This window comes from Microcaecilia unicolor, chromosome 3, assembly GCF_901765095.1.
Source record: "Microcaecilia unicolor chromosome 3, aMicUni1.1, whole genome shotgun sequence".
Classification (NCBI taxonomy): Eukaryota; Metazoa; Chordata; class Amphibia; order Gymnophiona; family Siphonopidae; genus Microcaecilia; species Microcaecilia unicolor.
In genome coordinates, this window is record NC_044033.1 from 159,335,548 (window position 1) to 159,407,636 (window position 72,089).

General features: G+C 42.5%; 1 long non-coding RNA gene across 1 annotated transcript; it reads left to right on the forward strand.

The window, feature by feature from the left end:
* The first annotated feature begins 41,124 nt into the window (after positions 1-41,124).
* Positions 41,125-53,664, forward strand: LOC115465276. The gene is made up of 3 exons (XR_003941378.1): positions 41,125-41,138; positions 41,510-41,516; positions 53,578-53,664. It is a non-coding gene; the product is annotated as an uncharacterized LOC115465276 (long non-coding RNA).
* The last annotated feature ends 18,425 nt before the right edge of the window (positions 53,665-72,089 follow it).

The window sequence follows — 72,089 nt, forward strand, 5'->3', positions numbered from 1 at the left end:
CGGTGTTGGGGCAGGAGGTAGAAAAGAGGGAATAGGATTACATGATCAATATTCTAATTGGAGAAGGGTAAATAGTTGTGTTCTTCAAGGATCTGTGCTGGGACTGCTACTTTTTAACATATTTATAAATGACATAAGAATGGGAATGAGATGATCAAATTGACTGACAAGTTATTAAGTCACAAGAGGATTGTGAAAAATTGCAAGAGGACTTTACAAGACATCTAAATGGAAGATGATATTTAATATGAACAAGTGCAAGTGATGCATTTAGGGAAGAGGAACACAAACTATAGTTACAGAATGCAAGGTTCATCATCCAGGAAAAGGATACAGGTGTCATTATTGATATTACATTGAAACCGTCTGTTCAGTGTGCAGCAGCAGTTAAGAAAGCAAATAAAACATTAGGAATTAATAGGAAAGTAATTGAGAACAAAACTAAGAATATTATAATGTCTTTGTGTTGTTCCATGGAGTGACTGCATCTTGAGTGTTGTGTTCAATTCTGGTCACCGCATCTCAAAAAAGATATGGTGAAATTAGCAAAGGGGGACAAAAATGATTAAGTGGAGTGGGATGACTTCCCTATGAGGAAAGACTAAAGAGGCTAGGACTCTTCTGCTTGGAGAAGAGATAACTGATGGGACATATGATAGAGGTCTATAAAATACTGAGCAGAGTGAACTAGGTAGATGTAAATTGCTTGTTTACTCTTTCCAAAAATGCAAGAACTAAGGGCTGCACAATGAAGCTACTAAGTAGTACATTTAAAACAAATAAGAGAAAATATTTCTTTACTCAATGTGTAATTAAGCTTTCAATTTCATATCCAGAGAATGTGGTAAAAGGGGTTAAAGTAGAAGGGTTTAAAAAAGGCTTGGACAAATTCCTAAAAGAAAAGTCAAGAATCATTATTAAAGTGGACTTATGAAAATCCATTTCTTATTCCTAAGATAAACAGTATAAAATCTATTTGTGGATCTTGCTAGGTACTGGCCACTGTTGGAAATAGGATACTGCGCTTTATGGACGTTTGGTCTGTTCCAATACGGTGGATCTTATGTACTTATGCACTTTTACACACACAAGAGACCCACTGCAAGAAGCACCAGAGGCCGCTATTTGTCCCAGCACAATGTAGGAGGGGAAAACAGGATACTTTTCAGAATTACTTTGATAGTTTTGAAAGAATCCTCAGGTCAATAATATTAAAGATATTAGAGAATTCATGCCCATGCTGGGTGAGGTAGAGAACTAGGTTAGCAGACTAAAGAATGGAGAAAGTAAAATATTTATTTATTTATTGCATTTGTATCCCACATTTTCCCACCTATTTGCAGGTTCAATGTGGCTTACATAGTACCTACAGGCATTCGCCAGTTCGATAAAGAAACAAATACAGGTGGTATTATTGTTGAGTAAGGAACATATGTTTCAGTTACAACTGGAATAAAGGAGAGGAAAGATTATTTAGTGTCCAGTACAAGCTTTGGTTATGTTGTGTTGCAGAGTGCAGGCATTTAAGTTGGGTCGGCGAGGTATGCCTTTTTGAACAGGTAGGTTTTCAATGATTTCCTGGTTTAGGTGGTCATAGGTTGTCTTCATAACTTTTGGCAATGCGTTCCATAATTGTGTACTGGACGCATAGGTTGTTTTGTATTTAATTTTTTTTACAATTTGGATAATGGAGGTTTAGGTAAGTTCGAGATGATCTGGCTATGTTTCTGCGTGGTAGGTCTATAAGTTCTGTCATGTATCCTGGGACTTGGCCATAGATAATTTTGTGAACCAGGGTACAGACTTTGAAAGTAATACGTTCTTTGATTGGTAGCCAATGCAGTTTTTCACGGAGGGGCTTGGAACTGTCGAATCTCATTTTGCCAAATATTAGTCTGGCTGCTGTATTCTGAGTGGTCTGGAGTTTCTTTGTAAGTTGTTCTTTGCATCCAGCGTAAATTCCGTTGCAATAGTCTGTGTGACTTAGCACCATGGATTGTATAAGGTTCCGGAATATTTCCCTCGGGAAGAAGGTTTTATGCGTTTGAGTTTCCACATCGAGTAGAACATTTTTGTTGTTGTAGTGTTCACTTGGCTCTCGAGAGTCAGGTTGCAGTCGATTGTCACGTAGAGTATTTTCAGGCTGTCTGATATAGGGAGGGTATGTTCTGGGGTGATTAAGGTTGTTGGTTTGTATGTATTATGTTGAGATGAGAGGATGAGGCAATGTGTTTTTTCAGTGATCAGTTTCAATTTAAAGGAGTTTGCCCATGAGTCCATGGTATTCAAGCCAAGCTTAATTTCGTTGTTGATTTCTGTTAGATCATGTCTGAAGGGAATGTAAATTGTGACTTCATCTGCGTAAATGAACGGGTTGAAGCCTTGCTTTGATAATGCCTTGGCTAGTGGGATCATCATTATGTTGAAGAGTATCGGTGATAGTGGTGATCCTTGAGGTACTCCATAGTCTGCTTTCCAAGGTGGTAATATGTTTGATTTTGATTTTACATGGTATGTTCTGGTGGTTAGGAAACCCTTGATCCAGTTGAATGTGTTTCCTTTGATTCTGAAGTAATCTAGGAGTCTTAGTAATATTTTGTGGTTTACCATGTCGAATGCGCTTGACATGTCAAATTGTAGGAGAAGTATACTTTTTCCAATGGCTATTTCCCGCTTGAATTTGGCCATGAGAGTGACTAGCACGGATTCGATGCTATGGAGGGGGGCAGAAACCTGATTGTGATTTGTGGAGGATTGAGAACTTGTCCAAGTAATCGTTAATCTGTTTGGTCACCATGCTCTCCGTCAATTTAATTACTAGTGGTATAGATGCAACTGGGCGTTAGTTGGTAATTTCGGTTGCTTTTATCTTGGTATCTTTTGGGATTGGAGTGAGTAAGATGTTGCTGTGTTCCTGAGGGAACAGACCTTGTTGGAGCATATAGTTAAGGTGGGATGTGAGGTCTGTTGTGAAGCGGTCAGGGGCAAATTTTAATAGGTAGCTGGGGCAGATATCCAGTTTGCAATGGGTGAGGAGCGTGAAGTTTGACCGGGTTCGGTCAGCTGGGTATTCTCCAGGGTTTGGGTCCAGATTGTTGATGAAGTTTTTGGTGTTAGTATCGCTCTGAGGTAGTGTTTTTCGTAGGTTGGTGATTTTTTTAATAGACGTAATTAGCGAGTTTGTCAGCAGTTGGGGTGTCTGTGTTGGTCACAGTGACCGCTGTAGTGTCTAGCAGTTTGTTCACAATTTGGTATAATTTCTTCATATCTTTGTAGTCCGGCCCTATTTTAGTTTTCTAGTATGTCCTTTTGGTTTGTCTTATAGTGAATTTATATTTTCTGTGTATCTGTTTCCATTCATTGAGTGTGTGTTCGTCTTTTATTTTTTTCCATGCTCGCTCGAGTTTCCTTGTTTGTGTTTTTAGTTTTTTCAGATAATCATTAAACCATGATATGGTGTTATGCCTGCGTGAGGTTCTTGTATGGGCGCTATTTCGTCTAGTATGTTTCTACATCTTTAATCCCATTCTGTGAGGTAGTGTGCAGAATCCATTTGTGCAGTCCATCCATTGTTGTAAATCTGTAACCAGAATATTTCCGGATCTATTTGGCCTCTTGTGCTGTAGGTTGTAGGTTGTTGTGTGTGGTAAGAACCTTTCTTTCGAAAACAAAAAAAGGGGTGGGGAAAATAGGCTCTATTCAAACAATGGGGCAGATGTATAAATTAGTTAAAACAATGATTTTTATTGTGAATAGGTGACTCAACACAGCCGTGTTTCGGCGCCGTAGCGCCTTCCTCAGGAGTCTATAAAAACAAATATAATGACAGAAATAATACATAAATACTGCATACAAAATAAATATATCAGTGTACGTATAAACTAAATGAACATCTCAAAATATATATATGAGTTAAAACCAAATGAACATATATAGATGTAAACAACAGAGCAAAAATATAACCAATTTCAAATCCATAAAAGTAATATATATATATATATTTTTTTGTTTTCGCTTTTTTGTCCTGTGGGGATCAAGTGCACCTCCACACTCCGTGTGGTTTTTCTCTGACAAGAACCTTTCTTTCACCATTTTAGTGAAAAGTTTAGTTTGTGGTGGTCGGACCATGGTATTTCTGACCATTTGATATTTGTTATATTGAGGTGTGATGGTAGTTTGTATGAGACTAGATCCAACATGTGCTCTTTGACATGGGTTGGCTGTGTTTGTGGCCATGTAAGGTCTCATGAGTGGAGGAAATCCTTGCATTCTCGTGTGTTAGTGGAGTTTGGGTCTTCTAGGTGAAGGTTGATGCCTCCTAGTATTAGTATGTTGGAGTTGGTCGTGCATGTGCTTGAAATGAAATCTGTGAAGGTAGTCTGGCACTCATTCCAATTTCCTGGTGGTCTATAAAATAGGACGGAGTTGAGATGATCGAGTAATGTTTTATTATGGATTCTAAGTGAGGCAATTTCAAGTTGCAGTGTTATGGACTCAGCAATGGTTTCGATAGAGAACTGGGATTGGTAGATTAATGCTATGCCTCCCCCTCTCTTTTCCTTTCTGGTCCAGTGAACGATTTTATAATCTTGGGGGCAAAGATCTAAGATCATGGGGTCTTTAATTTAAGTTGTGCCATTATCAGGCTCATTTTCGAAAGAGATGGACATCTATCTTTCGACATAAATCGGAACATGGACATCCATCTCCCAGAGACGTCCAAATCGGTATAATCGAAACCTGCAGTCCGTTGCAAGGACATCCAAATTTCAAGGGGACGTGCTGGAGGCATGGTGAAGGCAGGACTTGGGCGTGCCTAACACTTGGACGTCTTTGAGCCATAATCAAAAAAAGGAGGGACGTCCTAAAGTAAAACTTGGACATTTTCACCCGGACGTGTTTTTTTTACGAATAAGGCACAAAAAGGTGCCCGAAATGACCAGGTGACCACCGGAGGGAATCGGGGATGACCTCCTGTTACTCCCCCAGTGGCCACTAACCCCCTCCCACCCACAAAAACTTCTTTAAAAATATTTTGTGCCAGCCTCAATTGTCATACTCAGGTCCATGACAGCGCATGCAGGTCCCTGGAGCAGTTTTAGTGGGTGCAGTGCACTTCAGGCACTCCAGGCCCACACCCCCCTACCTGTTACGTTTGTAGAGGAAACAGCAAGCCCTCCAAAACCACCACAAACCCACTGTACCCACATCTAGGTGCCCCCTTCACCCGTAAGGGCTATGGTAGTAGTGTACAGTTGGGGGTAGTGGGTTTTGGGGGGCTCAGCACACACGGTAAGGAAGCTATGTACCTGGGAGCAATTTATGAAATCCACTGCAGTGCCCCCTAGGGTGCCCAGTTGGTGTCCTGGCATGTCAGGGGGACCAGTGCACTACAAATGCTGGCTCCTCCCACATCCAAATGGCTTGCATTTGGATGTTTTTGACATGGACGTCTTTGGCGAAAATCGCTGAAAGTCAAAGACGTCCATGTCTAAGGATGTCCATATCTAAGAACATCCAAATCCAAGGACGTCATTGGTATTTTCAAAACAAAAGATAGACGTCCATCTTTTTTCAAAAACATGGTTTTCCCCACCCCCGGATTTACAAAGACGTCCAAATCCCAACCTGGACGTTTCTTTTGATAATGCCCCTCTGTGTCTTTTAAAAATAAACCAGGCTTTGGTTTTCTTATGTGGAAACAAAGACTTCCTATCCAGATCAGGGTTCAGAATTGTCAGGTTCTCAGGTTCAGAGCCCGCGGGGCTGGGCTCTGGAGCAAACGTGAGCCCTTGGGCTGCTGATGAGGAGCGACAGCAGCAGGCAAAACCCACCAACCAACGCTGGGCAAGCACACTGGCACCGGCAGGGACTGCAGGCACCGGCCAGAAACCGGAACACACGGACTGGAATCCCCCGGACTGGAGGACACCGGACTGGAACACTGGACTGGAGCACACTGGACTGGTCCGAACAGCTTCACCTGCACTTAGCTACTAAGCCCCCCAGGAGTTGAGCTCCTGGGTTCGAGTAGCCGGCAGGACTTACCGGATACCGGATGACACAGGGACCAGGACAGGAACAGAAGAGACAGCAGTGCTCCAAGGAACTGGACTAACCAGGGCACTCCTAGGCTTACACTAACAAAAGGACTTCCTAAGCCCTATACTAAACAGGAGCCCCTAAGCCCTGCTCAACAAAGGGACTTCCTAAGCCCTAAACTAACAGAGCAGGGAACTAAATACACAAGCTAACACAAGTGCTACTAAGCACCAAGCAACAAGCAGTGCTCTACAACTCTAAACTAACTAAGGTGCTCCTATGCACCAAACAACCAAAAGAGCTCCTAGCACTAAAAGGGAAGACAGGGAAGGCACAAGGAAAAAGCAGGAAAGCAAACACACGCTAGCAAAGGAGCTTCCTAAGCCCCCACGCTACAGCAGTGCACCACCGCACTAACCTAACCCAGGTTCCACTAAGCACCAAGCTACTGACGTACTTCTCACAGCGAACTGAAGTGCCTCTAACAGCACCAAACCCAGAAGTACTTCTAACAGCAAACTGAAGTGCTTTCTACAGCACCCAAACAGCAAAGACTGCAATGCTCCCAATAGCACAAACACCAGAAGTACTTCTAACAGCAAACTCTGCAGTGTTCCTAACAACACCAAACCCTGAAGTACTTCTATCAGCAACAGAGCTTCCAAAGCCCTACACATAGCAATGCTTCCAAAACCAAGAGGAAAAAGCAGGAAAGCTAAACACATAGTCACCAATGCACACTGCACTAACACTAACCTGGCCCTTAGCAAAAGCAAGCAGGGAAACTAGACACAAAGTCAGAAGTGCACACTGCACCACCCTACCTAAAGCAAACACCACCATTGCAAAGGCTCTGAAGGAAACAACACCACTTCCTTATCAAGGCCCTCCCTGATGATGTCACACTCCCTAGACCTAGGCAAAAGCACACTGACCCAGAGAGGCCCAACCCACACCAATGCAACACCGTGAAGCACTTGAAGCCAGTACACCCAAAGAGAGGTAGAGCTAACTCTGTCCATCCACACAGCTGTAGTAAAGTAAAACAATTAACCCCATGCTGCTGGAAGCTGCCAGCACAGAGAGACAGAGCCAGCTCAGAAAGGACAGAGAAAAGAAACAGAAGCCAGCTAAGAAGCTGACTCCCAGGAAAGAGGTAAGTTTGAGAGGGGTTCTGACAGTGGCGTAGCCAGAAGTCAATTTTTGGGTGGGCCAACAGGTTGGATGGGTGGGCACTAGACAGTGGTGTGCTGGTAAATGTTTAACAACAGGCTCTCTCCCCAGTCCACCTCTGCACCCCCCCCCCCCCCCCCATCCACCTGTGCACCTCCCCTCAAAATTGCAGAGCTGGCTATAGCTGGGGAGAGAGCCTGGGGGGGGGGGGGGGCAATGCATTACTGTCTCCAGGAAAAAAAAATTAAATGATCCCAGGTTCCAATTTAATTCATGTTTAATGTGGGATAAAATGCCATAAATAAGTAAATAAATATAAACTTTTAATGTTGAGCACCTGATTCTCAAAGTGGACATATTCCAAACACTATAATGAAAATAAAATGATTTTTTTTCTACCTTTGTTGTCTGGTGACTGTTTTTCTGATCATGCTGGCCCAGTATCCGATTCTGCTGCTATCTGTCCTTTTAACTCCGTTTCCAGGGCTTCCTTTCCATTTATTTGTTTACTTTCCGCCTTTCTTCTTCATTTCTTGTCCTACATCCGTAAGTAAAAGCTGGGTCCTCCGCAAACTTGACTGTCCAGTGGATCCAGCTTTTGCCTATTTTCTTCATCCATGTGCATTTTTTCTACTCTCTTCCTTTTCTGTTATCTCATCTCCTTCCTCACTCCTCCCTCCCCCTCCATGTCCAGCAACCCTCCTCTCCCCCCTACCCTCCCCTCCATCCACCAATGTCCAGCAACTCTCCTCTCCCCTGCCCTCTCCCCTTCTTCCACCATGTCCAGCAAACCTCCTCTCCCCTTCCCTCCATCCAGCAACCCTCCTCTCCCCTTCCCTCCATCCAGCAACCCTCCTCTCCCCTTCTTACACCATATCCAGCAACCCTCCTCTCCCCTTCTTCCACCATGTCCAGCAACCCTCCTCTCCCCTTCTTCCACCATATCCAGCAACCCTCCTCTCCCCTTCTTCCACCATGTCCAGCAACCCTCCTCTCCCCTTCCCTCCATCCAGCAACCCTCCTCTCCCCTTCTTCCACCATGTGCAGCAACCCTCCTCTCCCCTTCCCTCCATCCAGCAACCCTCCTCTCCCCTTCTTCCACCATGTCCAGCAACCCTCCTCTCCCCTTCCCTCCATCCAGCAACCCTCCTCTCCCCTTCTTCCACCATGTCCAGCAACCCTCCTCTCCCCTTCCCTCCATCCAGCAACCCTCCTCTCCCCTTCTTCCACCATATCCAGCAACCCTCCTCTCCCCTTCTTCCACCATGCCCAGCAACCCTCCTCTCCCCTTCCCTCCATCCAGCAACCCTCCTCTCCCCTTCTTCCACCATGTGCAGCAACCCTCCTCTCCCCTTCCCTCCATCCAGCAACCCTCCTCTCCCCTTCTTCCACCATGTCCAGCAACCCTCCTCTCCCCTTCCCTCCATCCAGCAACCCTCCTCGCCCCTTCTTCCACCATGTGCAGCAACCCTCCTCTCCTGTCTGCCCTGTTTCCTTCCTGCCCCCCCCCCCCCGCCGTACCTTTAAATATTATAGTTTTGCTGGAGTCGCGGGCAGCCGGCATTGAAGACAATTGAGGTGCTTGTCAGGGTCCTTTTTTTTTTTTTAGTGAAAGGACATCCCTGATGTGCACTTTTTTGGATGTCCTTTTTTTTTTTTTGAGTGAATGGACATCCCTGATGTGCACTTTTTTGGATGGCCATCTCTGGATTACAAGACTGGTGCTCTAACCACTTGGCCACAGCTCCACTTACTTGGGTGTCCCTCCCTTTTGATTATGCCCCTTCAGGTCTCTCTGAGCCAATCACAGACAGGGGTCTCTCTCAGCCACTCACAGACAGCTAAATGTGCTGTGATTGACTAAGAGACCCCTGTCTGTGATTGGCTGAGAGAGACCTGAAGGGGCATAATCAAAAGGGAGGGACATCCAAGTAAGTGGAGCTGTGGCCAAGTGGTTAGCGCACCAATCTTGTAAACCAGAAGAGGCCGGTTTAAATCCCAGTGGTACTAGTGAAAAAGCCAATGTCCCTGATGAGCACTTCAATTTTTTTTGGGGTGGGAGGCGATTGGTGACCACTGGGGGAGTAAGGGGAGGTCATCCCAGATTCCCTCCGGTGGTTTTTGGTCAGTTGGGGCTCCTTTTTGAAGCTTGTTCGTGAAAAAAAAAGGGACCAAGTAAAACCGGCGAAATGCTCGTCAAGGCCGGCTTTCTTTTTTCCATTATTGGGCAAAGCCGGCCATCTCGTGAGCACGACTCTGTCCCGCCCCGTCCTGCCTTCACTACCCTACCAACATGCCCCTTGAAATTTTGCTGGCTCCTTGACGGAAAGCAGTTGAAGCCGGCCAAAATCGGCTTTCGATTATACCGATTTGGCTGGTTTCAGGAGATCGTCGGCCATCTCCTGATTTGTGTCGGAAGATGGCCGGCGATCTCTTTTGAAAATGAGCTGATTTGTGTCATCAGCAAATTTAATTACCTCACTAGTTACTCCCATCTCTAGGTCATTTATAAATATGTTAAAAATCAGCGGTCCCAGGGTGCCCGGTTGGTGTCCTGGCATGTGAGGGGGACCAGTGCACTACAAATGCTGGCTCCTCCCATGACCAAAGGGCTTGGATTTGGTCATTTCTGAGATGGGCGTCCTCAGTTTCCATTATCGCCAAAAACCGGGGACGACCATCTCTAAGGACTACCATCTCTAAGGTTGACTTAAATGTTGAAATTTGGGCGTCCACGGCTGTATTATTGAAACGAAAATTGGACACCCATCTTGTTTCAATAATACGGGTTTCCCCGCCCATTCGCTGGATCGTCCTGCGAGGATGTCCTCAGGAAAACTTGGGCGCTCCTTCAATTATGCCCCTCCACGTCTTTTTTGAGATGCGGTGACCAGAATTGAACATAATGTTCGAGATGCAGTCGCACCATGGAGCAATACAAAGGCATTGAAATGTCTTCATTTTTGTTTTCCATTTCTTCCTAATAATGCCTAACATTCTATTTGCTTTCTTAGTTGCTGCCGCACAGTGAGAGGTTTTCAACGTATCATCACCGATGACACCTATATTCCTTTCCTGGTTGGTGACACTTCCTATTCATCTGCTATACCGCTCTCAGGATGTAAACCTTACTGGTTCCCTACCGCATATGAATATGTTACTTACTGTATAATTATGGTACAGCCAGAGACCCCCCACTGGAATGGTGGCGGGCCCAGTCATAGAGCTCAGGCTATTACAGACCTTGGCTGAGTCAGAAATCTGATGGCTGACATAACTGGGAGCTTACTGGAAAAGTATGGCCTAGTTGTTAGCACAGATAGAGGCCTGATGGTAAAGCCAAGTGTAGTTGTCAGGCTTAGGAAAAGGCCTGAATGACTTAAATTGAAAAGCTAGGTCAAGGAAAAAAAATGAAACAAAATGGAAGATTAGAGAATTAAAATGGAAACTATCAGTTACAAAGTGGACTTTTCTCTAATCTAAGTTAGAAAAACAAGTTGAGAGATGAATGCGTCATGCAAGGAAATGATTAAGAAAAAGGGGTGTCAACTTTCCAATTGGGCAAGATTGTGGTCAGCTAGCTTGGGATAAACAACTTAACATGGTAGCTTATGGGCCCCATTACTTAGAATGGAGATATGAGAATATATAAGGTGGGTAGATTTTGGGCGTGCCAGAAGACCTTTTGGCTTGCTACACGAAGTGCTGTCCAACTGGACACCCATCTGCTTGTATCCTGATCCTGCTGTATTGTTGTGGGAAGCTATAATAAAGGTAATTATCCTTATAGCCTCTCCTCTCACTCCTTTCTATAGAATGTCTAGAGAATTAAATAAACTTCTGGTTAAAATGCTTGGTAAGAATACACATATGTTAGTGGACATTAGAAATGAGTCAGATACGCGCTGGCACTCTACAGATGGCAGCCTTGTGAGGAACCTCTCCGGTGTATGGCTAGTTTGCCAACCCACCACAGAGGGTCTTCGTGGGTCTAACAAACACTAAATAAAACATTACCTATGTGCAAAGTGTGTTTTCATGTACCCAGAGGAAAGAGGCCAGAAACTTGTTATGATTTGAAAACCACCCAGTTGCTGATAATGTATTCTATTACAATTTTTGTAGATACAACAAAGCTAAACCCTACAAGTTTCTACCCAGCTGGAATGGCCCCTACTTAGTAGTGGATAAAACATGTCCTTAAATGGGTACATATTAACCAGCTGAGAACATGCCATCCAAGAAAGTTTGCTGCTACAGAACAGGTGGATGAAATTACAAACATTACTAATACTGACCCAGAGTTGGTTGTGTTTTGGGTAACGCAGAACAATGAGGCCTGTTCCCAGAAGAATGTGAATGGTTGTCAGCTGGTTACGTTCTATCTATGACTCCCTTTCCATGCACACAAAATTCACCATGACCCCACATCAGTGGTTCCCAAACCTGGTCCTGGAGGCATGCCAGCCAGTCAGGTTTTCAGGATATCCACAATGAATAGTTATGAGATAGATCTGCATGCAGTACTGCCCTACATGTAAACAGGTATCCCTGGTGCTAATGTTCATGTTTCATATGTATATAGGAGCCTCAGGGGATGCTAGATTTAGGCGTTTGATTTTTAATTTTGTCTTTTTGTTCTGTACAGATACAGAATCACATTTTTTTTTCTAAGGTTTGTTTTTTTTTCTTTAAATCTTTTGTTTCTCTGCACTGTCCAGACTCTTTTCCATGACTCTTGTGATCCATCACACTGTACAGAACTCTTTTTTTTTTTAAATTATTGAAGCTTCCAAATACATCCGAGTGGAGGAGTAGCATACTGGTTAGTGCAGTAGACTTTGATCCTGGGGAAGTGGGTTTAATTCTCACTGCAGTTCCTTGTGAGTCTGGGTAAGTCGCTTAACCTTTCCATTGCCCCAGGTACAGATAAGTACCTGAATATACCATGTAAACTGCTTTGAATGTAGTTGCAAAAACCACAGAAAGGTGGTATATCAAGTCCCATTCCCTTTCCCTTTCCATTCACATAGAGAGGTGTGGTAGCCGTGTTAGTCCATATTTTATTCTTTTCCATGTTTTATTTTGTTTGATTTCTATTGATAACATTCACACAGAAAAAGGAATTTAAGAAAACATAATACTACAGAACTCATTTTTGCTTTTGTGCATTTTTATTTTTACCATATGTAAATGGTTACCAGTTAGTTATTTCATGCTATAGCAAAGAAATAAAACCATGGTTCAATTTTAAACCTTAAGGTTCAATTTCAGATTCAAAACTTGAAATGCAAATCTAAATTCTAATTCATGTTTAAATGTGGGTGCAATCCAAATTTAAATTCAATTGCCTTAGTTACATTTATAATTTATAGAAACAAAATGTTATGTGAGCATTTTTTTGAAAATGTGGCATTTTCTTTCTTCTTTCCTAGCTTCCGGTGTCTGGTTGCTGTTTTGTTCAAACTGTTTGAGAGTTTTCTATTAATAAAGTTAGTCTGTTTCTGTAATTGCTATCCCTGTTTAAGGTTTTTTTTCTTAGCTACCTCTCTTTACTTTTCTGCAGTTTTAGGAATAATTGAGGTTGCTAGTTCCAGTTTCCATGCCTTGTTTCACATGTGTGCAGAGTCATGTTCTGCAGTATGTATTGATCTGACCCTACCCCATGCCACTTCAGTTCCCTTCAGGATTTTCACTGCTCAGACATTCACCATCCCCAGGTGGAACTCTCTTGATTCTCCTTTATCTGCTTTTCTTTTTTCTGTGTTGCTTAATCACACTGTATCCTATGCTCAGTTATCATATGCCTGGCCCTTCCACATTCTAAATTCATCTCTTGTGTTGTGCCCAGTGCCTGCCTTAAGCAGGGGCAACAGGGGCGACCGGGCTGCACAGGACCCCATGATCCTAGGGACCCCATTCTTAACTGACTCAGCTTTGCAACAGGCAGCTGATCAAAAGTTAAAGTTTCATTTCCTTTCAATCTACATCTCCCTCTCTGTTTCTTTCCCTTTACCTCCCCCTCCCTCTTCATACTTGTGCTTCTCAGCATGGCACTCTATACTCCTCTCACCACACCACCATCAGCAAGGCAGCTTAGGTCAGTGACCTAAAAGAATGGCACTTCCTTCTTTACCAGTTTGCCTTTTATTTAAAAATCAACTTATAAATACAGAATCAGTTGTTCAAAAAATAAGTCAAAGATTATCTCATATGAAGAGGAGATCGCCTCAAGAATAAGCTCCTCCCAGTAAATTTCAACATGGGATAAAAGCTACACTTTCTTCATCATAGGCGTTTTTCTCAAATTCCTCTTATTTTTTATAAAACAAAGTTTTTTTTGAAAGTCATTTTCTAATGCTCAAAAAAAGCCACTCTGCCAAATATACTATATTTAATAGTTCAACTTAGCTTTGGCTGGCTGTAGGCTTTTTCCTCTTAAAACCGTGGTTTAACTGTGGTCAACGATCCCGTTTCACATAATGCTGCTTCAGGACCACAGCCATATAATCACCCGGTTCTTTGAATTTCAGTCCGTTCATTCTTGCCGACGGTTGCATGAAGGGCCCATGCAGAGAAGAATGTGAACAACGCTGTTCCAAACGCTCTAAAATAGCGTTGGAACAGCGCGGGGCTTTACCGCACCGATGATCAGAGATAATTGCATGCAAATTTAAGCACACAATTATCTCTGATCATGGGGTAGAAGTGCGGGAGAATTGTGCCTGAGCATGCGCTCAGCACAATCCTCCCGCACTTGTTTGAGAGGTCTGGGCTGTCAAAAGCCCAAACCTGTCAAACACAGGGGCTGGAGGTCCATGGGACCACCAGGCCCCAACTACCCCTGCCCCGAGCAGGTTCAGGGAGAGCTGGAGATCCAGTGGGTTTCCAGCCCCCCTAACTCCCCTCAACATGTGCACCCAGTCCCTGGTGGCCCAGTGGGCAACCAAACCTGCCTAGTGACAGGGGGGCTGGAGGTCCGTTGGACCGCCGGTCCCTCCCTGATGATCCCCCCTCATAGGTTCAGGGAGGGCTGGAGATCCCTTATTTGGTGTGTTGCCCCACCTAGCGCATCCCAGGATACACTGGGCAGGGCTGAGCACTGCCACTTTGCGGCTTCGAAGGGAGGCAGGCTACCTCCCTCCTCCGACCCACAAGGTAGGGGGGTAGGGAGAGTGGGGGTGGGTAGGCAGGTAAAGGTGGGGCAGATTGATCACTGGGCACCAGGGACTCTTTGCTGGGGGGGGGGGGGCTGTAGACCCACCGGATCTCCAGCCCTCCCTGAACCGGGGGGTGATCATTGGGGGGGATCAGTGGTCCAGCGGACCTCCAGCCCCCCTGTCGCTGGGCGGGGGGCTTGGTCGCTCACTGGGCCACCAGGGACTGGGTGCACATGTTGACAGGAGTTAGGGGGGGCTGCTTAGCATGCTAGTTGCGTTCAGAGCCCTCGAGCGCGTTGTTTCACATGCTTGAGGGCTCTGATCATGGGGCGGTAGCAAACGCCAGCGCTAGTATGGCGCTAACAGCCTCTAGTGCTGGCGTTTGCTTTTGATCATCCCCCTGCAGGAGACTGATGACAGAACTTTACTATCAACATTGCCCTCCCCCACCCCAATAAAGCAAATACTTTTTGGTGGCACCCCAAAAAGGTACCTGACCCCAGAGTTCCATTCTACCTTTCTGGACTTTCAATCTTTGCTGGCAGGAGAGCTATAATCTAGCTTCTGTTTGCACTGATGAACTTCTGCTAGTGTAACCTTTTCTACAAATTCATAAAGGGGATGTCACAATTTAGTTGATAACGTATGTCTTTTCAGTTATGATCCTGTCTTTCAATTTATCAGGAATGGAAATAAAGGGCCAGCTGTTTAAAAGGATGCATCCCGATAGCAGCACCTGTTATGCAGATAATTCATACTGACCAGGGCCATCCCTTGATTATCAGCAGCATTATCCAGCTAATTTTGAAAACCATAACAGACTGCCCCAGTGTTATCTGGATTGCACCAGGGTAGTCTGTGGGAAGAGAAAAATTGGTCCTATCAGTTATCCAATAAGTAGCTATGTTCAGGGGGAATTAATCAACATGGTGGGCTACCATTAAGACATGTTATTTTACTGTTAACCCCAGTTATTAGTAACTAGGTATCATTGCATACAATGGGACCAGTAGCCTATGTTGATAACTATGTTGCACCTGAATATTGACCTGTAATTGCTATCTGGATACAAAGACAGCAAAATGGTTATCATAACTTTGTCTGGTAAGCTATCCAGATATCAGACTTTATTTTGTTGATAGCTTTGTGGTGCTGACAGTCAGCAATGAATCCAGATATTCAGCGTCAGCCACTACCCAGAAACGAATGTGGTATATCTGGATTAAATTCAGGCACAGCTACTGTTGTTTAAAAAGGCATTGACCATGCAGATGAATATCAGCTGGAAAATGCTTACTCACCTTTGATACTTGCTCTACTGCACACACTACACCAGTATGTGCATAATACTGATGAGATCTGTGCCTATATTCTTGGCCTAAGTACCTGGCCAATTTGCATATTTTGGTTGTTCTGAATTTGAGATTTCTTTATAGCTTTTGAGCGTTTGAGCTAGTGAATCCTTGCTTTAGACATATTCCTTGTCTTCCTCAAAGTGGTGATAATTATTGAAGTTAAAGAGATGTATCTAAAAAAAATATCCAGAACAGAAACCTCTTGAAAGCTAATGACCTGGCTAGGTAGTTGTCAGGTTAATTTTCAGAATACTGGTTAGGGCAGAAGTCTTAGAATGAGAGATTAGGTTCACATTCGGCTTTACATTGTGACCTTCGGTAAGTCAATTCACCCTTTATTGCCTCAGCTACAATAGAGATTGTACACTTGGGTGTGGATCTAGGAACAGAATTTGAATTTATAATGTGCTTTGAGCTCAGATTTGGAAAGTTGAGTAATTACATCTGAAATATATACTTACAGTTATGTATTGTTAGCAGAACTGCAAATGCAAGATTCTTTTCCCCCTTTGTGCTTTCCTTAGTGTCTAATGAACCATGAAAATAAACCATGATACTGGCACACTTACAGGATTAGAACCAAGGAATTTTCCAGCTTCAGCATTCCTACAGCGTTGTTCACATTCTTCTCTGCATGGGGTTGCAATTTTCAGCTACCTTGGGTCATGCACTACAGAGGTATTTCGAGAATGTTTGGTTGGATGCCTTGCTTTAACTATCATTCTGGTTCTGAAGGGTGAATAATTAAAATCCTTAGAGGAAATCAGTGGTATATAATAAGTGATAAGACAATCTGAGGTAACCTTAAACTAACTTTAAATTACACTGGTAGGGTACCTAGTGGCTTTATGGATTTGAATAGGACACTTGTGTATTGCTAACATTCCAGGGAGCAATATGGGTGACCCATAAATGTGCAAAGTAGATGAGTACTTTTACAGTCTGTACTTTGTGGATAATTCTTAAAGGGAAGCTCCCTGTAAAGCCTGTTAACTAACATGAAGTATTTCTGTTTTTTAAAGAACTGTCCACATACTTTGTATCTGCTATTTTGTGGGTGCTCTGGGGAAAGGGTGGAGGTGGTGGGGGAGGGTAAATGAGCATGTAGGCATCAGTGTTCCCTCTAAGCTGCACAGGAGTGTAGTTGCACACTGAAAATAAATTAACTGCACAAAAATTCTTAAGTGCTGCTCAGAGGGTATGAGGCCAGACTTTATATTACAGCTAGACATTCATCTTTACCACAGACTAAGATCCAGCTACCCGGCCTGTATCACTTGCAGCTCATCTGGTTGCCCCATTACAGTACTCTTTGGGATGAGGGAGGTCTGATCCTGCAGGCAGAGCCAAGCTTCTCACCCAGCTGAGGTGCCTTCTGCAACAGTGTTTCAGTGCCAGCTATAGGGTGTCTGAGGCCAGGATATGGAGACAGGGATGTGAGCTGCTTCAGGTGAAGGGTTCCTGAATTCTTTAAATTATTCAGGTTGTGGATGTATGGAACCATGATTCCTTGGCTGAAACACCCTTCTGCTTCCAGAAAAATCAAAACCTGCCCTCTCACCCCCCAGTCTGCAGTCTCTGTGGCTTGCACGATGGATCAGGAAAACAAAAAGACTATAAATTTGACATACACAAAAATAGCAGGCTATTTAGCTTTTGAATGGCCCTAGAAATAGTGGGTTTTTTTTCTGTAAATCTTTGTCTTTGTGTAGGATGGGCCAAATAGTCAAAACTATTTAACCAGCCAGAAATGGCTCCTGTCCAGTTAAATAGCGTCTTAGCGCCTAACCGCTGAAACCAAATATGAAAGTGCAAAACCTTTAAGAGAGAAACTCCACTGGCTCCCACTGAAGGAATGAATTGCATTCAAGATCTACACGGTGGTACACAAAATCATTCATGCAGACGCCCCAATATACATGCTAAACCTCGTGGACCTACCTTCCAGAAACGCCACAAGATCATCCTGCAAATTTCTCAACCTATGCCCCCCCAGCTGTAAAGGACTAAAATACAAGCTGGTGCATGCCACAACCTTCTCTTACATGAGCGCGCAGCTATGGAATGCATTACCTACAGACCTGAAAACAATCAACGAAATAACCACCTTTCGCAAATCTCTGAAGACACACTTCTTCTACAAAACCTAAAATGAGAACTGATAACTGATAACCTCACTAAACCACCCCACCAACCTACTCAGTTATGAAAGCCCGCCTTCTACAACTACCCTTATCAATTCCTTCTTTCCTCTCTCTTTCCTACTTAATCTTACAATACTAACTGTATCTGATATCCTGAAATGACAATGCTATTAAAATTTTGTAAGCCACATTGAGCCTGCAAATAGGTGGGATAATGTGGGATACAAATGCAATAAAATAAATAAAATATTCAGCCAGAGATTGCTGCTAACCTCCTAATTCTATAAAAGTTGCTAAAAACTGTTTGTGTAAATTTGAGCACATGCCTAATTTGCATGTGCAATTTAATTGAATACAAGCTAATTAGCACCAATAATTGGCTTTTAAACAAGCAATTATTGGCACTAACTAAAATTGTGTCGTCAGCAAATTTAATTACCTCACTAGTTATTCTCATATCTAGATCGTGTATAAATATGTTAAAAACCAGCAGTCCCAACACAGATCCCTGCGGAACCCCACTATCTACACTTCTCCATTGAGAATACTGACCATTTAACCCTACTCTCTGTTTTCTATCCTTTAACCAGTTTTTAATTCACATTAGAACACTACCTCCTATCCAATGACTTTCCAATTTCCACTGGAGTCTTTCATGAGGTAAATTGTCAAATGCCTTTTGAAAATCCAGATACACAATATCAATGAGTTCAGCTTTATCCACATGTTTGTTCACCCCTTCAAAGAAATGAAGTAGATTGGTGAGGCAAGATTTTCCTTCACTAAATCCATGTTGGCTTTGTCTCAGTTTTTGTTCTGTTCTTTATAATTGTATCTACCAATTTGCCTGGCACCGATGTCAAACTCACCGATCTATAATTTCCTGGATCACCTCCAGAACCCTTTATAAAAATCAGTGTTACAGTGGCTACCCTCCAATCTTCTGGTACCATGCTTGATTTTAAAGATAAACTACATATTACTAACAATAGTCCTGCAAGTTTATTTTTCAATGTTATCAATGCTCTGGGATGTATATCATCCAGTCCCGGCAATTTGCTACTCTTCAATTTTTCAAAAGGCCCCGTTACATCTTCCAGGTTTACAGAGATTTGATTCAGTTTCTCTGACTCGTCAGCATTGAATACCATTTCTGGCACCAGTATCTGTCCTACATCTTCCTCAGTGAAGACCGAAGCAAAGAATTCATTTAATCTCTCTGCTATGACCTTGTCTTCCCTGAGTGCCCCTTTTACACCTCGATTATCTTGCGGTCCAACTGATTCTTTTGCCGTCTTCTTGCTTTTGATATACCTAGAAAAGTTTTTACTATGCGTTTTTGCCTCCAATTCAATCTTCTTTTCAAAGTCCCTCTTTGCCTTCCTTATCAGCGCTTAGCATTTGGCTTGCCTTTCTTTAAGCAGTTTCCTATTATTTTCAGTTGGATCCTTCTTCCATGTTCTGAATGATTTTCTTTTAGCCCTTCCTTCACTTCACATTTTAACCATGACGGCTGTCGTGTGGTCTTCCTTCCTCCTTTTTTAATACATGGAATAAATTTGGCCTGGGTTTTCAGGATGGTATTTTTGAACATCATCAACACCTGATGTAAATTTTTGACCTTCACAGCTGCTCATCTAAGTTTTTTTTTCACAGTTCTTCTCATTTTACCATAGTCTCCTTTTTGAAAGTTAAATACTAATGTATTCGATTTCCTGTGTGCACTTACTACAGAGCTTATATCAAATCTGATTATGTTATGATCACTGTTATCAAGAGGCCCCAGCACCATTACCTCCTGCACCAGATCATTCGCTCCACTAAGGACTAGGTCTAGAAATGTTGGCTCCTGAACCAGCTGCTCCGTAAAGCAGTCCTTGATTCCATCAAGGAATTTCACCTCTCTAGCATGCACTGATGTTACATTTATCCAGTTAATATCAGGGTAATTGAAATCATCCATTATTATTGTGTTTCCCAGTTTGTTAGCCTCCCTAATTTCTGATAACATTTCTGCATCTGTCTCTTCATTCTGGCCAGGTAGGCGGTGGTACACTCCTTTCACTATCTGTTTTCCCCCTTACACATGGAATTCAATCCAAAGGGATTCCAAGATGTGTTTTGTGTCCTGCAGAATTTTCAATCTATTTGATTCAAGGCCTTTGTTAACATACAATGCTACCCCTCCACCAATTCGATCCACCCTATCACTACAATATATTTTGTACCCTGGTATGACAGTGTCCCACTGGTTATCCTCCTTCCACCAGGTCTCAGAAATGCCTATCATATCTATTTTTTCATTTAGTACAATATATTCTAACACTCCCATTTTATTTCTTAGGCTTCTAACATTCACGTATAGACATTTCAAACTAAGTTTGTTGTTCCTATTTACATCTTGCTCAGCAGTTGACAGTGCAATCTTGAAAATCTGCTTTTTACTTAGACACCTGCAGGCTCATTTTCAAAGGAGAAAAACGTCCAAAAAGTGACATAACTCTGCATTTGGATGTTTTTCTTACAAAAACGTCCAAATCAGTATTTTCAAAACCTCTTTTTAGACATTTTTCTCTGAAGTCTGTCAGAAGTGCGTCTAAATCTCAAAGGGGTGTGCCAGGGGTGTGTTCAAGGCGGGACTTGGGCGTTCCTAAGACTTAGACATTTTTCAGCCATAATGGAACAAAACAAAAACGTTCAGTACTAAAACTTAAATGTTTTGAGCTAGACCTGTTTTTATAAAGAATAGCTGCTGTGGGAATTGAACCCTCTACCCCAGAATCAAAGTCCACTGTACAAGCCTTTAGGCTTCTCCTCCACTCTGCACAAAAAGGTGCCCCAAATGACCCCCCTCCCACCCCCAAAAAATGTGATAAAAAATATTACTTGCCAGCCTCTATGCCAGCCTCAGATATTATACTCAGGTCAATTAGAATAGCATGCAGGTCCCTGGAGTAATCTAGTAGTGGTGCAGTGCACTGCAGACAGGTGGACCCAGGCTTCTACCTCCCCCTACTTGTTACACTTGTGGAGGAAACTGTGAGCCTTCCAAATCTCACCAGAAACCCACTGTACCCACATATTGGTGCTCCCTTCACCTGTAAGGGCTATGGTAGTGGTGTACAGTTGGGGATAGTGGGTTTTGGGGGGCTCAGCAGATAAGGTAATGGAGCAATGATGAGATGTGTACCGGGAGCATTTTATATTGTCCAATGCAGTGCCCCTAAGGATGCCCTATTGCTTTCCTGGGATGTCACTTTTCCACTATTCTATCTGATGCCAAGCTTTCTATTTTTTTTAAAACATCTGAGCCTTTTGCCTATTGTTTATCAGTAGATTTGGGCTTTGAATCCAGATCTATAGATGAAAAGGGGAGGTCTCATTACATATGCTATTTTTCCAAACTTCATAGCAAGAGTGTACATTCCCTAATTACCTGTTCCAATGCAACTGAAGCTTTTACCTCCTCAGTGCATGTAAAAGGTTTCATCCCTGTGTGGATTCTCTGATGCCATGTGAGGCTTAATTTCTAACCAAAGCTTTTACCACACTCAGGACATGTACGTGGTTTCACTCCTTTGTGTATTCTCTGGTGCATTGTGAGGTTTACCTTCTGACCAAAGCTTTTACCAGACTCTATACATGCAAATGGTTTCTGTCCTGTGTGGACTTTCTGATGCACTTTATTGTGGATTGTCTTGTGTATTTTGTACATTTTGCATTTGGATATATTTGTTTGAAAATGGACCAAAAAATAAAACATCCAAATCACAAAACATTTTTCCAACCAGCATTTTCAAAAGGACTTTTTTTTGTAGAAAATGACCTTTTCTGTTCTGATTTTGGATGTTTTCCAAAAAATGTCCAAATTCAGACTTAGCTGTTACATTCAAAAATGCCCCTTGTGCATGTGACTTGCCCAAAGTCACAAGGAACAGCAGTGGGAATTGAACCTGATGTTTTGAGACTCACTCAGCTATCCTAGCTTTCTTGTTTTTGGTAAGCCTGCTTATCAATAGCCAACAATTCCTCCTTTAAACCCCAATCTTTAAGTTCACAAAGCACAGAGCAAAATAATGGTCTCTTACCAGAGAATGTAATCCAGTTTGGAGTAGTCTTTCCAGTGCTGAAATATTAGTTTGATAGCTACATGAAGCAAAATGTGAAGCAATTTGCCCTGGTATTCATCTAAAGGTGGGAAACGTGTCTCTGGGCCTAGCAGCAAAACAGTGTTGCTTATCGAATCAGAGATAGGTAGAATCTGATAAATAGTTTTCCAAATTTTGTCCCAGTAGTTTTTCATATAGATACAACCAAATACTAAGAGCATCTTTCACAAAGCCACGCTAGCGATTCCTGTGCGGTAAATGAGAAGAAACTTATTCAATTCCTATGGGCTTCTCTCATTTGCCACACGAGTATCACTAGTGCGATTTAGTAAAAAAAAAGCCTTAAATGCTTTAGATTACCTATCACAGATTTGTAGGTCCAGCAGTTGTTGTCAACAGATCTGGCAATTTTGGCTAAAGTAGAGGGTGTCCATAAGGTTCTGTGATCAAAGAAGTAAATGGATTGGGTGATAGATGCCGATTTTGTAGTGCTAAGGGTGGCAGGCTAAAGTGTCTTCCATTGTTCTGGTGGGATGGATATGTCTAACTCTTTGGACCAAGCATTTTCACAACTCGAAGATGATGTATATTTCCAGCTTTGAATGGATTTATACTAATTTGAATCCATCTTGGGACTAGCAGAGGTGGTAATGCAAAGATCCCAGCAGCTGGGGACATTCGATAAGAGTTTGAAGATGTCTAGTTGAGAAGATATACAATTCTTGAGTTGCAATCAACGAAAGTACTGGCGAGAGGGGAGATTATATCGTTGGTATATGGATTGAAAAGGCATCCAAGTTGTTTCCTTCATGAGGTGATGGATGGTCAATATTCCTAATTTGTGCCAGGAAGCCCAGTAAAACATCTTATTGTTGACTTGAAACATCTTATTGTAACATAAGTAAATGTGGTTAGTAGACATCCATGAATTTTGCAAATATTTGTCCATTTTTTAAAAGATAATTTGAGTAAATTGTAAAATCTCATTGTTTTGGTCCTTATTCAAGCGATGTAAGGGACTCCTACTACAGCATTCGGCTCCAAATTGCCACCATAAGGGAGCAGTTTTTTTGACTGAGGTGGTGATCCAGAAAGCTGATTGATGGAGTATGAAGGCTGAATGATAATCATAGAAACTAGGAAAGTTTACACCTCCACGAATTATGCGACCCTTTAATCTCTTCAAAGCAATGCGAGGTGTTTTGAAAGCTCACAACAATGCTGAGAGGATTTTTTCTAGGGACTTATATAGACTTGCATGTAGCAGTACAGGAAGCATGCTTAGTGTGTAGTTCAGCTTGGGTGTTATCATCATCATCTTAATTGTGTCTAAACATCTCCACCATGACAAGCATAGTGGGAACAATTTAGAGGTTAGTTCGGTAGTTACCTTAATGAGGAGTTCAGAATTTAACCTTAAAGTATCTGATATGTAGGGCCGAATAAAATACACAGGTATTTATGTGATTGGGAGACCAATGGAAACCAATCCTTAATCTGAAAACAGTTACGAGATAATATTTCTGACTTATTTGTGTTGAGGACGGAGAGGTATATATTAGAATATCATCAGCGTATGTGGATACTTTGGCAGTGAAAGGACCAACTCCACTCTTGATATTAAAAGGGAAGATCCAATTGCTGTTAGAAGAGGCTCTAGAACCAAATTGAAGAGGAGTGGGGAGAGGAGGCAACCTTATCTAGTTCCTCTAGTGGGATTGAATGGGGATGATGTTGTGTTGTTGACTTATAATCTAGTGGTATGGGTGGAATAAAGAACTTTAATCATATTTATTTATTTATTGCATTTGTATCCCATATTTTCCCCATCATATGGCTGGTTCAATGTGGCTTACATATTGCTAAAAAGGCGGTTACAAAATTTAGATTTGTAGAAGTTTAGTACATAATACAGAAGTACAATGCTTAGGTTGATATATTAGCATATTATGAAAGAGATTAATTTTTTTTTGTTTTCCATTTCTGAACTTTTAGTGATATATGGTGGTGTGGGATTATGCAGATCCGGGGGGGGAGGGGGGGGAGACTTCTTGAAAAGATGTGTTTTCAGGTGTTTTTCTGAATTGTAGAAAGTTTTCTGTGAGTTTCATGTCTTTGGGTAGTGAGTTCCAAAGTTGTGTGCCTATAAACGAGAGGCTGGCAGCATATGAAGATTTGTATTTGATACCTTTGCATTTGGGGTAGTGAAGGGTTAGGTAGGTTCTTGCTGTTCTAGTCACGTTTGTTATTGGTAGATCAATAAGTTCCCGTCATTTAATCTGGTGTGAGTCCATAGATGATTCTGTGGAGTGTTGTGCATATTTTGAAAGTTATGCAAGCGTTACTAGGAAGCTAATGTAAGCTTCTTAGGAGGGGTTTCGCACTTTCGAAACGTGTTTTTCTGAAGATGAGCCTGGCAGCCGTGTTTTGTGCTGTCTGTAGTTTTCTTATGATTTGATCTTTGCAGCCTATGTAAATACTATTGCAGTAGTCTACATGGGTTAGCACCATGGTTTGGATCATGTTGCGGAATGAATCCCTGGGAAAGTAAGGTTTTATACGTTTGAGCTTCCACATAGTGTGGAACATTTTCTTGGTCATGTTCTTAGCTTGGTTTTCTAGCGTTAGGTTGTGGTCAATTATTATGCCTAAGATTTTCAAGTGGTCTGAGATTGGGAGGGATGAACCCTGTGCATTAATTGCCGAGGGGGGAACATTATTGTATTGGGACGAGAGAATAAGACACTGGGATATTAATGGTATCAGTAGCAGCGCCATTTCTCTAAGACTCCAGAAAGGGGGCAGGTCCTGCGGTAGCAGCCGAAAATATTTTGATAATGTAAATCAAGTGCAACAATTAAACCCCTGATGACGCCTTCGGGTGAAACGCGCCGAGTGTGTTGGGTTTGACGGAGCTGGAAGAGGATGGTGACCAACTAAAAAAGTTGTGACCAACTAAAAGGTTGGGGAATATCAGGAAAGTTGGTGGAGAGATTTGGATACCTAAATTGCAACAGATTGATGAATCTAAGGAAAGATAAGAACTATTTTGCAGTGATTATTATGCGTGACAGCCAGGTGGAACTGTTAATTTGAAAGCTACATTGCTCTATCATTGAAGTTCAGTGGATTATAAGAGATCATATGGACTAGAGCAGTAAGCGTATGATTAACAGAGGAACTACATTGGAGTTCATACCATCACACTGGCACAGAATTATTGGTGGTACTAAAGAACTTATACGTTGGAACACTTTATAATAGAAAAACTTGTTAGAAAGAAGTTAAGTACAGTGTTTGATGTATATCGTCAATCATGCACGATTTGGTATCATTATTATTGTATTAAGTATATTAGTTGGATGAGAAGTATAAATGTGGTGTGGAAGGAGTGGTTATAGTATGATTGTTGAAGGATAAATGGATATGGTGATGGTAAATTGTGAAATTGTAAAAAACAGACAAATATCATAAGTGGATAATAAAAACTCAAAATTTTTTTCCACAAAATAGAGTGGTAGTTACTATTGGGAGTTAAATTAACATTATATACGGGTAACTACAAAGTGAAAGAGAGCTCAGTGATAGAAGATAATAACAGATATCAGTTAGGGATATTTGTAAAATAATCTCATGCAGAGTTTGCCAGAATTTAGTTTTATGGAAAGTGAATGAGGATTTTATGTCTAAGGAAGGATTTAGGATTAGATTAAAGTCTCCCCATAATATAATCTGGGATTGACCATCATTGGATATGAGGTCTGCAATAGAGAGAAAAAATTCTTGGCAGTCTGAATTCTAGACTAATATGTCAATTAGAGTGATACATAGGTGTATTGTTAAGTTTGACATTCACTTTTCCCCATATGCCGCTAGCATTGGCAGAGTGAGAGATTATAACTAAATAAGACTTTTTCCTAATTAGAGTTGCTACTCTGCACTTTTTGCCAACAGGAGGCGAATATAAAGTAGGGTGTGACCATGTAGTTTTCAGTTTAGCAGATTCGGATTGAATAATATCAGGAAAAAGATGATATCAGGGGAGTCCTTAAACAATCGTGATAAGATCTCTTTCCTTTTGATTGGGTTGTTAAAGCCCTTTCATTAAGGGATGTAATTTGAAGGCTCTTAAGTAGTGAGAGTTGTTAAATTTGTAGCACTGTCAGATTTGTAGGAGTGAAAGAAATGATAAACGCCAGGTACAATCAGTGGTTGTATAGTGTAAATAAAAGAAACACAGACACTCATGTGCAAAAAAAGCATTATGTGGCAGATGGCACATAATGGGGGCACATAATGGGATGCAGAGAGATGGTGACAACAGCTTTGCATCACTGACTAGAGATACAACTGGCAAGCCAGTTAGGAAGCTGAGGAAAAAGGCTTTAACTAAATTGTGCACAATATGAATTCTATGGCTTAAATGTCTGCATACATACAGTAACTAAACAGAAAGCAGTATTGTTTTCCACAGTTGTGGCATTTCAGATAACAGATATTTATACATATTAAGTATAACAACAGGAGTGAACCTATGAGAAGATAACAAGTTAATAAATGCAATATATCAACAGAACTATGTGGCAAACATGTAAAATGTATTAAACAGGCAGAATGAATGCTACTTGTGCTATAAGAAGGCAGCATTATAAATGGAGTTAACCTCTCCTAAAAGGAGGAAAAGTCATACCACATTGATGTTACTTGGGACAATTTTCTCAAAAAATGTTACAAGAGCATCTGAATCTATAAAATTTCTGGTGCGGTTGTTCAGAGTTACCCACATGCTTTTAGGGTAAAATAAGCCGAATCTAGCATTGAATTCTTTAAGCCGTGGTCGCTAAGCTAAGAATTACTTCTAATATTGGCCATATTTTTGTGTAAGTCCGGTAAGAATTGGACTAATTCCACTGGGGCCTTAAGCCTGGCTCTCTGCATAATGTTGACCACGTGGTTGTATCTGAGCACACGTAGTACAATGGGCTGAGGATATTTATCATGTGGATTGCGCTGATATGGAACACGATGAGCCCTTTTGATTTCAAAAGTGCGATTGAAGTGTAATTCGAGTAATATGGGAGTTAGATCTTACAGGTATTTATTCATGTTAGGTCCCTCCGCAGATTGGTTCCTAGAAGCCGGATATTGTTCCTTCCTGCCCTGTTGTTACTGCCGTTGACTTCCCTTTCCAGTTGAGATAGCCTTTTGCTTTGCTGTTGAAGAGTTTTGCTGTTTTTTCCCATCATGTCTTGCTTACCTTCAAGCGATTCTATCCAGAGTTTAAACTGTGCCATCTCATTTTTGATTATTTATTTATTTATTGCATTTGTATCCCACATATTTTCAGGCTTTATGTGGCTTACATGATATAAGAAATTACGGATATATCGTCCTTGATTTCGCCACTGTCTTCGTTGGTATCGGATAGAATGTCTTTAAAAGAATGGAGCTCCTCCCATATGGCGATCAATACCTCGTCTTCTGATTTAGAAGCAGAATCTTTTTTTGGAGAAGACTGCTCAGTCCGGTACTATTTGCCCACTTTACCAGAAGCCATAGTGTTAAAGATGTGGTAAATGAGTGGATCTTCAGTTAAATTGATGAAAATGTACTGCCAAAAGTCTAATTTATGCAGGAGTTGGTGGAAGCTCAGTGATCAAGTTGCTACCATTATGTGAGCTCAGCAGCATCCCCCCCCCCCCCCCCCCCCGAAACTCAAGTTCTTAGTTAGGGTTGAGATCATTTTCTAAAATTTGTCTAATTTTCATGAGTTAGGAGTTTTCATAGAGAAATAAACTCCTTTGGGTTGTGCTTTTGGGAGAGCCATTGGAAATTGGTTTAGAAACAAACAGAAATGTTTATTGGAGTATAAAATGTGTCACTCTCGCTGGGTTTTGTGATTTTTCAGGAAAGCTGGTGTTTTTAAAAGCCAGAAACTGCTTTAGAATTCTCAGACCAATGCTGAGAGAGAGAGAGAGAATAGTAGGTACATATTCCTATGTTCCTGTCCTGAGGGGCTTCACCATTGTAGAAGTCCAGAGATGGTTCCTGACCAGAGAAGTTCATCTGTCTAGCTGGTACCCAATGTAAGAAAGCTGCGGAGCTTTTTATTTTAGTGTGCAAATGTATTTACTTTTAGTTCTAGCATTGTGTTCAGTTTCTTACACATTCCAAAGGACACTGGGGGAGCTTAGGCTTTACTTACCTGTAACTGAGTTAGTACATGTACATATGACAGGGAAGCAGCTTTGCAAGAAAAGATATTTTTTTTTTTTTGGGGGGGGGGGGGGGGGGGACATTCTCGGACCTTCAGCAGTCAGGTCTTGGAGTGTCCAGATCCTTAGGAGGATTTTCCTGCACCTGGGACCGGGGACATTTTTGCTCAAGTCGGTTGTCTGGGGGGGTCCGACAGGTTGGAATCGGAAGGACCAGAACTTTCAGGGTGTGAATGGCCACAGGACAGTGGAGGGCTCTATGGAGCCTCTACCACTTTTCCTTCCCCCTCCCCCGAAGAGAATCCAGTGAAGACCAGGTCTGTGAAGGACAGAAACTCCCCTGGCTAGACAAGGCAATCACTGACCGGGGAGCTCTGTGTGGAAACAGGAAACCTTCAGGGAGGCTTTGGCCAAGCCCAGGTGGGCCATCGGTTGTGCCGGTTTGTCTGGGAACAGGCCCTCATTTCCTTGGACTAATGGGTTGTTCAGGTCAGCTTTGACAGTTATGTCTTAGAGCAGTGGTTCCAAAACCTGATCCTGGAGGCACCCCCAGCCAGTCAGGTTTTCAGGATATCCACATCTGAGAATGGGCCCTCATTTCCTTGGACGAATGGGTTGTTCAGGTCAGCTTTGACAGTTATGCCTTAGAGCAGTGGTTCCAAAACCTGATTCTGGAGGCACCCCCAGCCAATCAGGTTTTCAGGATATTCATAGTGAACAGTCATGAAATTTGTATGAGGTGGAGGCAGTGCATGCAAATGTATCTCATGAACATTCATTATCAAATTTTCAACAACCGTTGTAAATTATCCCAATCTTTATTAAATATTCTACTTTAACACAGAGAGATTAAATGAATTCTTTGCTTCGGTCTTCACTGAGGAAAATTTGGGTGGGATACCGGTGCCAGAAATGGTATTCGAAGCTGACGAGTCAGAGAAATTTAATGAATTCTCTCTGTAAACCTGGAGGATGTAATGGGGCAGTTCTACAAACTGAAGAGTAGCAAGTCTCCTGGACCATACAAATCAAAGTAGGGTATACAAAAAAAGTAGCACATATGAGTTTATCTTGTTGGGCAGACTGGATGGACCGTGCAGGTCTTTTTCTGCTGTCATCTACTATGTTACTCACGTATATGTTAAATACTTACCTGAGTATTAGCTAAAGCCTAAAAGGGAATTTCAGTGACAAGTATATCCTGAATTGTGGAGTTAAATTAAAGCACAAGTCATTTTCCTGATGCTTGAGTTGAAGCTATTACAGTTTAAATTGTAGAAGATCCATTAAAAAGAATATTTACTGCACTTTATTAGACACAGCTGTGATTTTTATTGATGTTTTAAAAGCAGTTTTAACTGATATCTTTTAAATTTTGAATAGCATTTTAAACAATTATTCTCTTTTACTTTGTTGGAAATATTTAAAGAATTTATTGAAATGAATGTGCAATGAAAGAATATTGTTACCTTAGAAAATTTGCCAGACCTTGTTGCTTCACTCTTGTATGGCAGTTACACACTCACTCTGCTAACAATGCTAGTAATTTTAACAGCTGTGGTGCAAAGGTGGAAGTGCGTCTTGCTCCAGGGGAGAAAATCAACCTATCCTAGACCACTGTGACCAGTAGCCAGTTTAGCTACTGCCAAGGAACAAGACAACACTGAAACCTAGGGGGTGCTATATAACTTTGGTGTCCTTTTACTAAAGAACTTCACATTACTTCACAATAATGAAGATTAGCATGTGCTAAATGCCATATCATAGGTATAAAATTTTGATAAAATGGGGGAATACCTGAAGAAGGAGCAGTTGGCGTGGGAAGGCGCAGGAGATGTGGAAAAACAGTGGTCCAAGCTAAAGGCTGCTCTAAATATGGTGACTGATCTTTTTGTGAGGAAAGTAAACAAAAACAAGAGAAGCAGGAAGCCTATATGGTTCTCCAAACATGTAGCTGAAAAAATAAGAGCAAAAGAGGCTTTGTTCAAGAAATACAAAAGAACGCAACGAGAGGATCACAGAAAAGATTATTGGATTAAACTCAAGCGAAGAGGGAAATATGGCTAGCGAAAGTGCGAGTGGAAGAAAAAATGGCTTAAGATGTAAAGAGAGGTGACAAGACCTTTTTCAGATATATTGGAGAAAGGAGAAGAGATAGGAATGGAATTGCGAGACTGAAAGATAATGAGAATGGCTATGTGGAGAGTGATGAAGATAAAGCGAATGTGCTAAACAATTATTTCTCTTCGGTGCTCATGGAGGAAAATTCTGGAGAAGGACTGTGGTCGGCTGCCGAGGGAACATCTGGGAATGGAGTGGATACTGCGCTGTTTACGGAAGAAAGAGTTTGAAGGTGGACAAAGCTATGGGGCCGAATGGGATACATATCAGGAACACATCGTCTATATATCTTTTCCATGCAATGATGTTAGTGCTGTATGATGAATTATAAACATATAGATCTTCAAAATGCGCCATGTATAAACATGCTACAGTGGGGGCTACAGTTGGTCCCATCACCACACCATGGGTTTGCAAGTAAAATGTGTCTTTGTATTGGAAATAATTGCTTTCAAAATCTGCACTCTGGTTCACAAAATTATCTACGGTGAAGCCCCAGGATACATGACAGTCTTGATCGACCTACCAACTAGAAACACATCTGAATCAACATGAACGTACCTAAATCTGCACTTCCCAAGCATTTTTGATATGATATCTAAATCTGACTTTGGACGTTTTGCTGAAAATGTCCAAATATCAAGTAATGAAAATGAACATTTTCATACTAGAAAAATGTCTATCTTTTTTCTTTGAAAATAACCATTTCCTAGATGTTGTTGTGCTTAGTGCGTCTGTCTTTTTGGACCATTAAAAAAAAGTCTAAATACAAAATGCACAAAATCAAGCCATCGGGACTTAGGAGGAGCCAGCTTCCTTGCAGACTGGCCACACAAGCATCCCAATTGAGCAGTGGGGCACCCTAGGAGGCACTGCAGTGGACTTCACATAAAAGGTCCTAGGTACACATCTCATCATTACCTTCTTATATAGCATGGTATGGTGAGTCCTTCAAAACCCACCAAAAACCTACTGTACCCAACTATACACCACTACAATAGCCCTTATGGCTGCAGGTATCACCTTTATTTATTTATTTATTTACTTGTTACATTTGTATCCCACATTTTCCCACATATTTGCAGGCTCAATGTGGCTTACATACAGTGGTGGAAATAAGTATTTGATCCCTTGCTGATTTTGTAAGTTTGCCCACTGACAAAGACATGAGCAGCCCATAATTGAAGGGTAGGTTATTGGTAACAGTGAGAGATAGCACATCACAAATTAAATCCGGAAAATCACATTGTGGAAAGTATATGAATTTATTTGCATTCTGCAGAGGGAAATAAGTATTTGATCCCCCACCAACCAGTAAGAGATCTGGCCCCTACAGACCAGGTAGATGCTCCAAATCAACTCGTTACCTGCATGACAGACAGCTGTCGGCAATGGTCACCTGTATGAAAGACACCTGTCCACAGACTTAGTGAATCAGTCAGACTCTAACCTCTACAAAATGGCCAAGAGCAAGGAGCTGTCTAAGGATGTCAGGGACAAGATCATACACCTGCACAAGGCTGGAATGGGCTACAAAACCATCAGTAAGACGCTGGGCGAGAAGGAGACAACTGTTGGTGCCATAGTAAGAAAATGGAAGAAGTACAAAATGACTGTCAATCGACAAAGATCTGGGGCTCCACGCAAAATCTCACCTCGTGGGGTATCCTTGATCATGAGGAAGGTTAGAAATCAGCCTACAACTACAAGGGGGGAACTTGTCAATGATCTCAAGGCAGCTGGGACCACTGTCACCACGAAAACCATTGGTAACACATTACGACATAACGGATTGCAATCCTGCAGTGCCCGCAAGGTCCCCCTGCTCCGGAAGGCACATGTGACGGCCCGTCTGAAGTTTGCCAGTGAACACCTGGATGATGCCGAGAGTGATTGGGAGAAGGTGCTGTGGTCAGATGAGACAAAAATTGAGCTCTTTGGCATGAACTCAACTCGCCGTGTTTGGAGGAAGAGAAATGCTGCCTATGACCCAAAGAACACCATCCCCACTGTCAAGCATGGAGGTGGAAATGTTATGTTTTGGGGGTGTTTCTCTGCTAAGGGCACAGGACTACTTCACCGCATCAATGGGAGAATGGATGGGGCCATGTACCGTACAATTCTGAGTGACAACCTCCTTCCCTCCGCCAGGGCCTTAAAAATGGGTCGTGGCTGGGTCTTCCAGCACGACAATGACCCAAAACATACAGCCAAGGCAACAAAGGAGTGGCTCAGGAAGAAGCACATTAGGGTCATGGAGTGGCCTAGCCAGTCACCAGACCTTAATCCCATTGAAAACTTATGGAGGGAGCTGAAGCTGCGAGTTGCCAAGCGACAGCCCAGAACTCTTAATGATTTAGAGATGATCTGCAAAGAGGAGTGGACCAAAATTCCTCCTGACATGTGTGCAAACCTCATCATCAACTACAGAAGACGTCTGACCGCTGTGCTTGCCAACAAGGGTTTTGCCACCAAGTATTAGGTCTTGTTTGCCAGAGGGATTAAATACTTATTTCCCTCTGCAGAATGCAAATAAATTCATATACTTTCCACAATGTGATTTTCCGGATTTAATTTGTGATGTGCTATCTCTCACTGTTACCAATAACCTACCCTTCAATTATGGGCTGCTCATGTCTTTGTCAGTGGGCAAACTTACAAAATCAGCAAGGGATCAAATACTTATTTCCACCACTGTAATACCATGAAGGCATTCGCCAAATCCGGTAGGGGATAGGTACAAAATGTATTGGGATAGGGAAGATATGTTGTATTGGGATAGGGAAGATAAGATTCAATCAAGTTGGGTTGAGGTAAAAGAGTTCATTAATGTCCAATATAATCTTTAATAGTGAAGTGTTGCAGGGTTGAGTCATTTAAGTTGGGTCATTCGGATATGCCCTTCCGAATAGGTGAGTCTTTAATGACTTTCTGAATTTTAGGTACTCATAAGTTGTTTTCACCACTTGTGGCAATGCGTTCCACAGGCGCGTGCCTATGTAAGAGAAGTTGGACGCATGGGTTGTCTTGTATTTTAGTCCTTTGCAATTTGGGTAATGGAGATTCAGGTAAGACCGTGATGAACTGGTACTATTTCTAATTGGGAGATTGATTAGTTCAATCATGTAATCTGGGACTACTCCATAGATAATCTTATGGACCAAGGTGCAGATTTTGAAAGAGATGCGTTCTTTGATAGGAAGCCAGTGCAATTGTTCACGGAGTGGTGTGGTGTGGCACTATATGTGGGTACAGTAGGTTTTTTTTTTGGGGGGGGGGGGGTTGAGGACTGACACCTTCCACCACAAGTGCAATAGAGTGGATTATAGGCCTGGGTCAGCTTTTCCACAGTGCACTGCACCAGCCACTAGGCTATTCCAGGAACCTGCTTGGTTCTCTAATAGGACTGGCCATAACATCTGAAACCGTCATAGAGGTTGGTATGTACTGCTTAATTTACATCTTTCCTGGGTGGAAGGGGGTCAGTGACCCCTGAAGGTGTAAGGAGGTGTCATTCCTTTATTCCTGCAGTGGTCATCTGGTCATTTAGGGCACTTTTTTGGCATATTCATTAATAAAACTGGTCTAGACCAAAATGTCCAACTTATAGCCCTGGATGTTTTTGCTTTGTTCCATTATTTCAGAAAAACGTTCAAGTGTTAGGAACATCCAAATACCATGCTTAACATGTCCTGACATGCCCCCTTGTGATTTGAACACACTTCTGAAGGACTTCATAGAAAAACATCTAAAAATTGGTTTTGAAAATACCAATTTGGATGTTGTTATCAGAGAAACATCCAAATGCAGATTTATGCCACTTTGTGGATGTTTTTCTCTTTTGAAAATGAACCCTATAGTAATAGAAGATGATAGCAGAAAAACTTGTATGATCCATCTAGTCTGCCCAACAAGATAAATTCATAGCATAAGGCATGATGTAATACTGCATATGCATACTTGATCTTGATATGTCCTTGACAATTTCAGGGCACAGACTGTAGAATTGTGCCTAGCACTGGCTTTGCTTTCCACTTACTGATGTTGCCATCTAATCAACACTAAGATTAAGTACATAAGTACATAAGTATTGCCATACTGGGAAAGACCAAAGGTCCATCGAGCCCAGCATCCTGTTTCCCACAGTGGCCAATCCAGGTCACAAATACCCGGCAAGATCCCCAAAATGTACAAAACATTTTATACTGCTTATCCCAGAAATAGTGGATTTTCCCCAAGTCCATTTAATAACGGTCTATGGACTTTTCCTTTAGGAAGCCATCCAAACCTTTTTAAAACTCTGCTAAGCTAACCGCCTTTACCACATTCTCTGGTAAAGGCGGTTAGCTTGTTTGGTTCCATGTCTTTTGTACAGGATTTCTTTGTGTTTTTCCCATGCATTTTTGAATTCCATTACCGTTTTCATCTCCACCACCTTCCGTGGGATGGCATTGCAGGTATCTATCACCCTCTCTGTGAGAGGATGGTAGATGTGTATCTGCTGTTAGGTACGAGCTTTTACACCAGCTGTATGGCTGGTGTAAGTGGTCACACCTAAATATAAGTGTATATCCAGTTATGCAAGTATTCTGTAAAGGAAAGTATGCACCTATATTCCTTTATAGAATAGACTCCAATGGGCACCTAAATCTAAACACCCTTTTATAGAATTACCCTCCACGTGTTATGAGTATAGAATAGAAAGCAATGGAATGTTTTTAAATTGATTTTGTAATTGTGCTTTTATGATATCTTTTAGTTGTGTACGTAGTTACTGTGACATCATAGAGGTGATAATATAATTTAATGCAGGTTAATTGCCACAGTAAATAAATGCTTACCAGCTCATATTCAGTCAGCAGTGGTCAGTGTTTTTAAGTCCACCAATAGCTATTCTCCCATATATCCAATGCTGGGCCATGACAAGGCACCGGCATTGAATATCCGGTTTTAGGTTGGCTGCTAAAGCATTTGTGGATAAGTGCAATATCCAGCCCATGACCCCATAAGCTGAACTTCTTAAAGATGACTGCTATTTATGTGACCCCAATTTAGTGGTTATCTTATGAGGTCAAGGGCTGAATATCAGTACTTAACCACTTAATTGACAACTCCGCCCCCAGAACGCCCACAAGTTAGCTGGCTTCAGTGCAGGTGTTAACCATGAATAATCAATGGTGCTAACTGGTTAAGTGCTGTTGAATATCAGCCCGGTTAGTATATAAGGAAAAGGGTTTGTTCCATGGTAATCCCCTTTTTCCTCAAGGCAAACTGTAGTCTATTGACCCCACAGTGATCTAAATTTGCAGAATACAATGTAATTCATACAAAAAAATATTTCTGACGACACCACTGTTACAGACTCCAGCTTCTTATCTGCAATCTTTTTGTCTTTCACGCTATGATACATTCTGCATATTTTAAACTGTATCCTAAATCACTGGCTCTAATAAACATTGCTATAATTTGATTAATAGACCATTAATTGGTCTAAATGCTCAGGAATAAAAAAAGGATGTAAGTAATGAAATATATTCCACATGGAAGTTAGCAGGCTCTCTATCTAAGAGAAACATATTTCTTTCACTTGACCCTGAGTAATTAAGAATAGAGAGGGTTGATTTAATTAAATACATATTTGACTTAATATTCAGCAATGGCAGTTTTTAAAAATACAGTACCATGTAAATTCAGCACTAAGCTTGTTTGGTTCCATGCCTTTTGTAAAGGATTTCTTTGTGTTTTTCCCATGCATTTTTGAATTCCATTACTGTTTTCATCTCCACCACCTTCCGTGGGATGGCATTCCAGGTATCTATCACCCTCTCTGTGAGAGGATGGTAGATGTGTATCTGCTGTTAGGTACGAGCTTTTACACCAGCTGTATGGCTGGTGTAAGTGGTCACACCTAAATATAAGTGTATATCCAGTTATGCAAGTATTCTACAAAGGAAAGTATGCACCTACATTCCTTTACAGAATAGACTCTAATGGGCACCTAAATCTAAAGCACGCTTTTATAGAATTACCCTCCACGTGTTATGAGTATAGAATAGAAAGCAATGGAATGTTTTTAAATTGATTTTTTAATTATGCTTTTATGATATCTTTTAGTTGTGTACGTAGTTACTGTGACATCATAGAGGTGATAATATAATTTAATGCAGGTTAATTGCCACAGTAAATAAATGCTTACCAGCTCATATTCAGTCAGCAGCGGTCAGTGTTTTTAAGGCCACCAACGGCTAGTTAGTGGCTAGGCAGGGGGAACGTTGAATGGAATGTTAGTGCTCTGTGGTCCAACCCTGGCCCTGGTCTCCTTCAATTTCCTAGGGACTGGTCAATTCCACTGCAAGGACTGGAAGTTACAGCACTTTCCTCAGTATATCAGACCAGGGAACCCTGATTAATAGGCTGTATGTTGTAGTTTCAGATTTGGAAGTGCGCAGAGAAACATTGATCTTTGCTGTTTTTCAAAATAAACTGACTTGCTCATTTTTCAAGAAGCATATTATTTTATACATAGCTCTTTCTTTGAAATGAGTTTTTTTTTGTCTCCACATACAGTTGATATGAGGAAGAGAATGCAAGCTGAGTGGTTCGTTTCTCATGTTAGTGAACAAAAGATAAGAAGTAAATGTTTTTGCTACTCATGTCTTTTTTAGGTTCCTTCCTGCGGTGAAGGGAAAATGACAATGTGTGAAAGGCCGAAATGGTAATTAGAGGAATCAAGACAGCATGAGAGGCAAAGAAGCTGCAAGCACACACAAGAAAGAGAAGAACCACATAGGCCACAGGAGGCATGGCGTGTTAACTAGGAGGGACAGTTTTTGTAGGAGTTGTGTTATTATTTGGAGAAGAAAAGGAGAATGCAGTGAGTGTAGCACTTTACATTTTGTGAAGATGACATGCCGGTTCATAGAATGTTTTCAGCAGTTGCATATTTTAAATATTCATGCTAGCCTGTTATGTCCCTAACTGTAAAGGTAATGGCTGAACGAGGAAGGTCTGAGGGGAAAGATGGAATACAGTGGCTTCTATTTAAAGTTATATTTTCAGAGATTCTTTTTGTGCTTGTGTTTTTATCCAGAGAACAGTGTTTTAAGCGGTTAGTCCCATTTGTATGACTTATAGTGCATGATTTATAGACGATGATGCACTTTATTGTACCAACATCTAATTTGTGAGCTTTTAGATCAGATGTCCTTTCTTTATATATCAGACTCCCCTTTCTCTGTTAGGTCAAAAAGGCTCTTAGCATTCTGTACCTGTCATTCTTATCCTTGGCATCTGCTCTTTTGAAACATTTTTTGGGGAAATATTTTATTAGTTGTTTTTTATCAAACATATAAAAGGCAAGTGACCGTACTCACTTGCAAATGCGCAGTAGAGACTTCCCTCTCTGTCCCGCCCCCGCGTCAAGACGTGATGATGGGGCGAGGGGGGCAGGACAGAGAGGGAAACTGCGCGGAAGGGGAGGGAGGGAACCGCTGATGTCGCTACCGCTCCCCCCCCAAGGTAGCCGCTACCGCCCCCCCCGGAGTCGCCACCCCCCCTTCACCCGGCCCGGGCCCTCTCTTCGTTATTCAACTTACAGCAGCGCCGAAACAGCAGCAAGCAGCTCAGCTTCAGCTCCCGTCGGCCTTCCTTCCCTGCCTGTGCCCCGCCCTCGCCGACGTGACGTCACACGAGGGCGAGGCACAGGCAGTGAAGGAAGGCCAACGGGAGCTGCAGCTTGCTGCTGTTTTGGCGCTGCTGTAAGTTGAATAACGAAGAGAGGGGCCGGGTGGGGGGGGGGGGGCGGTAGCGGCTACCTTGGGGGGGGGAGGGGACATGGGAGGTCTCAGAAGGAGGGGGGGCCTTGGAGCTAGGAGGGCTGGACTGAAGGGGGCCTTCCAGCTGGCTGGGAAGAAGGCACGGGGGGGGGGGGGGCAAGGGGCCTTGGAACTGGGAGGGAGGGAGGGAATGGGGCCCCTTACAGTTGTGAGGGAGAGCAGGGGGCCTTGGAACTGGGAGGGAGGGAAGGGGGCCTTGGGAGCTGGGGGGGAGGGCCTGGGGCCTTGGAACTGGGAGGGAGGGCGGGCAGGGGGCCTTGCAGCTGGGAAGGGGGGAGGACTGGAGCCTTGGAGCTGGGATGGAGGGACAGAGGGGGCCTTGCAGCTGGCAGGGAAGGAGGATGGCAGGGGGCCTTGCAGCTGCAACGGGAGGGGGGCCTTGGGGAAAAAAACATTCCAATACGCGCCCGTTTTAACGGGCTTAACGGCTAGTAAATATATATTGGAAAGGATGTGGACTGTATTAATTGATTTTATGTTTGCAGTGTTCTATATAATTTTATATTTATTAATTTTCTCAAAAATTAAAAGAGCACAAGAAAACATAGGTCAAAATATAAATCAAGCCACAAAAAATATCAAGTAAAAAAATAACAAGAAACCTTTAAAAATAGGGCTTTAATGAAGAAAATAAAGGGAGAAGAGTAAAACAAATTAAAAGTAATTTAACAAAGAAAATAGAGTAACAATGCACTCAAAAACCCGATATATCACTATTTTACTCTTACTCATAACCCTCAATTTCCAGAGGAAATTGGAATATTAACTGCCACATTCTGAGATTGATGAGTGTCTCCTACCATACACTACTCAATTCTATCAACTGTAAAGGATTCCAAAAAATATTCTTTCCCCAGATATTTAATAAGGCTTTTTCTTGGGAATTTCAACAATAACAACAAACTTACCTGGAGGAAATGTTCTGGGTCTCAGTTTAAGGAATTGTCTCCAAACTTCTTGAGTTCTGGAGGAGACATCAGGAAAAGCCTTTATTAGAAAGCTATGAAAAGGCATAACCCAGTGGCATAGCCAGACCTGACATTTTGGGTGGGCCCAGAGCTAATATGGGTGGGCACTATGTATATAAGTATGAGCAGTGTTTCCTGGGATACAACAAAATAATGCCTTCCCTTCTCTACCTTACCCCCCCCCCCCATCTATCCCTGTAGCCTGGTATTAGCCCTTCCTTTCTCCACCACCCATCCCATAGCTAGGCATCAGCCCTTCCCTTCCCCACCATCCATCCCATAGCTAGGTATCAACCCTGTCCTACCCCTTACATATCCCCATTAAATAGAAGACTTTTTTTTTTTAATGTCCTGGGCACTGCAGAGCCCACCTCCTCCCAGAAAACTGCATACACTTTTTTTTTTATTTTAACCTGGACACTGCAGAGACCATCCCCACCCAAAAACCCAACAGCATGAGAAATAGACAACCTTTTAAAAATTTTAACCTGGGCAATATTACAATTTATTGTTTGTGGGCTTCTGGGTAGGGGTGGGTTCTTCACTGCCTAGGGCAAAAAAAGGCATATTTAATGATTACATATACCTTTTTTTGGCCTAGGTAGTGAGGAGCTCACTCCAACCCAGAAGTCCATCACCAGCCAGCATTTTGATTACACTCTGTACACGTTAAAAAATAAAATAAAATAAATATTTATTTTACCTGGGCAGCTGCTTGCGCATGGTGGCAGATGGTGTAGAGCACGGTGCTGGCTCCTGTGCCTGTTGTATGGGGCTGCAGGAAAGTGCTGCTGGGGGGGGGGGGGGGGAGGAAACTGATGAGGCTGATCGCATCCAGCGAAGGCACCCACAACCCAGCACACTGCGGAGGAGCCATGCCCGTGACACAGCCGACAGCCAGAAGCTGAAAGCCTTTCCCATGCGGCACAGCGGCTGCAGCACCATCATGCACATGCGGGGAGCAAGCAGCAAAGCAGGAGCAAGCAAAGTTTGGCAAACTTTGGGAGTCAGGAGTTAGCAAGAAAGTAGCAGTAGCGGCGCGGGCATGCTGCAGCGCTTAATCATGATGAGACTTGCACATTTGGACCCGACCCACGGCGTACTGCACAAAAACGAAACAAAATTAAAACATTTAGACAGGCAGGTAGGAGGAGGACTGGGACAGCTGCTGGCTGCCTAAAAGCAGGTGGGAGGTGGCTGAGGCTGAACAGTGGCAGAAAGTCTTTTGTGCACTTTGGCGCCTAACTGGTTGGGTGGGCCTGAGCCCATCCAGGCCCACCCATAGCTACACCCCTGGCATAACCCATTCCCGAAAAAAAACCTATCAAAACTAAATCCCTCTCACACAGTGCCATAAATGTAGCCACCAAAGTACCTCAATAGGTAGTCTCTTATATTGATGTCTCCAGAAGGATTACTGTGATAAGTGTGTAGGACACCACTGGTTCCCCTTAAGCATACTTTCTCACAGGGCTATATTAAAAGGCCCAGCTCTAGAGGGCTCAGCAGGGAAGGCATGGTTCAGCCAAGGGTGACAAAAGTCCAGAGCAAAGAAAAATGGAGATCCAGAGTAGAAAGCAGACCATCCGACTATGTCTACAAAACTTATGTTTGAGGAACCAGAGAGCTAGCAGAGAGGTAAGAAAAGTCTTTTATCTTGCAACTCTGTGCATACTTTGGTTCTTTTATTGTCTGGTGGGAACAAGACCTTTTTGGGGAAATTCTGTAAATCAGCACCTCAGTCTAGGCACCCCTTTATGTCTTAACTTTGAGAGGACCGCCATAACAGTAGACTACATCCAGCACATGTCCACTATCCAATTCTCTGGTCACCCAGTCAAAGATATTGATCAGATTTGTTTGGTATGATTTTTTTTTTGGTCAAACCATGCTGCCTAGGATCTTTAACCCTTTGGATTCCAGGAAACGTTCTCTCCCATCCTTGAGTAGTGCCTCCATTACTTTTCCAATCACTGAAGTAGGGCTTATTGGCCTATAGTTTCCCACTTCTTCTCTGTCTCTACTTGTATTACTTGTATTAGGCAGCTCCAGAATAGCCAAATATGAGAATGACACCAGGAGTTGCTGGATGAATACAAAGCCCAGCAGGAGCCATAGAGGGATATAATCGAACGCGAACGCCCATCTCCATGGACGTCTATCTCCGAGGACGGGTCCGCGAAAGGGCGGGCCAGACCGTATTTTTGAAAAAGATGGGCGTCCATCTTTTGTTTCGATAATACGGTTGGTGCCGGGCAAATGCATCGGATTTGGGTGGATTTGAGCTGGGCGGTATTGGTTTTCAGCGATAATGGAAACCGAAGGCGCCCAGCTCAAAAACAAACAAATCCAAGGCATTTGGTCATGGGAGGGGCCAGGATTTGTAGTGCACTGGTCCCCCTCACATGCCAGGACACCAACCGGGCACCCTAGGGGGCACTTGTAACAATTAAAAAAAATTGAAATACCTCCCAAGTCTATAGCTCCCTTACCTTGGGTGCTGAGCCCCCCAAATCCCCCCAAAACCCACTCCCCAGAACTCTACACCATTGCCATAGCACTTATGGCTGAAGGGGGGCACCTAGATGTGGGTACAGTGAGTTTTGGGGGTGGTTTGGAGGGCTCCCATTTACCAGCTCAAGTGTAACAAGTAGGGGGGGATGGGCCTGGGTCCACCTGCCTGAAGTCCACTGCACCCACTAACAACTGCTCCAGGGAGTTGCATACTGCTGTGATGGAGCTGGGTATGACATTTGAGGCTGGCATACAGGCTGGCAAAAAAAGTTTTTAAAGTTCTTTTTTTTTGGTGGGAGAGGGTTAGTGACCACTGGGGGAGTCAGAGGAGGTCATCTGGGCAGTTGGGGCACTTTTTGGGGAATTGTTCATGAAAAAAAAGGGTCCAGAAAAAGTGACCCAAATTCTCGCTTCTGGCGCCCTTCTTTTTTCCATTTAATGGCCGAGCGCGCCCATCTCTCCTTGAATTACTACCCTTGAACCTTCCCTTCCTCTACCCAACTCTCACTTTCTAATTCCCTACCTCCTCCCTTCTTGTCCTCTCACAATCCCTCCCTGATTATTAGAAATAATGGACCGCCTATGCATGGTCCAACTGTAAAAAGTGAAAAGCTGTTACAGTTGGATAGACAGTGTCTTAAAAGGTACTTATTTGACAGTTTTTAATTTATTTGAAAGCATCCCATATGTATATATAAATATGAAATCAAAACTGACTATCACTAAAAGAGCTTCAAAAATTATTGTAGCTGGTGGAAACAGCACTAATAAAGGATGTATTTTGTGCTCATATTTCTACACTGTTCTATACAATACAGTAATACATGGCCACATTTCAGTGAGTATATCCTGTTTACTGATGGGTTCATCTTAATTTGTTGTAACCTGCCTTGGGAAGCCTGGAGTTATAAAAATTGGAAGTAAAATTAAACTCTCCTTTCATTGGGGCACATGGGATCACATGTTCACCTCATCTCTTTTGTACAAATGGATTATTCTGTTTTGAGCATGTTTTAGGGACAAGTGGTTTTCATAAGACAAAATAATAAAAATAAATATTTTCTTTCATGCAGATCTCTCATTTGTTTAAACTTAACTAAACGGGCTATAAGCCCCTAATGCGGGCCATTGGTTTTCTTATATTTTGTCCTTGTGATGACGTATACTGTGCCAAATCTGGAAATACAGTGAGACAGAATAATAGAATTCAATAACATCCAAAATGTATTAATTAACATTATAATTGTGTTCACATTTGGGTAATGACTGAGAAAATGCTGTTGAAAACTGACTTGAAGAAGAAATAAATGTGTATCACAGAACTGGAAAATGTTGGCACATTTAGACTGACTCTGGACTTCTGCATGAAGGTAGCTCTACCCTCATTTTTTAATATCTTTCATTTAAATAGTAGTGATAAACAATATTAAGTGCATTTTCATAATAAACCACTGCATTCCACAAAACAAAACAAGTTCCCACAAACCATCTTTATCTTTTGATCTAGGCACAGGAAAAAAAAAGATTTTAAATGCTCCCAGGTTTCAACCTAATTCATGTTTAATGTGGGATATAACTGCCATAAATAAGTAAGTAAATTATTAAATAGATTGAAACTCTGAATGTTGAGCACCTGATTCTTATAACATGATGTCTGTTTGAGCTGCCCTTTACCAGTTGAAAAAAAAAAATCTCTGCACAAATATAACACATGCTAGGGTGTCCCTATAACCAGCTCCTCCAAATGGCACACTTATTATAGTTTATAACAATGTATAACTCTACCTATGAAAAGTTATTCTGTTATTATACTTCTTCTGTGTACATCCATATGCTGCACAAGCTGGCATGTTTGAAAATATAAGTGAGATTAAATAAAAATGCTACCAACAATAAAGAACAACAACATGGATGCAACAGCTCATAGGTTTGTTTGCTTTGAGTGTATGCAGACCGACAGCTGCGCAGGGAAGGAGAAACATAGATTATCCTTAAGTGACTTCAATTTTTTGATGTCATGCCATCTCTTGTTCTCAAACCTCCTTGGCAAGCCCACCCCCAGGGACTAAGCATTGCAGGCAGAAGTCAGTTCCTGAAGTGATGTCAGCAGCAGTCCTGCTGTCTGATTGGGCACAGGAGTTGAGAGCAGGGACTGGGGAAGTGCAGCTGGGTATGCCCCACCCCCTGCCAGTTGAAATCACATTGGGGACTGAAGCAACTTTAAACTCTGAGGGGGGGGGGGGGGGTCGGGGTCATCCTATACTAAAGTTTAGCTTGGGTTATCTGCAGCAGGGCCCATAGGAATAAAATGGGCCCTGCTGCAGATAACTCAACCTAAGTTTTAGTAAAAGATCCCCTGAGTTTGGAGAGAGCAGACGATGAGAGCCAGTGCAGCAGTTTTAATGTTAAAAAAAACATGTGCAGCATGACTGCGGTTGAGCAGGTGAGGGGAGTGTTTTCATGGTAGTCACACTTAAGCTCATTTGGCAGAAGCTTTGTTGGAAATGCTCACAAAAGCTGAGTCCATGTTGTCTTACTTGACAATGGGGCCAACATAAATAAAAGCTCTGAAAGACACTGGAGTCAGTGGACTCAGTTGTTTTGCTCATACACTCCAATTATGTATTCATGATTCCTTGTTCTCAGAGACTTCTGTCAAATCATTAAGTCACATATCCAGAAAACTGGTTGGACACATTAAATATTCTTCCAGTGCCACATCTCATCAATATGCCATTCAGCTGGAATTGGATCTGCCTCAGCATTAGTTGCTAGCTGATGTGGCTAGATGGAATTCAACATTTTATATGTTGGAACGTTTGCTTGAATAAAGAAGGGCTGTACTACTTTTCACTCCTGAAGCGGATGATATCAAGGATCTAAATGTGCAGCAGTGGTCATTGATGAATAGTATGATATTTCTGTTGAAGCCATTCGAACAACTACCTCGCAAAATAAGCAAGTTGTCATTTTGCCTGCTGTAAGGTCTTTGTTCCTATACTGGAATAACTTGTCTAATGGTCAGGGCTTTTTTTGAGGGGGTTACTTGGGGGTACTGAGTACCGGCACCTTGTCCATTGTCCACTAAAATTGACCCATGGTCCCCAAATTTTAATGAAAGAGCTCAGGCTCTACACACCAATTCTGCCTTGTCATAGATTCTGTGACTGGTTGCAGGGGGCCTGGCTATTGTGGGGTGGGTCCCTCAGTGATCACCCCACCCCTGAAGGGTGGCCTGGCATTTGAGTACCAGCACCTTTTTTGCTAGAAAAAACGCACTGCTAATGATGGAATAAAAAAAATCCTGTCAGATAAAGTGAAATATGTGAATGATCACTTTTCACTTCTTTTTGAAGATGACTTTTTTATTGTTGCTACATGCATTGAGCCAAGGTTTAAATTACAGACAGTATGATGACCTGAAACAAACAGAGGCAACATTTGAAAATTTTCTCATCTGCTCACAAATTTTTCATGGAATATTCTTCCAAATCACCACATGTGTCAGATAAGCAGGACAACCAGGATTTGTCTGAAGACAAAGTTGCTGAACCTCCCAGTGTTCTGCCCCCATTTGAATGGAGGCAGGAATTGTGTCATGTTCTTAAATGACAAATCCCTGCAATCTTGTAGTTCCCCTGTAATAGGCTCTTTCAGAGCACATGTTCAGCTCCCTGTGACTTATGGGACTCATTCTATTGGTTTGCCTTGTTCTCTGTGCATGCTGAGCTAGTTATGGCCCCCCCCCCCCCCCCCCATATTTCTCTCACCCTTGGGTCTGAAAGAGTTAGTCTACAGCATATTTCCTCTGTGAACTGAAACTGCCTATGCTGTATGATCCCCTTCAAGCTACTGTTACGTTACCAAGATTTTATCAGTGTGTGTGGAAGTATAAACAGCATTACTATTCAGCATGTTGCTGCCATTCTCCCAGCCTCTTTTGCATGGAGAGAGAGAGGGCTGCTGGAGAACAGACACCTAGTTTGCAAGGCAAAAACTCTTGTCCAGCACATCTGAACTGTAAGTTATTTTTCCTTGTTTGATTACTGCATTAAAGAAGATTTTGGTTCAAGAGTTTTGAGTCTTTTCATAATGATATTATATACTCTGGTTTAAACTGCATGCCAATCACCCTAGTTAGAGGGCAGAACACCCAGCAAAAAAAAAAAAAAAAGTTTCTTCTGCCGATTTTGACTTCTGGGATGCATGGGGTTGCTCTAATTCTCAAATTTGCTATGGTGGCACAAGTTCAAAATCTTCTGAGGTTGAAACTTAAATCAGCAAATTCCTTGCAGAACCCTGCTTACCAAGAACCGTAGAGCCAATTCTGTGGTGGAAACAACTTGAACACATCTACCCAAATTTGTGCTAAACGCTTTTTGGTCATTCCTCCAACCAGTGTACTGAGTGAAAGGCTCTTCAATAATGTTGGGACCACTTTTTCTGAAAGAAGAACTTGACTGGCGCTGGTGCTAAACAATGAGGAACTGTCCCCTTGCCCATGAATAACATCTTTGTGCCCCGAAGACCCCTAACAACTTCCCCCACTCCAAAATTGACCCCCTATGTTCTTCTCCTGGGCCTCAAAGTCCTCTCCAAATTATTCTCCTTACACCAAAGATCCTCCAATGACATCCCCTCCACCTTGAAATTCCCCCAATAACACCCTCCACCCTCCCTTAGGCCCCTAAAAGGCCTGCATTCGTCATCTCTGGTGTTTATGGGTTTGAGGCAGGCGTAATCCCTACTCACTGTTGCTCCTTCCCGTGGCAGCTTTAAAATGTTGCTGGTGACCCCTAGCAGTAGTCTTGTGGTATAAGATAACTGGGAACTCTGTCCTAGCTCCACCCATTGACTGGCCTGCCACTATCCATATAATACCGTGGTAGTCTATAAGGATATTCAACAGCCTGGCTGGGTAACTGCAAGTGAATATTGATCCCACTCTGTCTCTAGATTGCCTGTGCACAGATTGTGTAAAAGTACTTGTTCTCATCTCACTACATGACTTTTGGAAACTGCGCTTAATATGTAGAGGGTGAAAGGAAAAAAAAGGGAACCCATGCATTTTACCTCATGAGTTATTGTACATCTATTTAAGTCAAATATTCAGTACATGTGCAGACATGTATTGAAAGCAAGGGAATGACAATTCACGTTACCACACCCTAATGTTGCTGCCACATACCTTGTGAAATACAAGACTCAAAAATTGGAGTGAAACGTAACGGTTGTCCAGCATAAATTTAGCAAAATCATATGTGACCTTTTAAAATTAGTAACAAAGTAAATGACAAGGGTATTATCAGTCACAGAATTTGTTCAAAATATCCTCCCGAGCAGACACACAAGCGCTAAGACACGTATGCTACTGTCATTTCAGAATTGATCACAGGTTGATCAGGTTCTTCCCATGCAGTCACTATTCTTTTGACGTTCTGTTGTACAAGTTTCATCAGTCTTTTTCAGAAGCTTAATTGAACGTCCAATGTTCAATTGTTTGTTGGAAATTGAACAATAATTCATTTTACACTGTAATGCTTAGTTTGTTGAACTCTATGGGGTCCTTTTACTAAGCTGTGGTAATCACTAACATGTGCTTACTCAGGCGACCCATGGTAGTTTTTGGATCAGCACGTGCTTCTCACGAGCTTAAAAATAGAAAATAATTTTATAATTTTTAGTGCTGGGGTGTGTTTAGGGACAGAAAGTTGGCGTACCCAGTGCTAATCAGTTAGCACAGCTGTATCATTGCGTACTACCAATTAGCTCATGGGTTGTGTGTAAGCCCTTACTGCCTAGTAAGTAGGTGGCGGTAAGGGTTCACATGCTGGTGGCCATGTTCAAATTTGGAATTTCTACTTATAATATAAATCAGCTCCCACTATCTCCTCCTTCTATCAGTCCAGTTCAAACAGTCATTAAACAGTATATTTATCTTGGCGACCTCAGCTGTGCACATTACCAATTTTACTGAATGGCAATGAGTTCTGCACACCTTTCTTCATTGGTTCACACTATTAGTGCATTTATGTTTTATCATTATTATTAACGTTTAATCAGATGGGTGACGTCAGGCTGATTAGAATAGAAAATGTGGTTAGAAAGACACCGCCTCCGCCATCTTTGTAAGGGAATGACCCTTTAATTTGGAAGCAGAGCTGGCGCTAAGCAGCAAAGGGTAAGCAAGAGGGGATGTATATAATGGTGGGGTGGTATGAGAAATTAACTGTATATCTCTGTCACCATATCATTGAAGTTAATCTCTACGTATTTTTCGTAGGGGGTAGTCTTTGAAACAGCCCTGACAAGGGCGAAACATGCATGTCGGACAGTAACATCAACCCCTGGGTCCGATACATCTATACATCTGTATTATAAGAGGATATTATCTGAGGTCCCACAGTGAATATACAGCTAAGGTAGCCAGTGTGATTGTTTTACAAATTTGGAATTTAGCATGTGGCTATTAATGGGGGGAAATAGAAAATGCAACCATTTTACTGCTGTGCTAAAAGTTGCCTCAGTGAGCGGGAAACCCACACACTAGTGATACCGTAGGCCACTTTTTAGCACAGCATAGTAAAAGGACTCCTATATTCTTTAGTATACACCATTTTTACAGTTAATATACTATGCAAAAGTGACTTCACATTGATATCACTTTTACATGGTAGAAAAAATAAGAAAGTGGCAAATTCTGGCGGTCAATTATGCAGTGTTGCTTGATGTTTATGTTGATACAAATTATCCAAATTTGCTTAAATTACACTGTTAAACAAAATCTGGGGGTTCCCTTTATTCCATCACTGTGTGTATATGTGTGTTTATATATACACACAAAATAAGTTTAAAAATGTAAAAGTATGTTGTCAAATTATGTGTTTTCACAGGATTGTGCTGGGGTGATTTATGTTTTAGAGTCTAATTATCACAATCTTAGGGTGGTACCTTGGGGCCTGAAAGTTAATTGTGTGTATGTGTACATCCCAACTCTGTCTCTAGCTTGCCTGTGCATAGATTGTGTAAAAGTACTTGTGCTCATCTCAATACATGACTGTGTGAGTGTGTGTGGGGTGGGAGTAGGGTTTGCAAATTGGAGGATTTGCCTAGGGTGTTTATTACATTTGTATTGGTGCTGTACCCCCAAATGTCTGTTCTATTTGGTGCACATCATTATCTTATCAATGATTATAAATTTTGATGATAAGGAATATAAAATATATTAGCACAACAGCAGCCTCAGTACTCACACCTTTGTAGAAGCTGAGCTATAATCCTCCTGCCCTCTCCCACCTCCCCAAATGCTCTAGAACTGGCTGTGTTTGTTTCACATTTCTATAAGCTTTCATGGAAATTACTTAGATGACTATCTTATCAAAATTTTCCTGGAGAACTCATATTTTCTACAAACTGCTCCATGGGGAATAATCTTGTAAGCCTTTTATTTTGTATGCTTTACTTGAAAACATTTTTCCATTTGGTAATCTGCCATACTAATTCACTTATTCAGATTTAGAAAGTTTAAACCTCTACCTATTAACAATAGTTGGTTTACTTTACAGAAATCACAAAAGAAACAGTCACCAGATTTTTTTTTTTTTAATTTCAATGGAGCAGGCTTTACGTAAGAACAGTGTCCTGGAATTTCTGAAATGTTAAGGATGGTGGTGAGGTCACTGCACGCACCACTAGCACCATGCTGTGGGAGGCAGACAAGGTGAGCCTGGCAGATCCGGGCACGTGCCATGAGGTTAGTGATTGCTGTAATCATTTAAAGATGACACTGCTGTAATTACTGCAACCCAGTAACTTATCTCGTAATTTGCTCTGCCCTTTCATTAAGGCAGAAGACAGTGACCAAAGTTCAAAAAGATATAATTGCTGAGCCTGCATTTCTATGCAACAAGATTAAACTTTTGTTTTGTTTTGCTTAAGCACAAAGGCATTTTCAAGAGCTGAAGAAAGGGATTAATTTTTTTTTTTTTTTTTTTTGCTATTGTGTCTAGATCTGGAAGGCTTTTTTTTTCTCCTTTGTTTCTGAAGTGGCTTGTATAAAAACTCTATAACATATAAAACCATTACATAAAGACATTCATTGCTAACAATATATTTTCAAACTCAGCTCTCGAACTGCACAACTATCACATTTTTAGAGAATCAAACCTCTTTTTGTATGCCCTTTTTATGATTTGACACCCCCCTCCGTTCTCTCTTCTGCACTCATTCACCCTTTCACATTCCTATTCTGAGCAGCCCAAGGGTATGTGACACCCTAGGTGAACCTTCAGCCATGCCTCCCCCCCATCCACTTGGGTAGCTCAAGCTCCTATTCACCCTATAATCCAGCATCTCCCCTTCCCTACCCCCTCCATGCCTAGCATCTCATCCCTCCTCCTCCTCAGGTATAGCATCTCATCTCTCCTTCTCTACCCACTCCCAGTCTAACATCTCATCTTTCGTTCCCTACCCACCTCCCTCACCATGTTCAGCATCATCTCCCTCTTCCCTTCCCTCTGCCACCATTGCTACCCTACCTCCACCAGCCCTGAGACTCTAGTAAAATAAAAGCCCGGTTCTAGCATGGCATTATAGCTTATGTGATATGGGGGTGGGGGGGGGGGGGAGGGGACTTACAGCACAGACTTACAATCAAGCACTGGTGAATCCGTTCCCCCTGACATAAACTTCCCATTGGAAGCACCAGAGCTGGGCTGGTGCACCACAAATCATCCACCTCTACTTCTCTTTTTTCCTCCACTTCTGTACCACACCCCAGTAAATGTTTCAGCAGTGGTTCATTTTTTATTTTATGTCTCCTTCCTCTCCATCAGTCTGAGTTTCTAAATAGCTGATATTTCTCCTCAGTTCCTCAAGAATCCATGACTGTGCTACATTCCTTTCCCATGAATTGCGCAAGTGTTTTAAAGGAGAAAGGAAGGAAGAGAAAGGAGCGGGAGAAAGAGCTTAATGTGAAGTCATAGTTCTTGCAATCAAAGCACTGTAGTTACATTAATTTTGGCAATTAAGCTATTATCTTAACGTGAACAGTGACCCAAGGTACACCTTGAGCTATTTCAATTCTAACCTTTGTAAGCAAGCATTCTCAAACTTTTGCATGCGATTGCACAGTTTAGATAATGGCAGTATCCACTAAAATGTATTAAACAGACCTGTGTTAGCTGAGCCAGCCATGATCTGTTATTATCATCATGCACCAAGAAAGAAAACAGTTGCAGTCTGATCTATTTAAATCTTTTTTTTGTCCTAAAATTCAACAGGTTTAGGCCAGCAACCTTTAACACTGGACAGTATTAGGACTCCACTCAGCAGCTATTGAGAGAACTTTTAATTTTATTATGCAGATACCATGTTGTGTTAATCATTCACTTAACAATGCAAAGGGTACATGGATGATACATTCAAAAAGGAAAAAGAAATCTACCAAAATAAATAAACAAATATCCCCAAATCCCTGAAGTTCTGAAAATAATGAAAGGCAGAAAGGAAAAGCCCATGGAATGGAACTAATAATGGGGGGAAAAAAAACCCACAAGGAAAAAATGGTCACATTAAGAGAGATTAATCACCTATGTAGCCATTTCACACTGATGACCCTCAGCCCACCCCTGATCTATTTGTTAAATTAAGCTAACACTGTTTACTATTCAGTAATACTCTTAATTGAGAGGATTCAAAGAAAACATAGTTGAAACTTTGATACCATAGGGGTCCTTTTACTAAGGTGAGCTAACAGATTTAGCGTGTGCTAAATTATAGGACACCCACAGGAATATAATGACATGTTATCATTTGGTGCATGTTAATCATTAGCCCGTGCTAAATCTGTTAGCGCACCTTAGCAAAAGGATTCCTCAGGTACTATGTAAGCCACATTGAGCCTGCAAATAGGTGGGAAAATGTGGGGTACAAATGTAACAAATAAATAAAAGTATACATTTACAAGGAAATTGACCATAAAGATATGATCTAAGGCCAATGTCTCAGCACTCATGTTTAGAAACTTCTCTTTTCTTTTCTGAGTCTAGCAAGACAGATCAGGAAAAATCTGTACCTTTTGACCCAAAAAGAAGAGCCAAACAATTCCTGAAGTACAGTCCCATCATGGATTCGCTGCCTTGTGAGAAAAAAAAAAAGAAACCAATAAGTAACTTTCTCACCAGCCTCATCTTGTGAACTATTCAGAATAGTTACTCTACACACTCTATAGTAATATCCTGTTCTTTTCCCAGGTGATGGAAAGGAATATATTTTCTCAGTAGGTGGCAGCCCCTCCGCTGGTCTCTTGAAAACCTCTTTCAAGTATCGTCAAAAAAGATTCAAAGGACAAGAAATAGAAGGTTTAGGATAGTAAAATTCAAAATCCATAAATTAAAGGATTTAAAGTTATTTTTCAGTTTTCTCAGCCTTTGATGAGCTATCAATTTATCTTAAACCAAACCAGCCTGGACAGCTTTGAGTTGTTCCAAAGTTTGCTCCAACTTTTCAATGTTCTAAGCCAAACTAACAGTATTCAAGTTCTGAATCTGCAATTTGGAACGAATATTTAAAGTCAAAGTCACTAGCAATGTAAAAACACTAATGCTGTTCTGCCATGATAATAGAATTCATGGGTAAGAGAATTTTACTAAAAGGACACTGTTTTTAACATGATCTGGAAAGTCGGGAAGCTGAGGGCGGGCAGGTGAGCCGGCCCTCAGAAAAAAGGTGCAGGCATGCCGTACCGGCACAAAAAAAGTACTGGTTATTCCAGACTATGACCAAATTATGGCCAAAACTGAAACTGGATATTCAATGCCGGTTGCTGGATATCCAGGTCAGTGCCGGTGGCAGCAGCTAACCGCACTGTCTGCCGCCAACTAACTATCATGGGAATAGCATCTCTAGACTGACAAAGGTCTTGGTATGTCCCCAGTATTATAACGGTACTATGTTACATTTTCCTGCTTCCAATCTTACTCAGTTATCTCACAACTTTGCATGTATTTCTGCTGGACTAGTGTACTTTGTAGAGTACCCTTGTTTGAACATTTATATAGGGAAGACTACAGGCATGTTGAAAACATGACTGAATAACAGTACATTAATAGGAAGCCACTGAGGCACCTTTAGAGGTTCAGTGTCTTAATATGAATCCCAGCTTTGAGGATTGTATTTTTGTGGACTTAATGCACTAACATTTCCACTTTGTGGCAATGATTTTGACAAGATTCAGGTTAAGTATGAATAGTGCTGGATTTAAAGATTGCATTCTGTTGAACCCGGTGGTTTGAATAAAGAATCAGACTGGACAGTGTTTTATAGAGATGGGCTTCCATGAGGATATGGCCAGACAATATTTTATACAAAGAGGCCAGCCTTAAACCTCCAGAGTTTTTTTGTTTGCCAGTGTCCCTTTAAAAATTTGGTAAGCGTTATCAAGCTGTTTGTCAGGTGACAGCTACTTCTGAATTTTCTTGGTGCTATGTAATTATACTTTCATTAAATAAATGGGAGATGTTCTGCCTCCATTTGCATGGAGGCAGGCTGTTTGTTGTATGTATATATTAGGCATTGTTTGTACCAGCTTACATTATCTTATAATTAGATGACACCGTGCCCTTGAACTATAAATCCCTGTAATCCTGTAGTTCCCCTGTAATAGGCTCTTTCAGAGCACGTCCAGCTTCCTGTGTCTTATGGGACTCTTTCTAATGGCTTGCCTTATTCTCTGTGCATGATGGGCAATTCACCCCCCCCCCCTTCTCTCTCCATTGGAGCTGTAAAAAGTTAGTTTGTAGCATATCTCTCGTGTGAACTGAAACTGCCTATATGATCCTTTTAAGATACTGTGATTCTATCAAGATTTCATGAATATAAAGTATAAACATCATTGCTATTCAGCATGTGACTGAAAATCTCCCGGCCTCTTTTGCTTGAGAGAGAGCTGATCGAAAACAGACTCCCAGTTTGCAAGGTAAAACTCTTATTCAGCACTTTGAACTATAAGTTATTTTTCTTTGTTTAATTACTGTATTAAAGAAGATTTTGGTTGAAGAGTTCTGAATCTTCTCACAGTGATGTTCTTTACTCTGGTTTAAACTGTTTGCCAATCTCCCAGTGAGAAGGCAGAACAGGAGACACCCTCATAAATTGTACAGAGGTATGTTTTCTAGGTCATGTGTGAAGCTAGAAGTAATCCTGTAGACAGGACCAGCACACTAGGGGATGCAATATCCTCTTGCACCGAGGATGTGTCTATAGGAACTACTGACCAGGAGGGAAGGGTTAGGATGGCTGTTGTAGTTGGTGATTCGATTATTAGGCATGTAGCTAGCTGGGTGGCTGATGGACATGAGGATCACCTGGTCACTAGCCTGCCTGGTGCGAAGGTGGCGGTCCTCACGCTTCACCTAGATAAGATTTTAGATAGTGCTGGGGAGGAGCTGGCTGTCTTGGTATATGTGGGTACCAAAGACATAGGAAAATGTGGGAGAGAGGTTCTGGAAGCCGAATTTATGCTCTTAGATAGAAAGCTAAAATCCAAAACCTCTAGGGTAGCATTTGGCGGTGCTATCCCTTCCACGCGCAGGGCCAAAGAGACAGGCATAGCTCCGGAGTCTCAATGCATGGATGAGGCGATGGTGCAGGGAGGAGGGTTTTAGATTTGTAAGGAACTGGGCAACATTCTGGGGAAGGGGAAGCCTATTCTGAAAGGTTGGGCTCCACCTTAACCAGGGTGGGACCAGGTTGCTGGAATCGGCATTTAAAAAGGAGATAGAACAGCTTTTAAACTAGAACCTGGGGGAAGGCCTACAGTCATTCAAAAATGCATGGTTCGGAACAAGTTATCCTTCAAAGATATTACTAAAACAGGGAAGATAGGGTATCTCGATAGCGAGGTTGCAAAAGAGACCATAGTAGATCAGGTGTACCTAAATAAAAATCAGATAAAAGATTGCAGCTTAACACTGTCATCTACTGAGCAAGATGTAAATAGGAACAACAAACATAGTTTGAAATGTCTATATGCAAATGCTAGAACCCTAAGAAATAAGATGGAAGAGTTAGAATATAGTGCACTAAATGAAAAATTAGATATAATAGGCACCTCTGAGACCTGGTGGAAGGAGGATAACCAGTGGGACACTGCCATACCAGGATACAAATATGTCTTAGTGACAGGGTGGATCGAATTGGTGGAGGGGTAGCATTGTATGTTAAGAAAGGCCTTGAATCAAATAGAATAAAAATTCTGCAAGAAACAAAACACATCTTGGAATCCCTATGGATTGAATTCCATGTATAAAGGAGAAAAGGATAGTGATAGGAGTGTCCTACCATCCACCTGGCCAAGATGAACAGACGGATGTAGAAATGTTATCAGAAATTAGGAAGGCTAACAAACTGGGCAACACAATAATAATGGGTGATTTCAATTACCACAATTTCAACTTTCTACAAACTACACAAGGTTGAGAGGAGGATATAGACTGTCACACATGAAAAAATGTGGAGAAAAAAGACCTCAGTATAACCGGCAACACTTCCTTCCAAAGGACACGCCTTATAATAGGGATGAGTGCCTCTTTAATCATAAGTCTCAAAAAAACTCCACATACAGTCTCTTCATGAACTCCTCTCCATCCACCTTCAACAACCTCATAGGTGGAGACACCACTAAATATGCAAATAGTAGCAATCAAAAGTTTTTTTACTTATCTTGGATGGTTAATCCACGATGAAAAGTCTTCCTCAATATCCAGCAGGTTCAGATTTCTATAATCATTTTTCTGAGTCCTGCATCCTCTCAATATCCCGACAGGACCATCCTGTTTCGGCCACAACTGGCTGCCTCAGGGGAAATAAATGAGGAAACAATCACATCCAAGAGTTGAGCTCGCCTCATGTCCTTCCTTAGGCTTTACAAAATTGAAATACCCCAATATTGACTGGGTAAATGTAATATCAGGGCATGCTAGGGAAGTAAAATTCCTTGACAAAATCAAGGACTGCTTTATGGAGCAGCTGGTACAGGAGCCAACAAGAGAAAGAAAAATTCTAGACCTAGTCCCTAGTGGAGCACATGATCTGGTGCAGGAGGTAATGGTGCTAGGGCTGCTTGATAACAGTGATCATAATATAATCAGATTTGATATCAGCTTTGGAGTAAATACACACAGGAAATCTAATACATTAGCATTTAACTTTCAAAAAGGAGACTATAACAAAATGAGAATGTTGAAAAAAAAAACTTAGAGGAGCAGCTATGAAGGTCAAAAATTTACATCAGGCATGGATGCTGTTCAAAAATACCATCCTGGAAGCCCAGGCCAAATATATTCTGTGTATTAAAAAAAGGAGGAAGGAAGACATGGATGTCCATAAAGTGACATAAATTCTCTTAGACGTCCTTCTCACAAAGATGTCCAAATCGGTATAATCGAAACCCGATTTTGGACGTCTTTGTCATTACTCCATGCAAGGACGTCCAAATCTCAAGGGGGCATATCGGAGGCGTGTTCGAGGCAGGACATGGGCGTTCCTAAGACTTGGATGTCTTTGAGCCATAATGGAAAAGAGCAAAGACGTCCATGACTAAAACTTGGATGTTTTCACCCGGACCTGTTTTTATTACGAATAAGGGACAAAAAAGTGCCTGAAATGACCAGATGACCACTGGAGGGAATCGGGGATGACCTCCTGTTACTCCCCCAGTGGCCACTAACCCCCTCCCACCCTCAAAAAACATGATTAAAAATATTACTTGCCAGCCTCAGATGTCATACTCAGGTCCATGACAGTGCATGCAGGTCCCTGGAGTAGTTTCGTAGTAGGTGCAGTGCACTTCAGAAAGGTGGACTGTAGGAGTATTTGCTGTGATCTCACCCACCCGGTGTGCACATGAGAGCACCTTTACAGCCAAAATGGACGCTGCAACCTTTCACCTATATGTCTGACTACCAACTGTGCAGAAGTCAGCATTTCAGCTTGTAATAGACTTACTGAAGCCTGCACCACCTCCAAGGTCACTCTGTATCGGGGGAGAATGCATGTCCCTGAGGGAGAGAGAGTGAGAGAGAGCTTACGAGATAAGATGGACAAAGGAAGCTTCATACAGATGCTGGGAGTACATGGTGGGATTATTTCTGATTGGCTCCCAGAAAACTGATTGGTCTGAGAAGCGGGAACAGAAGAAAGTTAGTTGCTGAAGAACCGAGAAGAAGAACAGAAGAACAGAAGAGGAGAACACTTGCATTTCTGCAAGCACCTGATTTACCTGAGAGACTTACTGATAATACCTGGCAAAGCTTTTCCCCAGGTTACAGCTGTCTACAGGATCTATACTGAGTCTGTATCATCTGTGGCTGATCAAGACAAGTACATCACCTGAGCTTGTGGGACCTCGCTGAGACATTCGGCTGAGGTATCGGAAGGAATCTGATCTGGTGACCGGGACGGTGAGATCATAGTTTACTTCCTTCAGGCTGGGTTAGATAATTAGTCTGTGCTCGGACCCATCAGATGCGTGACGTCAGGATTTATGATCTCTACTCGCTGTTAGCCTAGTATAAGATTTGTGTGGTAATCATTAGGATCTTGGTATTGTGTTTATCTGTCATTACAGATTAGCCAATAGGATAATCATAGTCATTCTCTATATTTTTGGTATCATTGTGCATGCAATCAGGAATTGCGGATGCTATAAGCTGATAAGAGTTTTCTATATTTTTGTATATAACGCTGTATAAATAAACTAATATATTCCATTGGTCTGTCCGTTATTTTCCATGCAGCTAAGGTTGGGCAGAGGCCACGCCCCCTAGACATAAGCGAGTACATAGGTAGGAATTGGCCTCTTACAAAATATATATATAACCACCTACAAATTGGGGCTCTCGTCCGGGACGGTTGGTGCAGGAATAGCAGAAGTTAAAACTTTTTCTGGGTCTTTTCAGAAAGCTGTTTTAACCCTCTGTTTCTCTTTGCACGAACTGCAGTTCCACCTAGCTGACGGCAGACCTTTGTTTATACAGCTGTGTTTTATTGCTGTAATTGGTTGACAGATTTATTACTCTGAGCTCCAAAAGAGGAAAAACGGTTTCTCTAACTCTCTGTAAGGAAGGAAAACAGGGTGTGTTTAGTCTTTAACATGGCGACCGGCACGGTTGGCACATTGCCTGAAATTCTCCTGAGTGAACAGGAGAAGGGTGTGCTGAAAATATTACTGCCACTCTCTCATAGTAAGACGAAACCAGCACCTCCTACAGTAGAGTCTGTACGTGCTTTATTTGGTAGCAGTTCACCGAATAGCTCAGAAGCATATGCTACGGTTTTAAATACAATTATAAAAGAGAAACAGCATTTGTCACAATGGATGCTTTGTGAACTGGGCGTGTCTCTTTTGGCAGTTAAAGACTCTTTGATGAATGAGATAAGAGAGGGATCTGTACCTCTAACAGATCGCATAGCGGATTTGCAGTTAGATTTGTCCCAGACTAGGGAAACTGTCCAGGAGCGAGACAGCGAGTTAGCTGCATTACGAGTTGATTTAGAGACTGCCAAATCTGCTTTAGCAGGGACCAATGTAAGCCCCGCCCCACCTAATTCTTCTGAAGAGATTTGTACGGAGTGCCAGACACTGTATGATAAGTGTAAAACTTTGCAGGGTGACCTAACTGATTGTGAAGCACTTAATTACACATTAAAGCAAGAAATTGCCCAGTACCTCGTGTCTTTTGATTCGTTGCAAGAGAAATTTTCTCGTTTGACTGATGCATTACACAACCAGATTAGGGAAACAGATAAGTTGCAGACATTAAATCGGGAGCTAAAACAGGTCTCAGAAGGTGTTCAGAGTGAGTTGCGCAGGGAGCTAGTGACCACTCAAGAAGAATCTGTGTCTGTGTTTCAAGATTGGCACGCCGCCAAGCTAGAGTTGGCGGAGTTAAAAGAGAAGCAGGAGACAGTCTCACTGCAATTACAATGTACAGTGAAGGACAGAGATTCATTGTCTAAAGCATTAGATGAGTGCACTGTAAAGATTTCCACAATGCAGCAAGAGCTTACGCACATGGCGCAGGAAGAAGTACCGTATACCTTAGAGTTCCCCGACAGTTTTGCTGCGGGTCACCCAAGCCCAGCTCCCGAAATGAACCGTTACGTGAGCCGGGAGGGACCCGAGTTAAACACACCCATTGGGGGCATGGCTTCGGCTCTTTCCCGCCCCTCTGTACAATCCAGCCCCATAGTGGCTGGTGACCTAAGCAGCAGACCCGAGACAGTGACACACCCACTGGGGGCACGGGTCCAGGGACTGCCTGCTGAAATCATCAGCTCACTTGGTCAGGTGCCTAGCTCAGGGTTTCAGCCTTCGGCAGATCCACCCAGTTTTAGCAATACACCTGCCCCGAGGTTCTCTACACCTGGTAGTGATCAGCGGCATTTCAAGCCGGAACCCAAGAAAGGAATGTCTATGGAGAGGCAAGCATATATTATAAAGATGCTACGCACCGTAATAGCGCCTTTTAAAGCGTCTGCCTCGGTATCCATAGAAACCCATCTTAAGGCAGTGCATGAACTCCTGCAGACCATGCACGTCTCTTCTGAGGATGACATCAGAGCCCTCCTCAAATGGACCTTTAGTACCGAGTGCCATGAAGTTCTAGATTTGATCATGTCCGATAACCCCGATTTACGGTCAGTGGAGCAAGCCTTAGCGAAGCGCTACGGTCTCTTTGCCAACTCTCTCGAAGCTAAACGTGCAGCGTATACTATTAGTTGTAATCCGGAGGAGAGTCCGCGGGAGTGGGCCCATCGCTTGAAGCGTGCATTTTACCAAGGGGGGGTGCCGCCTGATTCTAAAGATCTTGAATTTGGTGATTTCAGGGAACTTTTTATACAGGGTCTGCCTGATCCGATAAAGATTCCATTGGCAGGAAAAAACGCAGAACCCTATTCCAGCCTTCTAAAGCAGGCTGAAGGAATTTTGAAATCTGCCGCGCCAAGCCCATCGCAGAGACTCCGAAACCGGCGTCCAAGAGTCGCAACAGGGTGATACCACCCGCCGTTTGTGCGGTCACTTCCATGCTTTCTCTGGAAAACAAAGCGCCGAGACCAACTACGCCGCCGGGCTCTCAGGCCCTGCCGCGGGATGCAGCGCCTCCTATTGCACAGGAGGGACAGCAACAACCTAAAAAGAAGCGGTTTAATCAGAAGAAGTGGAATGCAGAGAAGATTCGTGCTATGCAAGCTCAGCTGGACCAATTGATGGCAAGATGTTCAATTGCGGAGTCTAGCAATGTACCTAAGACACCTCCATCTCATAAAAAGGTCAAATTCCAGAAGCAGAAGGACCAGTCTTCTAGACCGCCGACCCCTCCGGGGCTTAGTGTTAAATCTGTTGGGGTGGAACAGCCATCCTCTTCGGAGGAAGAACAAGCATGACTAGACGTGGCCACAAAACCTGTTACCGCCAGCGTCCCCACTGTCCACGTGGATGCGTTGTCGTCCATCAGTGAGGAGTCCCCCGTGAACCATGCTGTGTCGCAGCCCTCGAACCCGGAAGGGCCTCTTTCAAAAGACTCATCCCAGGAAGTCAGGTATTTTCTAGGTAAGCTTATATCTAAAGGTTACAGATATACCGTGGAGTTGTTAATTCAACAAGTACTTTCCTGTGAAGGTCTCCTGGATACAGCCTCAGAGGTGACTTTGGTCACCCAGGGCCTGTTTCAGAAACTAGAGGCATCTCTAGGGGGGGGTCAGGATGTGCTGCATGTCACACCGTGCGACTTGTCACTGGTGGCCTATGGCAATCAAAGTACTGGAACTGTGGGACAGGTTTGGCTATCTTTACAGCTTGGACAGATGACCGTCAGGCACCCAGCCATCATCACTACCAGTGAGGGCGAAGAATTTCTGATTGGAAATGACCTTTTGAAGAGATTTCGGCCTGTTTTGGATTACGACGAGGAAACGATCTGGTCTAAAGTCACTCGACCCCTTAAATATGTGCGAGGGAGATACTGGCGTACAGTCGGTGATGCCAACTCTGTGGAGCTACAGGACACTCCCCTGCGGACTGATCTCCGGTGTCCCGCGGATCCGCCCATGCGGGAGCCTCCGCTGACAGAGGCACCAAAAGGGGGTCAGAAGCATGAAGAGCTGGGGCAACAAGCGGACCATCTAGAGATTGTTTCACAGGACTCAGCATCACTTGAAATCTCATCTCCTATCTCTGGTCCTGATTTTGCTCATCCTTGCAAGGTGACTGTCATCACCCGGAAAGGTGATGAATTCACCATACCAGTTCAGGTGGCTAACACCCAATTGCTTCAAGCTACTTTACTGTTCACTAGTGATCTCTCCTACATCAGTGACTCGTTGTACAGCCAAATTCGTAAGTCTGTACAACTTCCCTTCAGCAGATGTTCCTCTACTTCGGTACAGGTACCGGGACAAGGCTCCAAGCCGCTTGACGGAATATGTGGCCTTCCCTTGACTGTGGGAAAGAAGACATTCACTCACCACTTCTCTATTGTCCGGGGCTTGAGGGAACCCTTATGTTTGGGGTCAGATTGCCTTGTACGACTGGGAGTTTATGTGGACCTGGTGAATCTTGTCCTGTGGAGTAGAATGCAGAACAACCCAGTGGAACTTGAACCTACGGCTGTTTGTTTGAAGTCTGGACAGACCATTCCCCAGGTCTGTGAGGTAGTCTGTGACAAGGATGTAACCATTCCAGGTAGGGTACGGGATTTTTCCCTCAAGCTTCGCCTCGCTCAAGGACAACGTCTGCTGGATGAGGTAGTGTTCTTTAACCCACATGCCCACTTTCGAGACCTTGGATTGGCAATTGGTGTCCTGCCATGTTTGGAGGTCACCGGTACCACCTTATACCTGTTGGTCACCAATCCACAGTCTGCTGAAGTTGAGCTATCTGCTGGAGATTCTTTGGCTTTCTGGTTGGCCAGTCTTTCCATGATGTCGAGGTAAGTTTGCCTATCCTTGGCAGGCTGCCTTCTTCTTGGGACACCTGCCAAGGGGGGGAGACGACTGACAGTTGGTTTACCTCTCCCAGGGGCCTCATATCTCTCGAGTTTGTTTGGCCCTATGATGCGACGTGTGCTCAGGTACAGGTGGAAGATGACTTCTTGTTTCTGTCCAGGGAAATGTCTGTACCTCAGAAGCCTCGAAGGGTGAATTCTGTGGAAACCTCAACCTTGCAGGAGGACATTGAAGAACAGGTGGAAATTTCATCCAACCAACCTTTCTCAGAGTTTGATGCGATGGTGAAAGAGCAAGTGGAACAGGCTGATGCTTGTACTACTCACACAGAGAAGAGGAAGTTGACTCAGTTGTTGTACAATTACAAGGACCTTTTTGCTGTAGATTCGTATGACTGTGGACTTACGAACCTACATGTCACCAGAGTGCCTACGGAACCTGGTAGCAAGCCTGTCTTTGTGCGTCAGTATAAGATTCCATTGGCGTCCTATGAGTCTGTACAAGAGATTCTCAACACTTTGGAGACCAGGGGTATCATCAGACAATGCAACAGCACGTACAACTCCCCTCTGTGGCCCATCTTGAAAAAGAATAACAGCTGGAGAATCGCTCTGGATTACCGTCAGTTGAATAAGCGAGTACCCTTGTCCCGGTGGCCTATGGCTCCACTGGATCAGAACCTTGCAACCATCAGGGGGGCTAAGTATTTCACCAGCCTGGATTTGGCATCAGGGTTTTGGACAGTACCAGTCCATCCCCACGATCAGCATAAACTGGCTTTTACGTTTGGGAAGAAGCAGTATACGTGGAACAGGACACCCTTTGGGTTTCTCAATTCACCTGCTGAATTCAACATTTTACTACACAAAGCCCTACCAGATGCTGAAGCTCGAGGAACAGTGGTCTATGTGGATGACATTCTGATCAAGAGTCCTACCTTTCAGGAACACCTGGAGGAGATGGAGCATGTCTTCACACAGTTGGCAGATGCTGGAGCTAAACTGACTCTTGCCAAAGGACAATGGTGCAGGAAATCACTGAATTACTTAGGGTATGAAATTTCTGCTGAGGGTCTGCGACCCCAGAAGAAGCGAGTGCAGTCTTTACAACAGTTGAAACAGCCCACCAATATCACTGAACTTCGTTCCTTTCTAGGAATTTGCAACTACTCCAGACAGTTCATAGATGAGTATGCGGAGATCACCCGACCGTTGGTCAAGTTGTTGAAGAAAGATACACCTTGGGTCTGGGGGCCAGAACAGAAATCTGCTATGCAGGAGCTGAAAGACAAGCTTAGCTGCTTCCCATGCCTCGCATACCCCGAGGGAGGTCGTGAGTTCTACGTGGACTTGGGATATTCCCAACACTCTATGAGTGCTGTCCTATATCAGAAGTATGACACGGATAAGAGGGTAGTGGCGTATGCCAGTAAAGGACTAACGGATGTGGAGAGGAAGTATTCCGACTGTGAGAAAGCACTCCTGTCTACCGTTTGGGCTTTGCAACACTTCAGAAGTTACATCCAAGGTGAGAAGCTAATTGTGGAGACTTGCCACCAGCCCATCAGTTTCTTGGGTAGTGACCGAATTAAGACCGGTCGAGTGTCAAACAGCAAAATAGTCTCCTGGACATTGGCTCTTCAAGGCTGGCCTCTGGAGGTAAGGTATGCTCAGAAACATCGTAACGCAGTAGCCCAAGGTATGGCTGACCTACATGATTGTGCAGAACAGGATTCCATTGCAGGTATTCCCGAAGCAGATGTTCCCCCGCTAGAGAAAGAACCTCATCGACACCATCTGTATGATGAACAGACTTGTGCTACCATGCCTAAGGTCTATGTAGATGGTTGTGCTTACCGTCGTGATACAGTCAAGGAATTGGTTGCAGGAGTAGGAGTGGTATGGGATCCAACCAATCTTGAAGAGACCCTGAAACACAGCTTGGGCTCGCGAACTAATCAGTACGCTGAGATTGTGGCAGCTCTGGTGGCGGTACAGTCTGCAATTCAGAAAGGAGTCCGACAGTTGGTCATATGTACGGATTCGGACTATGTGAGACAGAATTTTGTGTCCCATTTGCCCATCTGGAAGCAGAAAAATATGTTAAATTCCAAAGGAAAACCAGTACATCATGGAACCTTGATCCAGATTTTAGATCAACTGGTAAGGACCATGACATGACCATCTATTGGAAGAAGGTCAAGGGTCATGCAAAGTTGACAGTCCCGACAAGCTGGGAAACGACTTGGCCGATCACCTGGCCAAGGAGGGTGCGCTTACAGGAGAATTATGGCGACCCCCAGATGTGGAGACTGCGGCTGTCCATGCGGTCACCCGACGACAGGCGAAGCAGTCCAACGACACGCCGGTGGTCCAGTGGTGCAGGGAAGTCCCATCCTTTGATCTTGTCATGGCACAGAAATCCGACCCGGTGATCGGTAGATTTTATGAGTACATATGGAATCCGCAAGACTGTCCCCTGACGGAAGAAGACAAGCAAGATGAGGAAATGAGGATACTCTACGCCTCCCGAGAGAAGTTCAAACTTCACAAGGACCTGCTTATTCGGACGAGTAAGCATGGCATTGAGCAATGGGTGGTGCCTAAAGAATATCGAGGCATTATGTTGCAGCATGCCCATGACGAACCATGTGCTGGACATCGAGGGGAGAATATCACCTATGAGACCCTAAAGCAAGTAGCTTATTGGCCTCACATGCGACAGGATGTACAGTTGTACATGCGAGGGTGTTTGACCTGTTGTCGTTTCCAGCCATCTTCACCATCTCACCGAGCACCACTTAGGAAGAAGGGTATCGCCATGCCCTGGTCGGATATCCAGATTGATTGGGTTGGTCCTGTAGTTCGATCCACTCGTGGTAACAAGTACTTGCTCACAGTCACCTGCTTGTTCACCAAGTGGTTGGAGTGTCTGCCTGCACCCAACTGCACGGCAGAAACCACGGCTACCTTACTACTGAATCATGTGTTCAGCCGGTGGGGTTTGCCTATGCGAGTGGATTCAGACCAAGGTTCTCAGTTCACGGCAGAGGTGATTCAACATATGTGGAAGATGCTTGGAGTAAAGAGTAAGTTGCACATAGCTTACCGACCTCAATCTTCGGGACAGGTGGAAAGAGCTAATCGCACCATCGTGACCATTCTGAAGAAGTATGTGTCATCCTCAGGTAAGAATTGGGACCTTGTCTTACCATTGGTCCTTATGGCGATTCGTTCCACACCCCACCGTTCCACCGGAGTGTCTCCTTTTGAGATGATGACAGGTAGGGAAATGACATTACCAATTCATTTGTTGTACAGGACTAATGATGTGAACTTGTCCAGTGCTACCTCCACTCATGAATATGTCACCCATTTGCGTAAGCATTTGCAAAGTGCCTTTGCCTTTGCTCAGAAAAATTTGGAAAGTAGCGCTAGAGGTAGAAAAGCCTATTATGATCAAGGGACTACCTCTAAAGAATACCAAATTGGCGACAAGGTATTCTACTTCAATTTTGCCAGAAACAAGGTTAAAGAAAGGAAGTTTCTGCCTAGTTGGCGTGGTCCATTCCCAATAGTGGAAAAAGCTTCACCTGTGGCTTACCAAATTTGCCTCAAGAAAAATACTAAGGGTGAAGACACCCTTAAATGGGTCCACATCAATCAGTTGAGACCACGTCATCCCAGTCATTTGATTCCAGACGTATGTGTTGATGATACGAACTGTACTAACACCCCAACAGCATAGTCTGTTTTCTTTGTACCTTGCAGATGCAGAAAAGAACCCTGATGATCGTGTTCTTGATCTCCGTGCTGCTGGGATCGTGGTCCAAGATGATCGAACCTGGTCCCATGTCTGGAGTTGTTCTGCAAGATACCCCTGGCTTCCTGATTACCCAGTCCCAGATTGTTCCACAGAAATTAGTTGTGTCCCTTGACCCAATGCATGTACTATTGAAACATTTCAATATGAGTAACTTATCTCTGTCTGCTGTTACCCATTCCTGGTTTCTCAATTATATGCAAAATGCCCGTGCACAAGTGAAGAACATTTTGCATCAACTGGACAAAGTCATGGTACAACCTATGCAACCTTATAATTCCAGGTCCAGATCTAAGCGTTTTCTTGGTCTGGCCGGTGGTTTGATTTTTTCGGCCATTGGTTCACTTTTTGGTATTTCCATGTCTGTTGCCAACGTAGTTTCTGTCCAAAAGCTGCAGGCCAATATACAAGCCATCCAAGCAGACTTGAAAGCCATCGAGACCAAATTGGTAGTCCAACAGAGCCAACTTGTGGCCCAGGGTAAAACTATTGCTGATACGGTCACTCTTGTGAATTTACATACACATAAAATTAGTGCTAACACAGCTGATTTGTTGACAATTAAAGGTACCATGAATGAAGACCGTGTGTTTATACAACCTGTTAAGGACCTTATCCAGGATTTATTTAGGGAAGTAGATACTAGTGTTAGTAAGCTAATGCAGGGACAGATACCAACGTACCTGATACCATCTGATGTTGTTAAAGATGCCTTTGCCAAAGTTACCCGTTTGTCTATTGAACCTTTTCAAATTCAAATCGCATTTCATTTAGGTACTGCCCTTCCCCTTTATTTGGATATGGAGCGTATGGAAATTGCCTTCATCCTTAATTTGCCATTTATTATGCCTGAGAATGTATACCAGCTTAAACAAGTTGTAAATGTAGGTACGTGGCATGAGAATTTGTACCTTAATGTTGATACACCTAAGTATGTTGCTTACCAACAGGATGCTCCGCAACATTATTTGGTCCCTAACTTAGACCTTTGCCACAAAACTAAAGATGTTAATTGGCTATGCCCTGGTAAACCTTTCCTGAAAGACACAACAGAAGCTCTTTGTGGCTTGTCCACAGAGAATGTCCAAGAGAAGTGTAAGGTTACCGTGTCAAAATATGACGATTTTTCTGATACCACTGTAGCTGTACTGGATACGGTATGGTTAGTTAGCACACCTAGTACGGAACTTACTGTCACCTTCCAGAAGCATGATGTAATCAACCGTTACACTCTTCCTTGCAATGTTTGTGTGATCGCTGTACCCAAGTATGCTGTTGCCCATGTAGGAGGAGTTTCCCTGTTTTATCTTGACACAGACCCGGTTGTTTCTGAGTTGGAAGTGCTTGATGTATTTCGTGGACATCCTATTGACTTTGCTATGGACCTTATACCATTTTTACAGTCCAAAGACTCTCACACTGTTGAATTATCTGTTGACCATGAGACTCTCGAGGTTGCAGATTACAAACGTCGTTCATCTGATGTCACCCAGTTCCACATGTCCACTCACGTTATCATCCCACTTTTGACCATCTCGTGGGTCATCATGCTCCTGTGTGCTGTAGTGTTTTTGAGAGACCTTCGTCATTTACGCTATCGCGTAAACACTTTGTCACCTACGGCGATGAGATTGCAAGACTTTATGTAGTTACATCTGACCAGCGTTTTGCCAACAATTTATTCCGTTTTCACTTTTCTGTACTAATATGCTTTGCTTTGCATGATGTGATTTTCATGATCTATGTGATTATGGTTCATGATTTGTTTGATTAATTTTCATGTGTTAAGACTTTTAACTAACTGCACCTGCGGGTTATATTATTCAGTATTTTGCTGTATTAGCATTTTTGATTTCCTTGTGAACATTAGCTTGCTTAATAGAACTGTTGGAAGTGTGTTAGTTTGCATTAGTTGAGATTTACTTTGAAACTTTTTGTAGTTGACCATGAAGTTGTACCTGAATCCTGACTGAACTGTCTGGCTTATTTTTGTAGTTAGGTTGGAGAAGGCCTTTACTCCTTTGTAGTAATTTCCATCTCCAAGGGGGGGAATCTGTAGGAGTATTTGCTGTGATCTCACCCACCCGGTGTGCACATGAGAGCACCTTTACAGCCAAAATGGACGCTGCAACCTTTCACCTATATGTCTGACTACCAACTGTGCAGAAGTCAGCATTTCAGCTTGTAATAGACTTACTGAAGCCTGCACCACCTCCAAGGTCACTCTGTATCGGGGGAGAATGCATGTCCCTGAGGGAGAGAGAGTGAGAGAGAGCTTACGAGATAAGATGGACAAAGGAAGCTTCATACAGATGCTGGGAGTACATGGTGGGATTATTTCTGATTGGCTCCCAGAAAACTGATTGGTCTGAGAAGCGGGAACAGAAGAAAGTTAGTTGCTGAAGAACCGAGAAGAAGAACAGAAGAACAGAAGAGGAGAACACTTGCATTTCTGCAAGCACCTGATTTACCTGAGAGACTTACTGATAATACCTGGCAAAGCTTTTCCCCAGGTTACAGCTGTCTACAGGATCTATACTGAGTCTGTATCATCTGTGGCTGATCAAGACAAGTACATCACCTGAGCTTGTGGGACCTCGCTGAGACATTCGGCTGAGGTATCGGAAGGAATCTGATCTGGTGACCGGGACGGTGAGATCATAGTTTACTTCCTTCAGGCTGGGTTAGATAATTAGTCTGTGCTCGGACCCATCAGATGCGTGACGTCAGGATTTATGATCTCTACTCGCTGTTAGCCTAGTATAAGATTTGTGTGGTAATCATTAGGATCTTGGTATTGTGTTTATCTGTCATTACAGATTAGCCAATAGGATAATCATAGTCATTCTCTATATTTTTGGTATCATTGTGCATGCAATCAGGAATTGCGGATGCTATAAGCTGATAAGAGTTTTCTATATTTTTGTATATAACGCTGTATAAATAAACTAATATATTCCATTGGTCTGTCCGTTATTTTCCATGCAGCTAAGGTTGGGCAGAGGCCACGCCCCCTAGACATAAGCGAGTACATAGGTAGGAATTGGCCTCTTACAAAATATATATATAACCACCTACAGGACCCAGGCCCATACCCCCCTACCTGTTGGATTTGTGGAGGAAACAGTGAGCCCTCCAAAACCCACCAGAAACCTTCTGTACCCACATATAGGTGCCCCCTTCACCCGTAAGGGTTATGGTAGTGGTGTACTGTTGGGAGTAGTGGGTTTGGGGGGGGGGGGTTGGGGGGCTCAACACACAAGGTAAGGGAGCTGTGTACCTGGGAGCATTTTATGAAGTCCACTGCAGTGCCCCAGGGTGCCTGATTGCTGTCCTGGCATGTCAGGAGGACCAGTGTACTACAAATGCTGGTTCCTTCCACGTCCAAATGGCTTGAATTTGGACGCTTTAGACTTGGACATTTTTTGTTTTGAAAATGGGCGAAAATCAGACGTCAAAATCCAAGGACGTCCATGGTATTTTCGAACACAAAAATGGACATCCATCTTTTTTCAAAAATGACCTTTTCCTTGTCTCCAAATCTGGACATTTTACAAAGACGTCCAAATTCCAACTTAGATGTTTCTTTCAAAAATGCCCCTCACAGTGATACAGTAGCCAATAAGGGGACACTTTTACTAAGCTGTGTTAGGCTCTAATGTGCGCTTAACATAGCTTAAAATGGTGTACCATGGGACGTGGCATGAAAGGAGCAGATCACACTTGAATAAAGTATTTCTAAAAGATCCTTTTCCTGTGTGATCTGCTCCTTTCATACCACTGTTTTGGATCTTGTGGATCGCTTGCTCTGTTGTTTTCTTGTGTCCTGAGGTAACTGCCAAATCTACACGTGTTAACCATACGCTAAACATTTTCCGAGGGTGTATGTTGGGGGTGGAGAGTGGGCATTCCTGTGCTAACCAGTTAGCACAGCTACATTACTATGTGCTAACTGGTTAACGCACACAAACCACGTGAGCCCTTACTATCTTCAAAATAGGTGTTGGGAAGTGTACATACAGTAATTTTTCAAAAACACTGTGCACTAATAGCAATTAAAAAAATAGAAAAAAAGAGCCATTTTTACGGCTAGTGTGCGGGAAAGACGCACGCAAGGGTGCTAAGACCACTTTTTACTGCAACTTAGTATAAGGACCCCAAAGCAAATAGTTTAGGAATTATTGAGAAAGGAATTAAAAAAAAAAAAAAGGTAATAATGCTTCTGTGCAGAACCAGGGCATAAATAAACATTGAGGACTGAGTATAGTTCTGATTACCCCCGCTTAAAAAAGATATAGCAGAAAGGGAAAAGAGAAGGGCAACAAAGTTTATAAAGAAATGTGCATTTCTGCTTGGTGAAGGGCTGGCTGAGACTGGAGATGAGCGAGTGCTACAGAACCAGGAATGGTGTGGAATAACTTAAGGAATAGTTATTTGTGCTTTCAAATAATATGATTGGGGGACACAAAGTAGTAGCAGTTAGAAAACAAATTTAAAAATAAGTATGTGTTCTATGAACCTTCACAACTTTCCTCTTTCCTGGCTGCAAAAGGGCAAGGGAGTAGTTAGATCATAGCTCTATATATTAAAAAAAGGGTATCTATTACGAGCATCCGATATAGTGATGTTTCCTGATAATTTTTCCTTACGCATCCAAATTGAATATTTTGAATCTCAGTAGTGTGGACTTTAGTAAACTTGCTGTATGTAATTGCTAAATCAATTATTTCTTTTTTTCTTTGTAAAATTTCACAGTATTGTTACTTTCCTTCACAAGTATGTATTTTGCTTGTTTCATATATATAAATTGATAAATAAATTAAAAAAAAAGAGAAAACAAATTTAAGAGCATTTCTTTCAGGCAATGCACAATTAAGCAATGAAATTTGCTGCCAAAACTATGATAAGATTTATAAATAATCAAAGTGTTAAAAAAGATTTGGCTATGTTTCTATAGGACATATCAATTAACAAACAGCCAAGTACATTTAGGGATTGACACACCTGCAAATGAAAAAGTAGGAATGGATTTCTCCATTTGGATCTGCTGGGCACTTTCAAGTGATTCATATTGGCCCATGTCAGATACAAGGTGCTGGGCTCAAGGGAACATTAAAGCTTGACTCAGCATGGCAGTTCTTGCATGTTTAGTAAACCTCATAAATCAATACACCTTCTAGACTGAAGTATATAAAAAATCTAGATTTAGAGAAGGAGATGATAGCATAATGCTTTTTCAGATTTACTTATAAAAACAGAAACCCTTATTCTACAGTGGGATATCTCATTTATTCATGAAAACATTTTATACACACTTCATTACAAAGTGTAAGGAACAAATAACTACATATGCAAAATTGGGTGCAATTTGCGCACATAATTTAATTGAATAATGAACCAATTAGTGCCAATAATTAGCTTTTTAGCAAACAATTATTGGTGCTAATTGGAATCAATTGAGACGTAAGTGCGTAAATTCAGGTGTGTGATCCGTGCTTAAATTTTACGTGCAACTTGAAAAAGGGGGCATGGAAATAGGAGGGTTATGGACAGTTTGGGGCGTATTGTGGGAGTGGTTATGGGTTACGAGCGCAATTATAGAATAAGGGGATTTGCATAAATTTAGGCAGAGGCATTTGCAGCACATTTTCGTTTGTGCACATGGACACATCTAAATTTATGTGTGACCCCAGAGACTTAAGCGCTAATTTTAGGCACAGCTTATAGACTGGTGCTTAAGTGTTTATTTTTGGTGCCTATTTTTTAGGTGCAATTTATAGAATTCATCCCATTATAACAATAATTAATTCATAACAATACATATTCAAATACAATACAATAAAATAATTTACATCCAATTACAGGTAACTGCAGCTGTAGCTAAAATAATGTAACATAACAATCTAGGCATGAGTGGGGAAAAGCATATGGAACAAAGTTCATGGAATTCTTTACAACCCCCACTATATATCTATGACAGTATATATATGACAGTGTTGCTTGTAGGTTGGTGGGTGTGAGGATGTGTGTGTGTTTATGTCCGCCTATTTGTGTATGCCGCTTATGAGTTTGTGCATGTATGTTTATGTGTGTGGGTGTGTAGGGACAGTTTGGAGTAGTAGGGCACAGTGGCGTAGCCAGAAGGCAATTTTTGGGTGGGCCAACAGGTTGGATGGGTGGGCACTAGAGTTGCCAACTTTTTTGAAAAAGAAAAAAACAGCAAACCTGATGCACCCATGCTCTGTCCCTACCCCACTCCCCATAACTTCAATGAGGGTTGCAGTGCAGGCTTCAGTGGCTGCAGGCCAATTGAGAGCTAAGGGAAGTACAATAGACTGCACTATTCAGCCCCACTGAGCCATGGTCCTCCAACACATATATGGTATTGAAGCCAAACACATTCTGCATCCAGAGAACCTCCTGGCCGTCCACCAACAATGGATATAGAGCACAGCAAGGACAATTCTCCATAAAACTCATCATATAAAGAAATTTTGTTTTCTAGTGTAATCTCAATTACAGACATATTATAAATTAACTTTAAAAAAATCTATAAAACAAAAGTCACTCAGAACCTAGAGCAAATCTACCATGCCAACACTAACTTCCAAAAACAAAGATCCT